We start from the raw sequence: 72,089 nt of genomic DNA, 5'->3' as shown, positions 1-72,089 counted from the left end.
AACTATGTAAAGGATTAGAGACAGTGATACAAGTGTATGACTTTTACTGTATACAAATTTGTACAACAAAAACATTGTGAGGTGCCACCCCTGAAAAATAAACACAATATTTTTCACAGTTACTTTATTTCCTTGAAACATATGAGTTCCACTTGTAAGTATGCCGTTTAGATGTTTGTTTAGTGCTCCTTGCTGTGGCACTGGGTGCCTTAACATTCAGGTTTAAGCTAGCAGATACAAACGTTCCATTAACCCCAACAAACAATGCGTATATGGGAACATAGCTCTCACCTCCCAGTTCAAGGCAGTCACACAACAGGGTGCAATCAACAAGTGATTTATTAGGTCACAGCCTTTTGAAATGTATTTTCCAGGATTATAGTAGGTGGACCCTGAAAGAAGACCAGTACTATTGTGCTGGTATTTTCCTATTGTGTAGCTTCATGGTATACTATATCTCTTCCTGATACTGTTGTGTTGCATTCTCAGTAGATATGATTGAATGCATGCCTAAAATTACTCTCTTTCCAACAAAAATATGTCTTAGAAATTTGCCTCAATTTATCTAGTGTTCAAGTAGCAGTAACATGTGATTGTATAATTATTTTCTTTCGCCCTGACACAAAAGGAGCTATCCTTTTTCAGCTATCCACCCACATTTCTTTCTTAATTATTTTCCTCATGATCTTTTCCCATGTTCTGAGAGAACTGTGACAGTATATCAGACCAATATAATTTAGCAAGTTAGATATTCTGGATAAGGTACTTTGGGTGAGTCTTCATTAGTAATAAAGAATAACTGAATTATTTAAGATATGATTAGAGGTTATGTATTTATACAGAAACTCTGCCATCTCTGGTCCCAAGCCCAGTTAAAAAGGAGGAGGGTTGGCAGCAGGCCGTAAAATGTTGCCATAAACTGACACTATGAGAGCTCAAATGAATCAAGAAAATGAGGGACTATTCTAGAAATGACACACAGTGCCTCCACCTGAGGATTATGGAAAGTAGGCAAGGGCTAGGGTACAATTTTGGATGTGTACAGTTAAAGAAGCAAGCCCAGAAAACTAAGATCAGACTGTCAATTTGGAATGTTGGCACAGTAACTGGCCATAGCATGAGCCTGGCAGAGACACTGAAAAGGAGGATGGTAGATATAGCATACATCCAGGAAACAATATGAAAAGGTGAGAAAGCCAAAGATTTTGCGGAAGGTTGCAAAATAATTTAACATGGGGCCTCCAACTCAAGAAATGGAGTAGACATAGCTCTTGGTAGCAAAATAAAGGAAAATAAATAATAAATAGATGCAGTGACAGGCTAATTATGATCGAGTTGGCTTTAAATTGTGACCTGATAAACATAGCTTACACATCCCAGTCTTGCCATGCTGAGTCAAGTTTCTGGAAAATGTTAGACTCTGCTCTTCAGCAAATTCCAGGAAATAGGGAACTAGTTATTTGTGCAAATTAAATGAACATGGAGAGATATGGATAGAGTGGAGTACATGGTGGCCATGGCTATGGAACTTTAAATGATGAAGCAGAAAGCATATTGCAGTTGGCACAAGCTCATGACCTAGTAGTCTCCAAAACATTCTTTACAAAAACAGATAAACAACTTATTACTTCCAAGAGTGGAAGGATTAGAAGCCAGATTGACTTGTTTTCCAGCTAAAAATAAAAGATATAAAAGACTGCAAGGTGACTGCAGGAGAAGGTCTTATTTGTCAACATAAACCTCTTAGATATGTTTTTTAGAACAAAGGTACCGAGAAGATCAAAGAAAGTAACACCAAAGGTAAGGTGGCAAAAACTACAGGGTAAGGCCATGAAGGACTTTAGGGAGTTGGTTATGGAGAAAATGAGGTTGACACCACATGCAGAAGGAGTGGAAACATTTTGGGATTTTCTGGTGGCAAATATATTGGAGCATGTTAAGCAACCTGTGGGTGAATGAAAAGTGAAAGCCTTTATTTTAAAAGATACTTGATGGTGGAGCAAAGTAGTACAAGAATTGATAAAATATAAGAAAAAGAAGTTTAAACTCTGACAAAGGAGTAGGAGCAAATAAGACAGGGAGGAATGTAAGAATGTAAAGAAATTGGCAAAGAATGCAGTTGCAAAAGTAAAAATAAATGTCTTTGAGGAACTTTATGCAGGACTTAGGACAAAGGAAATGGAAAAAGACTGGCGAAAGCGTAGAATAGAAATACCATAGATATAAAGAAAGTGAGGTTCATCAAAGATGAAACTCATAAGGAGTTGACTGATGATACTCACATAAAGGTATTGTGAAGAGCATTTAAATGATGAGAACCCAGGAGAACTTTGGTGTAGTGGAGCCTATCACACCAGATGAAGTGACAAATGACGTAAAAGAAATTTAAAATAATAAGGTCCTAAACCCAGATAAAATCCCTACTGGGGCGTGGAAAAAGCTTCAGATAGAAGGCATCCGTCTGCTGCCATCCCTGTTCAATTCAATCATGAGATGGGAAAGGACACCAAATGCATGGAGGAAAAGTATCTTGGTGCTGACATACAAAGGAAAAGGCAATGCTGGCAACTGCATGAATTACAGAGGTATGAAGCTGATAAGTCATACAATTAAACCATGGGAGAGAGTTATCAAAAAGAGGCTAAGAAGTGAAGTAGATATTAGCATAAATCAATATGGATTCATGCCAGGAAGGTCAACAATAGATACTGTTTTTGCACTGAGACAGCTAGTGGAAAAATTTAGAGAGAAAAGGACAAATATTCACATTGTGTTCATTGATCTGGAATAGACCTTTGACTGAATTCCAAGAGAAGTTATCTGGTGATGTATGAGGGAGAAAATGATATCAGAATTTTATGTGTGGCTTGTTCAAACCATGTATGTAGGGGCAATGTCAATAGTTAGGACTTTTAGTGATGAAACAGACAAACTATCAGTAAAGATGTGAGTGTATTGGGGATCAACACTGAGCCCTTTCTTGTTTATCCTCATCCAGTATAGCATCACAAGGGACTTACAGAAGAAGGCACCCTGGTGTGTGCTGTTTGCAAATGATAATATTTTATTCAGAAAGGAGAAGATAGTCTAGAAGAGGATTTTGATACATGGAGAGATGTGTTGGAGAGAGACAGACTCAAAATAAGCACAGGAAAAACAAAATATATGGTATGTAATTTCAATAAAGTGAACACTGAAGATACTGCTCAGTGAGGAATGTCAGTAACAATGGTTTCCCTGCTGCTTATAAGCCTAAAAAGTAAATGGCAGTGAGAGACTGCTCTAGTTCAAACAGGAATTTGGGGAAAGTTCTATGGCCTGTGCTATATAGGAGGTCAGACTAGAGGATCACAATGGTCACTTCTGGCCTTGGAATCTATGAATCTAATATGTTTGAGAAGCTGAGTGGAGATGAAGCTGTATATAACCGAACACATGTTAAAGCTAGTAGAGTTAAAGCTTAAGTTCCCCCTAAACTTTAAATTGACTAGCTTAGCAACTGTTACGGGCAGTGTGTGAAGTTTGCTAGAGCTGGTCAGGAACCAGACTATCCATTCCATCCATTGGAAATTTTGACATTTTTTTTGTTATGAATCAGAACAAAAACCTAATTTTGAAGGTTCCTGGAAACAAAATTCTGAAAAATTTCAGTTGAGACCATCAACATGTTTCGTTTTGATTCATTTCATTTGAACTTTTATATTAAAGTAGTACATATCATACACAAATTAAATATATACATGTAATATATTTAAAATAGCTTCATACAATATAAAATCAAAACAAAATGAATCAAAACATTTGACAGTGTCAAAAGAAAACGTTTCAATTTTTCCCATTGAAAACTGTCAAAAGACATGTTCCTATGAAATATTTTGATTTCAACACACCTGCATTTTTCTACAGAAAACTGTTCCATTGTAAAATTTTCAACCAGCTCTAATGTTGACAGATTTTCACTTTAGTTAGCAACAATGGCTCTGAAAGACCTCAAAGATCACTACAGCACCTACAATGCAAAAGGAGTTATAGTAAAACTGGGTACTGACATTGCAAAATGATCCTAAACCTACACACGAGCCTGTCCACAAAATTCCATGTCAGTGGGACAGCCAGAAAGACAGGACAGGAATAAATAAAACAGACATTTACAAATCATAATCTCCCTTTGTCCAGTTCTTTATTCCCTCCTGTCTCTCTTTCCACTTCCCACTTACATCCTTTTCTTCAATCTATAAACATCTTTGCTACATGTAGTAGCACCCCCAAAATGTCTAACACATTTCTCCAAGTATAACCTGATCTCCCTTTCCTTCTTCCATTCCTTACAACACCACCTCAGCCACTCATTCTCCAATCTCCACTTCTCTTCACCCCTCACTGCTCCTCCCCACAACATCATTCCATCTTTTCCTTTGCTCCCTTCACCTCCTACTGATTCCCTGGAGGTTGACACCTCAGAGAAAGCCAAAGACATTGGGCTCCCCTCCCCTTCATGCCAGCTGGCAGCCCCCTGATTGTCAGCTTCTGCAAGAGCGAACTTGACTCTCATGCTGAGTGCTGCTGAGAAGCAGCCGCATACAAAAGAAAGGAGAAAGATGGTCAGTGACTGGGGTAAATACTGTTCATCTCCAAGAGTACAGAAGCACTAACCAATCTATACAGGCATTTGTAAGATAAATAAGGTGTCAACAACCCACTGCTCCCCTACTCCCAGGGAGCAATGCTACAATGCTGTTTTTAGCGTAGTGTCCTGCTGTCTCCCTGCAGCCAGAGCCTTTCCCCACCACAGGGAAAGGCTCTAGCAGTGGGGAAAGGCTCTGGCTGGGGGGAGGCAACAGGTTACTACAGCTCCCCACTGCCAGAGCTTTTTGCACTGCAGGGAAAGATTCTGGCAGGGGAAGGCGGCGAGAAAGACTCGAGCAGCTCCCTGTAGCATGGGAAAGGCTCTAATAGTGGGGAGCTGCCAGAGCCTTTCCTCACTGGCTTCCCCCCTGCCAGGGCCTTTCACGGCCACATGTAGCTACATATTGCAGTATGAACACATCCTGCTTTTCAATAAGGCACGTGGCTACACATACCCTGCATGCACCTGCCAGTGTAGACAAGGCCTCAGAGGTGTTGTAGAGGAGTATGGGAGGGAAGGTATCAAGTGAGAAGAGCAAGGGGGTTGGGAACCTGGACACCTGGGCTTTCTGACTCTGTCTCTGATTCATTGTTCAGCAACTTATTAGTGGCCAGATTGTAGCTCATCCTACAGGGATGTGCAAGGTTGGGCAAAGCATGTAAAGAACTTCTCTCCATTCTTGCACTGCTGCAGAAAGGGCAGTCACAATCTAAGTCATTGCACACCTGGAGCTTAAGAAGTGAGGATGCACACACTAGTGCAGGACCAAAGCTGCTGTAATGGGAGTTGGGCCATGGTTCTGTTCCCCCTTTCCCAACACTGGAAGGGAACACTGGGGGAAGGGAAAGATGCATGCTACACTGGCATGTGCTTTCCGAATTCTCCTGGAGCCAATTAAACTAGTTCAGCACTAAGACAGCCTGTTACTGTAGCTGAGTCTCTCCAAACACCACCTTCTGCAGGCTCTGGTTTTAAAAGTCAAAATACAGCACCCAGCCTCCCTGTGTCTGATGATCTTCATGTGTAAAATAGGTATAGTGATGTTTACCTACTTCATGGGTGATGCACCTTTTAATTAATGCTTGCAAAGCACTGTGAGAGCCTTGGATAAAAGGTGCTATGTAAGTGCAAATGTAAAGATGTTCTTATCAATAAAGCAGAACAGGAGAGAGAGAGAGAGAGAGAGAGAGAGAGAGAGAGAGAGAGAGAGAGAATGAATGAATGAATAACTAATGTGAAATTCTAGCTCTAATTCCCACCTAAGCCACCATGCCAGGTCCCAGGAACTCTTAACACAGGGATTGCCAAATATAGGGCTGATGGTATGGAAGAAAAAAAAAGATCAACTTTAGAAGTAGGGACACACAAAACTGGCTCATTATCTGAGCTCAACCCATTAAGTCTGGACTATAAATTCATCAATAATAGTTTACTCCCCTTCCCATCAAGCCAGTGAATTGGGGCTAAAATGTCCTCATTAATGTAGTTCCATTTTCATGCAAGGCTATTGAGTTCTTTTAGTTTGGAATGAAAGACTGTGCCCAAGGAAGAGAACATAGACATGATTTTCATTATATGCATTTCTTCCCCTCCCACCTACCCCATATAGTCAGGAAATTAATTTTCATGATGAAAGTTGTGGCTTCAAATGAATTAACAATGCAGGACTACAGAAGATTTCTTTTAATTTGAAATGTCAAGCAACCACATTATTTTAATCAAGAAATATTAGTTGTTTTAAGCTTTGGCTGGCTTCTCCTTTTGTATTGTGGTACTGTATATATCATACAGTGTGCTTGTGTTCCCAGGCTGGATTAAGTATTGAAAGAAATGGTCAGTAATGAATATTCCATGTAGAGATAGGATGATATCCATTTATAATGTCCTATAAATGTTTTATAATTGATCGCAATTGGATATAGATAAGATAACATTATCTCTAGTTTCCTGCTGATATTAATTGCGCTCTATATTATTTTTTCACAGACCTGGTAGAATCTGCTTATTTATTTAATTGTGTTTCCATTTCCATGAAGAAGTTAAATTGCTTCCCGGAGGCGGGAAACAGGACACCGGTATTAATCTTTTTCTGTGCCATTAAATTGCTCTGTTGCACTAATGATTCAAAGGATCAATTAAAAAGAAGGACAAGGATAAATTTCACTGCTGGAAAATAGTCTCACTGTAGTTGTATGGAGCCTTTGGTTGAATAGTCTTTTTAAAAGCAAGGGCAAGCACAGTGCAGGATATTTGCCTGGTATCTTTTCTGAGTTCTGGAATCAATTTGCTTCTGTTTGTCATGAAATCAGACTCCAATAATAAGCAAATTATTATTCCTTCTGGATTAATATTGGGAAAACATCAGAAAATAGTGTTGCATCTTAAATGTTTGGTAAAATGTATCTGGCCAAATTCTCTCTGTTACACGGGTACTTCAATGGAACTATGCAGGTCTAGCGGAGAATTTGGCACTTGGGACTGAAGGTGTAACACACTGCTCAGTGTATATTATATGTAGCCTTCTGTGCCTGATACTCAGAAAATATGAGTCTGCTACTACTCCCAGAAAGGAGATGTAGCTCTTTAGCACAATCCGTAATCGCTCAGGCTCTTAGCTCTGGAGGTCCCAAGTTTCAACCTCCAGTGATGACCAAGATGATGGTCATTAAACAGGCATCACTTTGAGCAAACTCAGGTACAAAAGTCTAAAGCATAGTCAAATTTTGCCCCTCTGTTCGACAGACATAAAACCTGAGTAGCTCCACTGACAGCAGAGCAGTTACTTGGGATTTATGCTATCATATCAAAGGCAGAAACTGGCTTCCTCAGCTTAAAAACATTTTACACTGGTTATACCAGCACAGTACAGAAACTGACATAAAGAAGGATGCATCATTAGACTTAAAGAGATTTATATTGGGGAAAGGAAGACAATTTTTCCTCCTTCCCCAATGCTTTACAGTTACTATTTGCACACTTACCCTAATCCATTCTAAAGAACGTGTGTCCCCCATTGCCAACAGCAACAACATAGCAAATAAGATAGAAACAACATTACCTACTCTTGGTTGTAAATTCATAGGTTCCAAGGACAGAAGGGGTCACGCGATCATCCAGTGTGACCTTCTGTATAACACAGACCGTAGAACTCCCACAAAATAATTCCTATAGCATATCTTTTTAAGAACATACAATCTTGATTTAAGTATCAGGGGGTAGCCGTGTTAGCCTTGATTTAAAAATTCTCTGAGATGGAGAACCACCACGATCGTTGGTGGTCATGGAACTTTGTTCCAATGGTTAATTAGTCTCAGTTAAAAATTTACACATAATTTCCAGTCTGAATTTGTCTAGTTTCAACTTCCAGCCATTGGATTGTGCTATACCTTTCTCTGCTAGAGTGAAGAGCCCATTATTAAATATATGTTCCCCATGTAGATACTTACAGATTGTAATCATCTTCTGTTTGTTAAGCTAAATTGATTGAGCTTCTTGTGTCCATCACATAAGGCATGTTTTCTAATCCTTTAATCATTCCCTTGGCTCTTCTCTGACCGCTCTGCCATTTATCAACATCCTTCTTGAATTTTGGGTTACAAAAAAGGCTGTAATGCTAAGAATAGGTAGCTATTAACAATTTAGACTTGTTGCCTTGATTGTTTGATCCAGTCTTCTGAATGCTGCTGTTGCAATATAAAAGTCCCTCCTAGATCTGTACATAAGAACAAAAGAATGGCCATACTGAGTCAGACCAATGGTTCATATAACCCAGTATCTGTCTTCCCACAGTAGTCAATGCCAGATGCTTCAAAGGGAATGTACAGAAGAGACCAATTATTGAGCGATTCATCCCCTGTCGTCCAGTCCCAGCATTTGGAGCTTAGGCGGTTAGGGACACCTAGAGCATGGGGTTGCACCCCTGACCATCTTGGCTAATATCCATCAATGGATCTATCCTCCATGAACTTATCCAATACTTTTTTTAACCCTGTTATACTTTTGGCCTTCATAACATCCCTGGAAATGAGGTCCACAGGTTAACTGTATGGGTTTGAAGAAATACTGCCTTTTGGTTGTTTTAACACTGCTGCCTATTAATTTCATTGGGTGATCCTTGGTTCTTGTGTTATGTGAAGGGGTAAATAACACTTTCTTATGCACTTTCTCCACACCATTTGTGATTTTAGAGACTTCTATCTTATCCCCCGCTTAGTCATTTCTTTTCCAAGATGAACAGTCCCAGTCTTTTCAATCTCTCCTCAGATGGAACCTGTTCCATCCCCCTCATCATTATTGTTGCCCTTCTCTTTACCTTTTCCAATTCTAATATACAATTTTTGGATAGGGTGATCAGAATTGCAACTGTATTGATAGTGTGGGAGGAGAAAAGTCCTACAAACCTTTGGCATCTGTTCTTACTTTACTACTTAATCTCTAAACATATTAAACACATAGGATTAAATCCTGCTCTCCTGATTCAGGCAAAATGCCCACTGACTTCCTGTCTTCAAATTAACTTTGAATTTAATGTCTGTGTTTTCTCTCTCTCTTGTTCAGAAAGAGAATCTGAGGTGGTTTAATCACAATCTTTGCCAGCTCTGGCAAAAAACATGTCTTACTACTAAAAGCTGTGTCTTTACAGCAAGAAAGATAAGTCCCGACAGCTATCTCATGGTAACATCCCACTGGAGACAAGGCACAGGTAGCTTTCGTCTTGTAGTTAGTTAAGGTAAATTCCAGGTGGGGGAAACACAGTTGGCCTCAACTAGCTACATTAAGATAAATACTACAGCTCCTTGTCTCCACTAGGATTTCATGCTGAGATAACTCTCTTGAGTTAGCTTTCTCATTGTAAAGACACATCTTTCTTGGCAGTGAAGAGATAGACAAAGGTAGACATTGAAGCAGAAAGGAAAAGCAATTACCCATGGGGTTCGAGAAACCAAGGAGACATGGAAACTGGAAAGGGGACATTGTGGTTCAGTTAAAATAGTCATCTAGTGAGATTAGACAGGCCATGATGCAACCAATCCTATCTAACTTGAAGAACCAAATTATATTGGCCTAGACTCTGACACTCTTACTCTTACACTTTGAGTTGTACCTTAGTCCTCAAACAGTCCAACTGAAGTCAATGGGACTACTCACTAAGTAAGTTAGTGCTCAAAGTCAGTAAGGGCTTTAGAATCGGACCAATCTGATTATTTTATATATTTCTATTGACCACTAATGTGACCTTTAACAGGAGAAAAATTCCACTTTTTCATCATGGTACTAGATGATTTGGCCTTTATTTCTCACGAACATTTTCTGGCTAAATCTTGAAGTCTTTATCCAGACATGCATTCTATATAAGAAGTAAGGGTGGCAATACTGTGACCCCCTAAAATAACTTTGTGACACCCTCCCCTCCCCCCGCAACTCCCTTTTGGTTCAGGACCCCCAATTTGAGAAATGCTGGTCTCCCTCTGTGAAATCTGTACAGTATAGGTTAAAAGCACACAAAAGGACCAGATTTCACTGGGGGAGACCAGATTTCACAGTCCGTGATGCGTTTTTCCTGGCCATGATTTGGTAGGGCCTTAGTCATAGGAGTATGAATGCCTAATGCCCACATTCTATCCCATGGGCCAGACTCCCTAACTGGATAAAATCTTCCATGGTGCAATGTGGTCTCCCCTCTAACCAAATGGCATGGTGCATCAAGGGAGTCACATGACTGAGGATGCAACATAGGAGATGTTGTCTCGCTAGGGAGCCCAGCCCATAGACAAGAATGGGAGCATGAGGAACCTGAACTACAAATCACATAAGGCAATGCACAACCATAGGGAAAGGAAATGTAGTAAACAACTCGAAATGAAACATTTGCTGTCAATTAAACATACCAAAATGGAACATTTCAATTCAGGAATACTGAAATGTTTACTTTCAATCAAAAATGCCAAAACAAAACTTTTTACCATTTCTGAATAGAAATTTTTCTGAACTTTTCATTTGGTGAAAAGTGTCAACATTTCAATATTTTGTCCCAATTCTGGATGAAGACAAATATTGAAACATCAAAATATCCTCTGGGATGGAAATTCCAATTTTTGCTCAGTTCTAGTTCCAACCAAATATAGGCTTAAGTGAGCAACCAAAGTAAATTGCAAATACCATATTTGCGGCAGAACATTCATCACAACTGGCATTAAGCAACCCCCTTTTTGACAACCTGGGCAGGAAAGCCACGATGTCCATGAGCTTTGAGACTGAATTCCATTCCATCCCTAGAGACAGCTGCTAAAAGTCAAGGTAGAAGCATATCGAATATAGAAACTCCTGGCCTCTATGTTTTCTATACCTGTTCTGATTATAAACAGAAGGCTTCATACTCCAGAACCATCAATCTGAGCTCTTTTGTGGTTATTAAATTCTCTTTTAAAACAAAATTTAAAAAATGAAATGAGTCTCCATCCTTTGTGACAGCAGTGCCACACTGGTGCCTCATGCCTCTTTGCACATGGTTACACCTGTTGACATTTAAGTACCAAAGAGAATATTTAAACAGTAGAGGAGGAAAAAGACACAGGAGAGTATTTGAGGCTGGCACTGAAGCATGCCTAGCACTAGCTGCCTGGGAAATTTTGTAAGAACATGAGTGGCAAAAGTTGTAATCAGGTTGTGCCAATAATCACAATATGTGTGCACACCTAGAGCATGCAATGCACTAGCACATAGAAATACCAATTGTATGTTTAACTTGAGGATGGTGTATTTAACTTGAGAATTGGGCCAACAACCAGGCTAGCATAATACTAAGCTGTCCCAATGTTTGGCATTCAGTGCTATTACAGAAGGGCCAAATGCAACAAGTATTAACAAGAGCCAGTGGAGCTGAGAATATATAATTTTGTTACTCTCTGTTTTTCTAATATGCGTGTTGCAAAAGTGTATTATTTATTAAGGAAATTAGCATTACAATCAGCTAGGACCTATTTTACAGAGATGTTGTAATTACCATTAACCTATTGGTTTAGCTGTAAAATGCAACATAGTTAATTGACCATAATATCTGGAGTAATGTGCATGCCAAGGACATGATTATGTCACCCGTATTCAGGTTCAGGAGTACCTTAGTATACAAATAGTTTCAGTGAAATTGGTCTCACTCACCACAGGAATCAGGGCCCGAATTGTTGATTTGACTACGGAACATTCTGTTTCCTATTTTATTTTTGCTGATACAATGTCTTACTTTTAACGAGATTTGGCTTTTTTTCTATAAGACACCAACAAAAATACTATTCCCTTCCAACATTCCTTTGGTTCAGAATATACAAATAAAAAGTTACCCCCATACTGTAACTTTTGGAGTGATACAGTATACACTCTGTTTCACTATTCAGTGATCTCATTTCCGCAGGATCTATCAGAAGTAATAGCTGCTTCTAATTTTTCAAGTGAGTTATTCATAGATCCACTACACCAGAGTATTTCAGGGTTTAAAAGCCAGAAGGCTTTTCATTCAGCAGATAGATTAGAGGTCTTTATCCAGCTAAGTCCAGCAGCAGTAATGCTTATTCTCCCTGGATTGCTTTTCTTCAATAGCTTACTTGTATATGGCACAAAAGTTATTCCATTAACCTTCACCAGACAAGGCTGAAATTGATGCTGATCTACTCTCTTACAGGCCATTTCATGGCAAAAAACCCAGGCCTTCGGCTTCCTGTTGATTCAGAAGCAACTCTAATATGATACACAGTCAAATTCCCTCTCCCATTTCAGCTTAAACCACAGTGAGGTTATTACCATTGGCTATTTGCTACAACATCATGTTAGTTTTTACTGAGAGTTTGAATATTTGAATAATTTCTGATGGATTTATCAGTTTTCCAGCACCTTGTCTCCTGCAGCAACCTCTGTGCTGTTGTATTATGAAATAGACCAAGAGAAATATTCCAGGCACATGCTGCTCCACATACATTCTGTGATTTTCAAAAGGGAAAAAACTATCCAGGGAAGATGAACCACACATGCTTCTTAGCAGTCAGCAGTTCCAAATATTTTAGAATATTATACTGGGGCCCAAAAACTGAAAGGAAGGGAAAGTTAAAAACTAGGAGGGTCAACAGAAGGTTACAAGTGGCATCCCCATATTTCTAAGTATTGGCTCCAATTTCTGAGACGCATTCTGGCCACTTTGTGCCAATCTGTCAGTGCCAATCAGCCTCATACATGCTGGATCTGGCCTTCAGAAGATCTCCCCATCTTAGGGGAGATGCTTGCATGGCAAAGAGCTGACAAACCCGCTCCTATTCTACCCTGTCCCCCACAGGGCTGCTATGGTAGAGGACTTAACCAAGCTCTCTTATGCCCAGACAAACCCTCACTGCCATAGCGAGCTGTCGGCAGCTGACACTGTTTAGAACAGCCACCAGGTACTAGCCCAGTACTGAGAACCCCCAGGATCAGCCAGCCAGGATTACACAAAGGACCCCTTTATAACCCTACTCCCAGTTGTGGCAACCTATGGTGAGTATTCTTCAGATGCAGCTAAGGAACTAGGCCGTACTATTTAGTAACACAGTTGAAAGTTTCATGGTTTCATGGTTTGGTGAAGCTCAGCCACAATAGTAGACAGTCTTGGGAGAGCTTCACACCCAGACTTTGTCTAACAGAAAATATGCTGGTGGCAGATTAAGCAGTACAGCTCTACAAATGGTTTAATTAATACAATCTGGGCAGCAACCTTATAGTAAGAGGGAAATGTATTCTGGGTTTGATATCAGCCTCATTCTGGCTCTACTTTGAAGTTCAAGTACATTTCCAGAAGGCTGTTAGATGAAAGTTAATCTCAAAAGCAGTGTTCTTTGAACAATATTTATTCATACAGGGACATTTTATTTAATTTGTCTCACTAAAATTCTATTCAGTTGCATCAGTATTTATACATCAGAAGCATCACATGTGGAGTCCGTGAGTTAAAAAGGGATTTCAGAGATTTACGCAGTCTCTATAACATTTCAGGCTCTGCCAAGCTTTTTCCCAGTACTTAAACAACTAGAGGGAAGAGAGAAGATGATGGCAAAATTGAGACTTCTTAGAAAAATTAATAACCGAAGGGTCTGTTCCTATGGAGTTAGAGTGGGAAGGAGATCAATGGCATGAAACATGATGTTACAACAAGAATAAATTTGGCCCATGCTGTCTGACAAAAAATATTTGCAATAACACTAACTATATGATGTGTTACATCTTAGAGCATCACATGTATTTTACCCCACACAGAGTCATATCATCTAAGAAACTGGCCTCTCCAATCTGTCTGCAATGTAAGCAGTTGATGAATGCATGCCTTGCAAAGGTGGTTAGTGTTGGGAAAATATTTGAGGGAAGAAATAATAAGGAGGCTATCAAGGTGTCCCCCCCACTCTGAACTTTAGGGTACAGATGTGGGGACCTGCATGAATAACCCCTAAGCTTATTTTTACCAGCTTAGGCAAAACAGTTGCTGCCACCACCAAATGTTTTAAAAAAACGTTTGAGGGAGAGCCATTTGGGAACTCTGCCTTCTCCCAATTTTCCCCAGTTCTTAGCCCCCTATTCCTGGCAGGATTTGACTAATTTCCCTCCCCCAAGTCTCTATACCCTTTTTCCTGGGTAGACTTAAGAAAATCCCCCCCACCAATTCCTGGTGAGCAAGAGTGAAAGAAATACCTCTGTGAGATTAGAAAGCAAGATAATCTCACAGACAACAAATTCAAAACACAAAGGATTTCCCTCTGGGCAAAACCTTAAAGTTACACAAAAACCCAATTTAATTCTCCATCTATGTTTGCAACAAAAAATAACAAATAAAAAAATAAAAAAATCGACCACATTCTTATCTAAATACTCACTAATTTAAACAAGGATTAAATGGTTGTTTTCTGGATTTTTGACTCCAGCAAAAGCACCAAAGAACAGACAAAAGACTTTTTCCCTCCTCCCTCTTTGAAAGTATTCTATTTTTTATTGGTCCTTTTGGTCAGGTGTTAGCTAGGCTATGTGAGCTTTTTAACCCTTTAGAGGTAAAAGAGGAATTAACCCTTAACTGTTTGTTTATGACAGAGGCATTGCAACTGGCTGAGGGACATTCCCAGTACCATATCGGACAAAGGGTAGACATCAGACCTGATTCCTAAACAGGAAGGCATACAAATGGGGTTGCACCAGGCAGAAGCTGCTGTAGGTGTAGGCAAGCTAGGCAGTTGCCTAGGGCAGCAGATTTTCAGATCTCCCCTGGGTCCTTCTATGGGCAATGGTGGGCAATGAGTCTGGTGGGGGTGCCCATGGGAGAGGGCAGCCACCAGCCAGGGCAGCATGAAATACTCCCCACTGCTGGGCTGCTGGAGAAGCACTTCCTCACCTCCCCAGCCACTCCTCGCTCCCTGCACAGGTAACTTGGGGGGCAGTAGCCCGGGTGTTTTGGGATTGATCCTAGCAGCACTGCCAGTGCTGCTGGGGCTTTATCCAAAGCAGAGCAACCTGCCCATTTCCATGTTGGCTCTCAGCCCACACCTGCTGCTCTGCACCCAGCCCCCACATGAGTTGGCTCCTGGGCAGCCCTCAACCCCTGCTCCAGCCACCATCACTGCCCTGGATTCACAATGCAGCCACCCCATACTATGAGCCCAAATGCAAGAACCTCATCTGCAAAGCTGTAGGACTTGCTGGGGGCCAGGCAGGGAGTCTGGCTGGAAAGAGCTGGGGATGCAGCATGGGGCTAGGATGAGCCAGACAAGGGGTGTGGAAGGCCAGGTATGAGTCCTCGGTTCAGGGTTGGAGGAGGCCAGGGGAGAGTTGCAGACATCACAAGTTTTTTGGCAAATGTGCAGGACAGAGCTTAGGACACAGACTGTCCCAGCTAAAACGGGACATAGTGTCACCCTAACTATAGCATCTCTTTTAGAAAGATATCCAGTCTTGATGTAAAGACTTCAAATGATGGAGACTCTATCATGTCCCTAAGTAATTTGTTCCAATGGTTAATTACCCTGACTGTTAAAAAATTTGCCCCCATGTTTAATTTCATTCAAGGTGGGTAACCACTGCAGGCAGTGCAGTGTTGGGCTGCCCCAGAGCAAAGCAGGAATCACATTGTGACTCTGTGACAATCTGCCTCTCCCCCCACGAATCCTGCTCAAAAGGGCCCGGCTGGGCCTAGACCTGATGCAGTGTACTTTAGACAGTGCAGCAGCATAGCTCTGCCAGCTAACATGTGGGGGGAGGGGGGAGCCTCTCTGCCTTCCTCCCACCCGCCAGGATGAAGATGGGGAAGGCGGAGCTCTCTGCTTGTGGTATGGGGAGCCAGTACAAGGGAGTGCAAGCCAAGCCAAGGCTTGGCCCCCAAATAGGAAAGAAAGAAAACAAGAAGGAAGCTCGGTAAGTGACACATGAAAGCAGCTGGCAAATCATTTCACACAGCTGAAGCAATGCGTATCAGTCATTTTTGTGACTCCGTAAGGACCTGGGTCTACCTCCTTTGCTGATCTTAATGCAAGCCTTGCCTTAGTGGATTAGTGTGCTTTGAACAGTAGCAGGTAGTTTGACAGCTTGGGCTGCACACAATTATCACAGTTTTTATTTGATATAAAAATTATGTTGAGTAATCTCTATAGTGCAATTTTTTTCCCCAAAGAGGAAACATTGCCAATTAGGATTGCGCACACAGATGCAACATCCATTGTTTGACATAATATGCCTTTGCAGGCCATCAGGGCATTGGCAGACTTCTTCTTTGCCAGCCTATATACGTAAACAGCATAAGAAAATGACATGTGAACGGATTCTTTTGATTATAAAAGGTACTAACAATCTTGTTTCAATTACAGGGTGTATATTTAACAGAAGGTCTCACGCTATACTATATTTCACAGCCTACTAGTTAGGTATTTTAACACCGATGAACTGAGCAGTAATAATAAATAACTAGTATTTTTTAAAAAAAAATTACGCAGATTCTGATGCAAATAATATACATATCCTTTTTTCATGTTGGAATTTTAATAATTGCAGCATTTCAATAAGTTTATTCTATAATTTATTATTCTATCTAATGCATTTGTTTTTTATAAGTTATTTTGTCCTTTTATATTTTTAAACTACCAGTACAGCTGTTACTCTTAACATCTTTACAGTTTTACCTTTTGCCAAATTACTGTGTTCCTTTTTACTAAGAATAGAGAAAACCACAGTTATGTTAATTACTTACAAAATGGCGATTGTAACTATTTTAATGATTGCGATATCATAGTAATGTTTTAACAAATTACTGAACAGCTAATAATCTACTATGTATAAGCCATAGTGTATAATATTCCCAGAAAATCTACCTTCTCTCATCACACATTTTTTTCCCTACATTACACTCGTATTTGTTCTTGGTGTGAGGATTACAAAGTCCTAAATCACTGCAGAGAGCTATGAAGAATGAAATCTATGTACCGTATGTTTTCATTATCCTGCTGCACATTCAGCTTCAAAATGAATGTTTCTCTAGTTCACTGCAAGATTAAGGGCCCAATAGACAAATGCTCCATGCACAGAACAACCATTGATTTAAATGGCAGCTCCTTGCACAAAGTGTGTACAGGATTGGGCCTTAATTAGTTATCAAAAACATGCCCGAGAGCTATGTGGATCACAACAAAGCCAAACAGAAAGAGTCAAGGTGTCGATACTATGTTGCGTTTCCCTGCCTATACAAAATACATAGAAGATTTTGCGTGTGTGACTGGCTGGCAAATGGGTGAATAAGGAGTTAGAAGTTGCATATTATAAACAGAATAATGTGCCAAGTACTGAGTGGCTCTGCTAATCTGAAACTCCTATGGACTTCAGTGGGAGATGGGGTATGAAGTAAGTGCTCAGAGTTAGGAATTTAATAAAAAATAAGCAGTATTAATATTTTTCACTCCTAAAAATCTTGTTAGTCTCCATTTAATATTCTGCTGGAGCATCATTAAGGTCAGGTCTACCTGACAAAGTTTTGCTGGCATAGCTATGTCAGTTAGGAGTGTGAAAAAACCCTCCCCTCTCCCCATGATGGACATAGCTATGCCAGCTAAAACAACACATAGAGGCAGCTCATACCAGCAAAAACAAACAAACAAAAAACAACCCAAACCTCCATTTTCCAGAATAGCTCATGTCATTTGGGGAACTGCTTTAACTATATTGCAAAAGAACTCCTTTGGCTGGTATAAACTAAATCTCCACTAGAGGCCTTCGCTGGTCTAGATGAACAAGCAAAGGCTTTATACTGTAGACCAGCCCTATAATTAATAGGTGTAGAGAGAATGGAGGCTTGGGAGTGTTTCACCTTGCTGGCTTGAATCCAGCCTCGGTCAGTATTTATCAAGCCACTGCCATCCAATGGCTGTTTGGTGGCCTTAGTCCAGTGAGTGAGGGTCTCAGTCCAGTTGGCAGCACTCCACATCAAGTTCATGATAGTGTTAGCGAGGGTTGCTAACCCTCCAGGATTGCCCTGGAATCTCCAGAAATTAAAGATTAATCTTTAATTAAAGATTATGTCATGTGATGAAACCTCCAGGAATACGTCCAACCAAAACTGGCAACCCCCGTTAGCAGAGAACAGGGCAAGGAGAATGAGTCCCTTCTTTTCCTTAGAAGCCACATGAAGGTGGAGGGGTGTTACCAGGGCACCAAGAAGATGGCACTGCCATTTTGTATATGCTGTACTTATTCTAAGGATAAATGGAGGGCTTTGTTCCTGATGTAACACGGTGGCTGTCACCCAGTGGTGCCTCTGCAATGCCCTGCCCTGATTTTCCCCTTCTTCAGAGCTCCTTAAACAAAACTCCATGCAGTCTTGCTCATCCACTCACAGCCCTCCTTGGCTTTTATTAACACAAAGTTCCAAATGCAAAACACAAAAACAAATCTTCCCCCCAGCCTTAAACTGGGCACAGCCTCTCCTCCCTGAGGTACTATCCTTTTCTGCTTTCTGAGCAGCTGGAGAAGATGCAAGGTCGGGCCTGCCTTCCTTGCCTTCTTCCAAAGAAAAACAAAGCTTTCAATTGGGTCTTTGTACCCACTCCCAACTCCCTTCTTCAGGGACCACTGCAGGAGACCTTCCCTCCCCACAGCGTTACTCCATAGTTCCCCTTCTAGCTCTGCCCTCCCTGAATTCTCCCTGAACCCTGATAGCCCAGGTGCAGCCCTGCCCCCTTAATTGGCTCAGTTGGGAGCAGCTGCTCTTGCATAGGGCAGCTGAATTTATTTCAATCAGAGGGGGCCAACCATCTTGGGACTGCTAGCCTGTCAAACCAGCACCATTCACAAGCACTAAATTCATTTTTAAGAGAGTAATACGTGTAAAAGAATGTGCTACAGCATCTTCATTTGCATTAATATCATTAGCTTACTTAAACAGCTCCCTCGCTAAGCATTCTTGATGGAGACATTTCCCGTGCTCCATCAGAGCTACAATAAGCAGCTGGGAATAAAAGCTATACAAGCAAATGGTGCCTTTCTAGTGTGTTTAAACAAGACATAAAACATTACTCTGAAAACTGTATTCCGGACAAGGGATATATATTATTGAAGTTTATAATGTACAAAATAAACTTCTAGCACTGTATATGCCTTAACATTAATTTATAATAATATGCTCCCTTTAATGCACACCTGTCATTCCTATAAGTGTAAATGGAAATTACCCATGTACAGCAAAAGGAAAACTGCCCTCCCAGTAGGCCTGGGGCCCCCAAAGGTACTGAACACACTAACTCTTATTGACGTCCATGGAAATTGTGATGTGCTAAGCACTCTCAGGAGGTGTTCAATACTTCACAGGATTGGGCCTGTCCAGACTGAGTTGCAGGCACTCAGCACTTTTAAAGTTCAGGCTGTTGTTGTCCTTCATGCTAAAAGCTGGCAAACAGAGTGAGTCATCCTCTCTAGAAATATTCTATACTGTATTCTTGATACTACCCCCATGTTTTAGGCATGTATAAGAAATATGTGCCATTGTTGCCTGATCATGCAGGACATGGTGCTGCTTTAGTTAAACGTGGGAAAAGAAGCCCATGGGGAGTTCTACAAAATAGCAAGTAATGCAATGGACAGAAATGTAGTGGTAATACCTAGAATGCAGATAGTAAAGCCATGTTTCAAGCTGTACTTTCACACTGGGCATGGGCCTCTCTTCTTATGTACATGCAGTAGTGCTAACAGGAGAACTGAAGTATCTTATGAAGAAAATGTTTGTCAACATACAATGACAGGCTAAGTTGTACCTTGCTTTAATACATTATTTTTTTAAAAACAGGGAACATTGAAATTTCTTATGTATTGATTTCAGTCAAGTGGTATAGAGACTGGGTAGTTCCTACACAAACACTCCAAGCTTTACTTACAAGGGCAGGGGGATTTTCCTGAGTTTGGACTAGGGCTGTTGCATAATCGCAGTTAACTCACGTGATTAACTCAAAAAAAATAATTGTGATTAATCATATTTTTAATTGCATTGTTAAAACAATAGAATACCAATTGAAATGTATTAAATATTTTTGGATGTTTTTCTACATTTTCAAATATATTGATTTAAATTACAACACAGAATACAAAGGTACAGTGCTCACTTTATATTATTTTTATTACAAATATTTACACTGTAAAAATGATAAACAAAAAAATCATATTTTTCAATTCACCTCATACAATGCAATTCACCTAATATTCACCTAATACAATGCAATTCACCTAATGCAATGCAATTCAATTCACCTAATGCAATTCACCTAATACAGTGAAATCTCTTTATTGTGAAAGTGCAACTTAGAAATGTAGCTTTTTTTGTTTCATAACTGCACTCAAAAACAAAACAATGTAAAACTTTCGAGCCTACAAGCCCACTCAGTCCTACTTCTTGTTCAACCAATCGCTAAGACAAACAAGTTTGTTTACATTTATGGGAGATAATGCTGCCCACTTCTTATTTACAATGTCTCCTGAAAGTGACGCTCATTAAAAAATAATGCATTAATTAAATTTTGACTGAAATCCTTGAGGAAGAATAGTATGTCTCCTGCTCCGTTTTATGTACATTCTGCCATGTATTTCACATTATAGCAGTCTCGGATGATGACCCAGCACACGTTGTTCATTTTAAGAACACTTTCACTGCAGATTTGACAAAATGCAAAGAAGGTACCAATGTGAGATTTCTAAAGATAGCTACAGCACTCAATCAAAGGTTTAAGAATCTGAAGTGCCTTCCAAAATCTGAGAGGGATGAGGTGTGGAGCATGCTTTCAGAAGTCTTAAAAGTGCCACACTTTGATGCGGAAATTACAGAACCTGAACAACCAAAAAAGAAAATCAATCTTCTGCTGGTGGCATCTGACTCAGATGATTAAAGTGAACATGCATCGGACTGCACTGCTTTGGATTGTTATCGAGCAGAACCCATCATCAGCATGGATGCATGTCCTCTGGAATGGTGGTTGAAGATGAATGGACATATGAATCTTTAGCGCATTTGGCATGTAAATATCTTGCAACGTGAGCTACAACAGTGCCATGCAAATGTCTGTTCTCACTTCTCACTAAACAAGAAGCGGGCAGCATTATCGCCTGCAAAAGTAAACACACTTGTTTATCTGAGTAACTGACTGACCAAGAAGTAGGACTGAATGGACTTGTAGGCTCTAAAGTTTTACATTGTTTTATTTTTGAATGGAGTTTTTTTGTACATAATTCTACATTTGTAAGTTCAACTTTCATGATAAAAAGATTGTATTACACTACTTGTACAAGGTGAATTGAAAAATACTATCGCTTTTGTTTTTTTACAGTGCAAGTATTTGTATTAAAAATAAATATAAAGTGAGCACTGTACACTTTGTGTTCTGTGTTGTAATTGAAATGAATATATTTTAAAATGCAGAAAACATCCAAAATATAAACAAATGTTATTCTATTATTAAACAGTGTGTTAATCACATGATTTTTTTTTTTTTATCGCTTGACAGCCCTAGTTTGGACATTTCAGTATAAAATCCGACCGTAAGAGAGCGTAAACTATAGTTCTCTTTCTCAAGAGATGCAAAGATGAATCTGGCTCTCACTCACCACGGTGTCTTTCCAGAAGGAACAGCAACAACTACATTTGCAGCACTCAGGCTAAATTGTCCTCTCATTTACTCTGCTGAAACCCCAAGGGGGTGCACTGTCATAGCTGAGAGGAGAATCTGGTCCCTTGTTCTCAGTGTCTTTTCCCAAAAGCCTATGTCAGGATGGCAGTGTTGCCTCTTAGTCTCTCTGACACTGGGTTGTGGTGGATTTTCACACTCAAATTCTTTTGGAATCAGGCTGTTGCTTCTAGGATGTCATGCGCTCTATGAAGTCTACCACTTTTAAGGCCTCATGACCCCGCTATACTTCACCCAATCTATCTGTCCTCCCACTCCTTTTATGAGCCCAAGCAAAAACCAAATGAAATCAACAGAGGACTTTCCATAGACTTCAAAGGCCAGTGGATCAGGGCCTATGTGCAGCAGTTTACATTTCGGAAAAGGTTATTGAGCTATAGAGACTGCAAGAACAACAAAACGTCAGGTCAGATTACTTTTGCCGAATAGTTTAGGATTGTGCTGCTGCTGCTGCTTTTCTTTTTAAAACAGGCATCTAAAGCTGACCGAGGCAAAGAAAGAGAGGAATTTATGTGCTCCATTCCCCAGAGAGCTCTTCTCAAGACTCTACATTTTATTCATTAGTAGTGGCAAAGGTAGTTAACATTTAGTTGATATATGCAGGCAGGAAAGCAGTGGCATAAAGAAAGTAGCGTCAGGATGTTTTACTGCTAAGGATTGGGAGGTTTGAGGTTTTTAATTATTACTTTGTATCAGGGATTTCAATGTAAATGCTATCAACAAAAAATGATTATATCACTCTTTTCTCCTTGTAAATTGGTACAAATGTGATCAACTGCTGGTTTGGAAAAATGTCTTTACTGCAACCAGAGGAGTCAGCAGTGGGGTTGGTGTAGCAAAGAACTGTGATATAGATGCTCATAAAACTAGAAATCTAAACAGCCTCAAAGCTTTATAAATTACAATTTCTGATCAAGTTTAATGCACAACATATTTCATGCTCTCTGCTCCGTTTCTCTGTTAACACACTGTTTGCCAACTACATGAACCTGCAGATACAGTAATGGTTATGGAGTATTCTAAGGAAATTCTCTGTAGCTAACTTCAAAGCTCTTCTAGTGCAGCCATAAACCGAAACCCTAATGCAAATGGAAGGTTTCGGCCTTTTGCCAAGGTTAATTTGATATTTTTGCAAAACACCAAATCATAAGGAAACTCTGAGTTAACTGCCCATTAATACAGGCCTGCTTTTTCCTCAGGACTAATCCTGCAGACATTACTCAGTCTCTTCCTGATCAAACCTCCCATTGGGCCAAATCCTGAGATCCTTACTCATTGGGGTATTTTTTTTCCAAACTCAGTCCTTTCTCAGGCAAAACTCACAGGTCTGGATTGTCCCTCCCCAGATCTGTTAATGGATGCCACTTTCTTTGCATGACTCTCCCTCTTCCTGAAGGTCTGGGAGGAGTGGGACACAGGGGAGTGTACATCTTTTCTCCTTTCCCCCCTGAAGCGGAGGGAAGTCCCCTCCCATAAGGATCCGGAGAGCAGCTGCAGGCAGTAGAAATTCCTGACAGCACAGCTCCAGCAGAACCTTGCTGTTGAGGGACTAGGGATCAGTGAAAAGGCACAGAGGCTCGATATGGACAGCAGTGGTCTCCCACAGATCTGTACTGATCCTGCATATTTGGGGCCAACCCTTTCCTCCCCACTCCCAGTGGAATGAAAAGGGAGGCTCTGAGAGGTTTTCCTTCTCAAAGTCCTCTTCTATGGATGTTGCCATGTGATGGGATGATCAAGACCCCAATTTTACCTGATTGGGCACTGAGTGAGGACTGCAGGATTTGGCTCTCAATTATAAAACAAATTGTATCCTTGAAAGGTTACGGACTTCAGGTATATATACACATAGGTGCTGAATTACGGGTGCTGGGGGGTGCTGCCGCACCGCCTGGGCGGAAGTGGTTTTCATCATATACAGGGTTTATAGTTTGGTTCAATGGATCTCAGCACCCCCGCTATACAAATTGTTCCAGCACCCCTGTATATACAAGAAAGTCAATGCAATCATATAGAACCTCTGATATTATCTACCAGCCACCACTTCCAAGTGAACATCATTGTTTTTACTGAAAAATATTAAATGTAAAAAGAAAAGGTTACAAAATAAGAGAAAAATCAGAAAAACAGAGGAAAGAGAGAGAGAGTCAGAGACAAGACAAAGAGGAGAGGAAGGAGGGGGAATAGAAGAGGTGGTCTCCCATTTGGTAAAAGGAAATGAAGTTCTAGGCACTGACTAGCTGACCACATTGTTCACTTTCTCTCTTTTGCACCTGCCCTGAAGTGCACCTAATTAATTTGTATAACAATTAAAAAATAAAACCAGGGTCCAAATTGAACCCTACTGTAACGTCACTGCCACTGGTGTAGGTAGATGTACACCACAGATTACTGTGGCCTCAGATATCTTTAAACATGTTGATTCCATTTAGTCTTTTATAAGCCACTCACTGCAAGACTGCCAGCTCACCGAGGGCCTGATGCAGAGTCCAGTGAAGTCAATGAAAAGACTCCTATTGACTTCAGTGGGCTTTGGATCAGGGCCTAAGTCCCTAGCACAAGTCATCTGGCTGTCTAGGGAGCTGAAGACCTTTCCTACATTTAAACACCGTCTTTCACTTGGCCACCAAGGACAAGGAGAACTGCAGGAAATATCCCTCAGCAGAATGCATGGGCCAAATTCAGCTTTTCTCTTCACTAGTATAACTATCTGGATTGCCTCTTTTTCCACCTCAGTAACAGTCCCCACAGAGAACATGGGCCCTCTGTCTCCAATTCCACTGATCATGATAAGCTGTCAATGTTGAAATCGTATTTAGTTCCAGCTGTGCCATCCAGCAGTTTAAGTGCTGTGACCAGTACTTACTGTAGAATTGTCTAGTGGGTAGAGTATGGGACTGGGAGGGTTCTATTCCTAGGTTGAATTTTTTCCATTGGCTTGCTGTGACCTTGGGCATATCACAATCTCTATGCCTCAGTCTTCCCATCTCCAAAAGGGGATAATGACAGATATATGACAGATTTCATCTCCCACAATGCACTATGGTCTCTCCTCTTAGAGAGGGGAGGTGGTGCATCCTGGGAGATGTAGTCCAGCTGGGGAGCCTCACCCATAAAGGAGATTGGGGACATGAGGCAAATTGAACTACAACTCCTATCAAGCACTGTAGCACCATATCTAAATCAAAATACTTTGGTTTTCAGGCTTTTTTTTGACAAAAAAAATCTAACTTTTCTGCAGAAAACAGATAATTCAGCAAAAAAAATTGAAAACCCAATTTTCCACAGTTTTGATAGAAAAATTTAGACCACCTCACTCCCGAGTAAAATTCAAATTAATCAAGAGAAAAATCATTTTTCTCTTCTGCATCCTGGTAGGCCTTTTACTCAGTTTATACTCAGCATGTACAGTGAGGGCTGACTCCCACTTTACTCAACATCAGTTTGCCTGGGTAAGAGAAGAAGAGAATAATAAAGGCTAGATTGCGCCATTTAGCTCCAAACCTACACTGGAGGCAGGGGCGGCTCTACGTTTTTGGCCGCCCCAAGCAGTCATGCGCGGGAGGCGCCCAGGAGCCGCGGGAGCAGCGGACCTCCCGCGGGCATGACTGCAGAGGGACCGCTGGTCCCGCGTGGCTCGGCTGGACCTCCCGCGGCTGCGGAAGGTTCGCGGGTCCGGCGGCTCCGCTTGAGCTGCCGCAGTCATGCCTGCGGGAGGTCCAGCCGAGCCGCGGGACGAGCGCCCCCTCCGCAGTCATGCCTGCGGCAGGTCCAGTTGTCCCGGGGCTCCGGTGGACCTCCCGCAGGCATGACTGCGGCAGGTCCGCCGGCCCAGCCTGCCGCCCCCTCCCGGCCGCAGGGGACGCCCCCTAGATTTTGCCGCCCTAGGCACCAGCTTGTTTTGCTGGTGCCTAGAGCCGCCCCTGACTGGAGGGCAGCATGGGGTTGCACACTCATACAGGCAGCAGTGGAATCTATTCAGAAATCTTACAGTGCCCTTCAGCGCTCAGGAAAAAGGCGACTAGAAAAAGACACAGTCAGCCTCACCTCAGTCCCCAGAAGAACCATGGAGCAGGTCCTCAACGAATCCATTTTGAAGCACTTGGAGGAGAGGAAAGTAATCAGGAACAGTCAACATAGATTCACCAGGGGCAAGTCATGCCTGACCAACCTGATTGCCTTCTATGATGAGATAACTGGCTCTGTGGATATGGGGAAAGCAGTGGATGTGATATACCTTGACTTTAGCAAAGGTTTTGATACGGTTTCCTACAGTGTTCTTGCCAGCAAGTTAAAAAAGCATGGATTGGATGAATGGACTATAAGGTGGATAGAAAGCTGGCTAGATCATCGGGCTCAATGGATAGTGATCAATAGCTGAATGGCTAGTTGGCAGCCGTTATCAAGCAGACTGCTGCAAGGGTCTGTCCTGGGGTTGGTTTTGTTTAACATCTTCATTAATGATCAGGATGATGGGCTGGATAGCACCCTCAGCAAGTTCACAGATGACACTAAACTGGGGGGAGAGGTAGATATGCTGGAGGGCAGGTATAGGGTCCAGAGTGACCTAGACAAATTGGAGGATTGGGACAAAAGAAATCTGATGAGGTTCAACAAGGACAAGTGCAGAGTCCTGCACTTAGGATGGAACAATCCCATGCATTGCTATAGGCTGGGGACCGACTGGCTAAGCAGCAGTTCTGCAGAAAAGGACCTCAGGCTTACAATGGATGAGAAGTTGGATATGAGTCAATAGTGTGCCCTTGCTGCCAGGAAGGCTAACAGCATATTGGTCTGCCTTAGTAGGAGCATTGCCAGCACCTCGAGGGAAGTGATTATTCCCCTCTATTCGGCACTGGTGAGGCCTCATCTGGAGTACTGCGTCCAGTTTTGGGGCCCCCACTACAAAAAGGATGTGGACAAATTGGAGAGTCCAGTGGAGGGCAACAAAAATTATTAGGGGACTGGGGCACATGACTTATGAGGAGACCCTGAGGGAACTGGGCTTATTTAGTCTGCTGAAGAGAAGAGTAAGGTGGGATTTAATAGCAGCCTTCAATTACCTGAACGGGGGGAGGGGGAGTTCCAAAGAGGATGGAGCTCAGCTGTTCTCAGTGGTGGCAGATGACAACAAGGAGCAATGGTCTCAAATTGCAGTGTGGGTGGTTGGATATTAGGAAAAACTATTTCACTAGGAGGGTGGTGAAGCACTGGAATGGGTTACCTAGGGAGGTGGTGGAATCTCCATCTTTAGAGGTTTTTAAGGCCTGACTTGACAAAGCCCTGTCTGGGATGATTTAGTTGGGATTGGTCCTGCTTTGAGCAAGGGGTTGGACTAGATGACCTCCTGAGATCCCTTCCAACCCTAATCATCTATGATTCTATAACCTGTCATGGGGAAAAGTATACTGGCCTGATTCTGTCTGACCCTTACATGGGCGCATATACATGCGGGGGGTGGGAGAGGGAAGGAAGCTGAAATCTCCTTTGCCTCATGGTACCTGTGTAAAGAATGGGCAGAATTGCTGTCTGTAAGCTCAGGGATTGCTCCCTCATAGTTACATGATGCTCCATAGGGGCAGAGATGAGACAGAGCCATTTCTCCTCTCTATCCCACTGCCTACGCAGCTGGCTAGCTTTGTTGGCTGGCTTGTGGGTGATTTAGCCCTTGTTTAACCCTTTTTTCTGCTTTATGGAGCTGCTTTGTAATAAAAACATTTCGGCTTCTGATTTTATCTTTTCCCTATGAAAAATATTCAAGATAAATGGTGCCAGCAACATCATTTCTATACACTTATTCTAAAATCCTTATTACAGGAGAAGAAAGATGAGTCATATGATCTATCAGTCTTAAACAGGTGAGCCTTTATGTCTGTCACTTTTGATCAGAGAAAGCATACTTCCAGTACTACTGCAGACCAATAAAAAGTACAATTGTAATGTTAGTAATCACTGGGAGAAAAAATCCATAAAGTGGGGCTGATCTGCCTGTGGCATAAGGCAGTAGAGAGACTACACCTTTTATTTATCTTCCCAACATGTATACACAACATGAAAAAACAAACAAACAGGTTTTGCAGTAAGCATCTTAAAGAAAGTAGATCCTTGCCATTTACTTAAGGAAACAGTTTAGACTAGCACTTATATGTTTTATTTATTGATTTGTGCACTTATATTATGCAATGCAATAACTCACATGTATTGTATATGGCTATTATTGCTGGGAATCCATGCCAGAGACTCTCAGATGCTGTAATAAAGCACATAGATTTCATGTTGCATTTGACAACATGGTAATCTCCAGGAAGCTAGAATAATGAATAATAAATAATAAACAAATGACCATTCACTTACAGGATAATGAAATCAGTGTGAGCCTGCTTCTCCCAGAGAGACGCAGGCACTATTCCTACCACCATAAGCTCTTTCAGTTGGCTGTAATGACATTTCAAACATGTGATGACATTTAAAACACAGTCTGCAATTTCTTTTTTCCTCTGTTCAGATTTTGTATTTGGTCAGTAAATGGCTTAATGAATGAGCCTTTTTGAGATTTCTGATTACCAGCTGTCCCTGGAGGGCTTTTTGGTTTTGCCAAATGTTATTGTTCATATAATAGACACTGGTCTAGTGGTTTTTTCGGCTCTCAGAAATATTCTTCTTTCTGGTGTGTCTTGCATTAGCCACTGAGACAGACCTTCTGTAAATACATTTGAAATCAGTTTCTGTAGTGCTGGCTCTGCCCTGGGTTGCTCTCTCCCATCATTCTCTGCAGCTGTGGTGGAGTGGTGTACTTTCACCAGGCTGAAGCAACACATCTTCTCCAGTAGCATTTCAGCATTTTGGCTCAGATAATGCATCTGTAATTCCCAGATTTTTATTTCACATCTGTAGCTCCCAGGGGGGAACCTTTAAAAGCGTAAAGACACATAAGGATGGGGATTTTTATATTACATTTTAGATCTGCTTTCACCCCTGTAAACTAGCTCTCATATATGATTCATGTGAGATATGGCCATTTCCTACAATATCTTTGAAAAATCTTATTGAATTAAGTTTAAGTATCATTGGGGTCCATTGTACTAAATGAAAAGTTTATGTATTATTGTGGGATGGGATTGTATGCACCCTCTCTAGGCGGGAGATGTAATGCAAGGCCTGCTTGCTCAAAAGATATCGAATAGTGTGCAAAACAAGAATGGACTTTTGGGACAATATGTGCGAAGTGGATTTCCAGGGAAATGCCTACGGAAAGGTTAATGCAAAGTCCCCGCCTCTGGTTAAGCAAAAAACCTGCCTTTTAGAGCCATGTCCTGATGAGAGGCTTTTGTCTGTGTCAAAATTCAAGGCAACGGAACCTGTATTTCCCCTCTATGGTCCGCCAAGGGCATCCGTTCTCAGGTTTCCAGCTCCCTAGCCATCACCTCTCTTCAGTGGAGAGACGCATCTCACTCCCTCCTGTTATTTCCAGGCTGCACCATTCACTGCCTACAGCAGGGGTCTCAAACATGCGGCCCACGGGCCGCGAGCTCTTCCCTGAGGCCCGCGGAGCTCCCCAGGGCCGCCCAGAGGGGGGGGCAAAGGGGGCAATTTGCCCCGGGCCCCGGGCTCCGCAGGGGCCCCCAAGAGAAAAGCGGAGGCTCCCGCCTCCGCCCCTCTCCTGGAGCCTCGGCGCATAGAGCGCTGAGTCTCCATCCGAGCGCCTGAGCCCCGCCCCGATCCGCGCCGCGTGGGGAGGGGGCGGGGCTGGGAGCTCTGGGCTGAGCGCTGCGCTCGGCGTGGAGCTCACAGCCCCGCCCCCTCACCATGCGGCTCTGAGCGGGACGAAGCTCAGGCCTCGCCGGAGACGCGGTCGGGTAAGGGGGGGGGGGAAGCGGGAGCCGCCGGGGCCGGGCCGGGGCCTGGGTGGGAAGCGGGACCCGCCGGGGCCGGGGCCGGGCCGTGGGGGGGGGAAGGGAAGCGAGACCCGCCGGGCCGGGCCGGGGGGTGGGGGAGGGAAGCGAGACCCACCAGGGCCGGGCCGGGCCGGGCGGGGGGGGGGGAAGGGAAGCGAGACCCGCCGGGCCGAGCCGGGGGTGGGGAAGGGAAGCGAGACCCGCCGGGGCCGGGCCGGGCCGGGGGGTGGGGGAGGGAAGCGAGACCCGCCGGGCCGGGGGGTGGGGGAGGGAAGCGAGACCCGCCCGGGCCGGGCCGGGGGGGGCGGGGAAGGGAAGCGAGACTCGCCGGGCCGGGCCGGGGGTGGGGAAGGGAAGCGAGACCCGCCGGGGCCAGGCCAGGCCGGGGGGTGGGGGAGGGAAGCGGGACCGGCCGGGGTGGGGAAAAGAGGGACCCGCCACCGCCGAAGCGCAGCCCGGTCTTCGGCGGTGGGGGGCCCCTTCTGTTCCGGGACCCGCCGCCTAAGTGCCCCGCCGCCAAGCCACCAAACAGCTGTTGGTGGCGCTTAGCACTTTCCAGGAGGGAGGGGGGAGGAGCGGGGAGCCGCGTGCTTAGGGGAGGAGGTGGAGAAGAGACAGGGCAGGGGCGGGGCCTCATAGAAGGGGTGGATTGGGGGTGGGGCCAGGGGCAGCAACGGGGCGTGTCAGTGATCCGGCCCTCGGGCCAATGCACTAGTCCTCATGCGGCCCTCGGGGTCATTTGAGTTTGAGACCCCTGGCCTACAGTGTGAATTCCCCAGCAAAACAGGCCTGCTGTGCTCTTCTCATCAGAGGCAACAAAGAGTGTCATTGCTCACAGTACCACCTAGCTTTTCCTAACCAAGCACATTTATTCTTAGGGTGAAAGCATTATAGAGAAATCATATTAAAACAATATAAGAACCTACACAAATGCTAATAAGCTTACCAGAGATCACCCCAACCCCAACAAGGGCTCTGGTAGGAATCAGTCCTTCAAACCACACAAAGGGTTTTTCTGTGGTTACAAGTTCATAACCACCTTGGTTCATAACAAGTCACTTCTTTATATAATTTGGGCCTCTGATCTTGTCCTCATGTAACAGGTGATAAGCATACAAAGGCCCCTCCTCAGGGCAAAGCTTCAAATGGCTGGTTCAATGGATGAGCTACAGTCACTTATTGTGGGTCCTGAGGTGAGAACAAAAACCAGTTTCAGACCTGCAGCCCCACCTGCAAGTGCCACAAGTGAAGACAATTGTTGATGAATGTGCACTAAAGACCATAGATTAGCCTTGATAGTGTCCTTGTAATTTTTTTTTATGGTGTGCCCCTAAAATGAGTTCCAGTTTCCAATTCTCAGTAAAAGATAGCCTGTGGTATTCTACTATCAAATATATGGCCCACATGACCGCTCCATCTCAGCTGCACTCTGACTATAGATGCTTCAATGCGGTATTTGGAACCAAATCATGTCATTAATTCCCATTATCCGTTGTAGACATCATAGATGGAATTGGTCCAAGAGTTTTATGTGGTATTGATAAGTAGTCAACATATTGCAGTCACAGGAGTGTGATGGCAAGGACACAGTAAAAATTTATTTTTGTTTGCAGTCTGACACCATGTTCATTCCAGAGAAATCATTGAAATATACTGAAGGCATCACTGGCTGCACCAATGCGCTCTGAATTGTTGTTGTCAATCATTACATCTCATGAAATGACACTGCCTAGGTGGCAAAATTTGTCAATGGCCTTGAGTGGTATGTCGTCAATGGACACAACTGGAGAAGTTGCAATACTTCCCAGTTGAGGCTGGACCATGATTGCTGTCTTCTTTAGGCTGATCCTTAAGCCAAAACTTTTTGCTGCACACGCAAAGCAGTCAGTGAGCAACCAAATGTCTTGAGGTTATGGACTAATAAGGCAAAACCATCAACAAACAGTGATTTGCAAACAATTGTCTTCATACAAATATAGTGAAAGAGACCATTGCTGCCCTAAAGAATTTACAGTCCAAATAGATATCACAGATAAATGATGGCTGCTGTTATATCTGGACCCAGCAGAGAAGGAGAAAGACACAGAGGAAGCTAATAGAAACACAGCCATCAGCTGTGATACTAGCTTTATTGTACAGGCAACAAAACTGAAACCAACAAGAAAGTGAGGCTTTATGCTTGGAAGGGGGCAATGCTAAAACATTTAAAGGGATAGGACATCACATTCCTCCACCCTACTTTAGAAAACTTCCCAAATATATATAGAGATTATCATTTACATGGATAACACGAAACATTATATAATCTAACTAAAAATTGTGGGTGGACTACCTCAGATTCTCAAATTGCAAGGGATTATTCAGCCCTGGAATAGCAACTCACTAACTAATTAACTTATAAATTCAAGTGCACAATTGTTTTTTTGCACTTTCTTGGAATATCATGGTGATGGAGATGTGGCAGTGTTCTGAACAATAGGAACATGAAAGGAAAGGAATCAACTGGATCTGGTACCAAAGTTTCTTCTACCAAGTTATAAAATTAGGATTTATAATGGAAGGATGTTCAATTGAAAGAACAAAAAGTCTTACTGGAACATTCCTGGAGTCTAGTGCTTGTTGTATCTGCAACAGGTCCACATGTTATTTCCATAAAATGCCATTGATAGTTTTGCCACAGACAAAACAGGTCCCATGCATTTTACAAGTACTCCAGGTCCCCATTTCCACATGTATAGTTGTGAGCCCAAACTAAGTCTCCTACTTGAAAAGAAGGATGACAAGTCTTACATCAGTTTGCATAGCTTGGGATTTGCTCCAAGTGAGACAACATCAGGACATAGAAGGTCCCCGCAGGTACTCAAAAGATCGCTTCAAGAAAAGAGTTGCAAGTGACTCCTGGGTAGTGGCATGAGTTGCATTCCTGTAGACAAGCAAGAAATTATTCAATTTCTTCTGATGACTAAAAATAGATTTGTTAGCTCTCAAGGCACAGTTAGGTGTTTGTACAAAGTGTTCTGCTAGTCCATTTGTAGCAGGATGGTATGAAGCCGAACATATGTGCTGAATTCCATTTGAAGCTGGAACCTCTGAAATTCTTCAGAACAGAATTGAGGTCCATTGTCACTCACTAACTGTAACAGTAAACCAAATTGGCTAACCAAGGTACGGAGATGTCCAATGTTCTTGGCAGCTGTAGAAGACATTCTGAAAACTTCTGGCCATTTTTGAATGGGTATTGACTACAACCAAAAACATATAAACTTCTAAAGGTCTAGCAGAATCAATGTGAACACGTCCAAGAAGTCAGAGGCCAGGAGCAAGGGGGTAGATGAGCTGGGCCAGGACCATGCTAATTTGCTGACACATAGTACAGCACTTCGCCTTCCTCTCAATGTCTTTGTCAATCCCTTGTTGCCGGGCATGATTCTGAGCTGTGGTCTTCCATACAATGCCAAAATGACCTTTGTGAAGAGCTTCCAAAACCTTATTAAAGTGATTTCAGAATGATCCCTCATATTGCCCATACAATGCAACTTTGGATGACAAATAATTCAGGTTGATGTGACATGAACCGAATAAACTAGGGATTCTTATGTGACATGATAAAAGGGGAAAGCAGGAGAAGTGTTATAATAGGGGTCTACTGTAGACTACCAAATCAGGAGGAGGTGGATAAGGCATGTCTAGAACACATAACAGAAATATCCAAAACACAAAACACATGCAAGCTAGTAATGGGGGACTTTAATTACCCAGACATCTGTTGGAAAAGTAATATAGTAAAGCATAAAACAACCAATAAGTTCTAGGGATTTGTTGGGAACAACTTGTTGTTTTAGAAGGTGGAGGAAATAACCATGGGGGCAGTCATATCAGACTTCAGAATAACAGAGAAGAATTGGTTGCAAATCTGAAGGTTGAAATCAATTAGGGTGAAAGTGATGATAAAATAATAGATTTCAAGATTCAAAGGAAAGGAAGGAGTGAGAGCAGCAGAATAAGGACAATGGACTTCAAAAAAAAGGGAACTTTAACGTACCAGTTCTGAGTTTGTCAAGGTCCCATGGAAAGAAAATCTAAGGGAAAAAGGAATTCAGGAGAACTGGCAGTTTCTCAAAAAGGCACAACAGCAAATGATCCCAATGCAAAGGAAATATAGGAAGAATAGCAAGAGACTAGTACAGCTGCATCAAGAGCTCTTTAATGACCTGAGAATCAAAAAGGAATGAAGAAATTACTAAGGACAAGTACAAAAAAATTGTGCAAGAGTGTAGGGACAAAATCAGAAAGGTTAAGACACAAAATGAGTTACGCCTAGCAAGGGACATAAAGAGGCAATAAGAAGAGGATCTATAAATACATTAAGAGCAGAAGAATGACAAAGAAAAGTGTAGCACTACTACTCAGAGGGGAAGGAGAGCTAATAACACATGACACCAAGAAGGCTGAGGTGTTTAAACCTATTTTGCTTCAGTCTTCACTGAAAAGGTTAATTGTGAGCAGACATAGGTGTGAACACCAAAATTAATATTAACAACAAGGGGGAAGAAACACAAGCCAAAATAGGGAAAAACAAGTTAAAGAATATTTAGATAAGTTAGATGTATACAAGTCAGCAGGGTACTTAAGGCACTAGCTCAAGCAATCTCAGAACCATTAGCCATAATTTTTGAGAACTCATGGAGCTCTGGTGAGATCCTGGAGGACTAGTGAAGAGCAAACATAGTACCTGTCTTAAATAAGGAGAACAAAGAGGACCTGGGGAATTATATACCACTCAAGCTAACTTCGATACCTGCAAAGATACTGGAAGAAATTATTAAACAATCAATTTGTAATCACCTAGTGGATAATCGGGTAATAAGTAATAGCCCACATGGATTTGTCAAGGATGAATCACATCAACCTAATTTCCTTCTTTGACGGGGTTACTGGCCTAGTGGAGGGGGGAAATTTTAGATATGATATATCGTGATTTTAGTGTCTTTTTACAAAAACCCACAGGACATTCCCATAAGCAAACTAGGGAAATGTAGTCTAGATTAAATTACTATAAATTGGGTGTACAATTGGTTTTTAAAATGTACTCAGAATAGTTATCAATGTCTCATTATCAAACTAGAAGAATAGTTAAGAACTGGAGTAGGTTACTAGGGATGTGGAATACCCATCGCTGGAGGTTTTTAAGAACAGGTTAGACAAACTCCTCTCAGGAATGGTCTAGGTATATCTGGTTTTGCCTGATAGCAGATGGCTGGACTAGATGACTTCTTGAGATCCCTTCCAGCCCTACATTTCTATGATTCTAGATAGTGTTGCCATTTTTGTGGATTTCTTAAAAAAAAAAATAATGTGACTGGGGTATTGTTGGGAGGGAATTAGCTAAACAGAGATGGAAGGAGGGAGGCATGGAAGGGAGGAGGGATAAGGAAGACTAGGAAGAGGAAAAAAGAGTGACTAGAGGGTTGGTAGAGTAAGGCTGGAGTTAAGAGACAGAAGGAGAGGGTGAGGGGAAGCAGAAGCAAACAGCCAGCCGGTAAAGGGGAGAAAATGCCCAAAGCACAAACCAAAAAAAAATAGCAGTAATTGAGGCACTGAGGTGATGCCATCATCAGTGCCAAGGTCCATGCTACAGCTGCTCGTCATAGTTCCTGCTGGCCTCCACCAGCAGTTTCTCTTCTGGGAGCTCACATGGCTGGGGCCATATGAGCCCTGTTACCCCCAGATGGGGGTTCTCCCCTGTGGGATTAGAATGTGAGATACTGAGCTGATTATACTGGGAGTTGTGTGTGAAGGACTGGCCTTGGGCTTGTTCTCATTGGCCAGCTAATTGTAAATAGGATACAGGTGTGTAGGATAATTACCCTATGGGTTACAGCTGCAGCTGTGTTGATTTGATTAATCAATTAGCCACCATCTTGTATATAAGAGCATGCTGGGAAATGAATAAAGAGGCATATGCATATACACACACGCTGTTTCTCTCTCTCTGCTTGGGCTCTGTTCCTGCTCGAGTGTGATGCAACAAATGGTGACCCCGATGTGATGCAACAAATGGTGACCCCGATGTGATGCAACAAATGGTGGAGAATGCCGGCATTGATGCCGATGGCCTGAGAAAAAAGAGACGTGCCTGAGCTCAGTGTTGCGTGGCTAGGAGCCGCAAGAAAGCCCAATAAGAAAGGAGGCGCACCTGAGCTCAGAGTCGAAGCAGCGGCAAGCTGCAGGGCGTCTGAAAAGGGAGCCCAGGGAAGAGCGGCTATAAGTCGCAGGGAAGAAGGGCGGCTATAAGTCGCAGAGATAAGCGGCGGCTATAAGTCGCGGAGAAGAAGGGCGGCTATAAGTCGCGAAAGAAGGGCAGAGCAGTTAAAAGGGAGGCTAAGCCCAGGGAAGAGCGGCTATAAGTCGCAGAGAAGAAGGGCGGCTATAAGTCGCAGAGATAAGCGGCGGCTATAAGTCGCGAAGAAGAAGGGCGGCTATAAGTCGCGAAAGAAGGGCAGAGTAGTTGCTATGGAAACCGCTGTGGAAGCGGAAGATATGCATCGCGGAGCGGGGCAGGCTGCAGGAGGGAGACCAGGTCTTACCAGTTAATGATGTTGATTTCCAGGACATTGAGCACAGCAAGTGTTGAGATCCTTAAGACTGCCCGGGAGATCATCATGTGGGATTGTTACTTCCCCTACAATTACCAGAGTCCTCTAGACTCCATGCTGTGAAACAAGGAGGAGCTTGGAACTTTGAAATCAAGCTGGAGGCGGGGGTGGAGAAGATCAAGGTCTCTCAGGCAGCTGCAGAACTTTAGTAGGAGTTCTCTTCAAGCATGAACAGCTGCCTTTCCTTCTAAAGAAAACACTATCTCTGTGCCATTGAGTGCATGTTAAAATATATAAGAACTCAGTTTTAATAAGAGAACAGTGTTGCTAAATGGAAAGGTTTTTTGTTTTGTTTTTAAATTTTTTAAGACTTGGGAGTTAACTCAGACTGCTTTGCAGCTGCCTTTAAATCAGTATGTGATGTTTTTTATAGAAATTGCCTCACAGATTTTATTCTTATGACACATTCACTACAGAATGTCCAACTTGTTTACTGTCTTTATTTGTGCTTCTCAAGATGTTGTTTTGAAAATTGTGTTAGAGAAGCTATATTGGAGAGTTAAAGCTATAACTGCTTTTTAGTTTTTACAATTCTATCACTTGCTCAAGAAATTTTGTGTTTAGTGTACCATGCAATTATTATTATTAAGAGTTATGTTTTGTGTTTTTTGTTTTGTCTTGTGATGTCTTCTGGCCAGAATTGTTGTTGTTGTTAAGTGATGTGTTTTTAACAGAGAAGGGGGAATACCCCCCCCCATCCTCAGTGTCAGTTTGATCGCCTGACATCTGAGGAATGCTTTGGTAAAACAGAGAGGGGGGAATCCTGTAAAATTCACATCACTTGTTTGTTGTATTTTGTCTTTGTTTGTTTGGTGTTTTTGCGGTTATATGTTAATGATTGCATGGTTATATAGGTTTTAATTTTTGGCTTGTGAACAGATTATTTAGTGGTCGTGTATTGTGATTTTATTTGAAGGCTCTGAGGCAGATCCTCAGCTGGTGTTATTTTACACCAGCTGAGGACCTGCACCTATCTGTTTTAAACATTATTGTTCTTTAGTTTTTCACCATAATATTTATTATGATCATTTAAACTTCTTGGACAAGACTAAGATAGATTGTGGTGTTATGTTGTTATAAGTTGGAAATGTTTTGTGAATGTTTTTTATCCTCTTTTCCTTTCCCTCTTCTTTATTTTGAATAGAGGGGGGAGATGTGGGATTAGAATGTGAGATACTGAGCTGATTATACTGGGAGTTGTGTGTGAAGGACTGGCCTTGGGCTTGTTCTCATTGGCCAGCTAATTGTAAATAGGATACAGGTGTGTAGGATAATTACCCTATGGGTTACAGCTGCAGCTGTGTTGATTTGATTAATCAATTAGCCACCATCTTGTATATAAGAGCATGCTGGGAAATGAATAAAGAGGCATATGCATATACACACACGCTGTTTCTCTCTCTCTCTGCTTGGGCTCTGTTCCTGCTCGAGTGTGATGCAACAAATGGTGACCCCGATGTGATGCAACAAATGGTGACCCCGATGTGATGCAACACTCCCCTACAGAGTCTGGGGCCCAGGGGACCAGGGGAGTGGGAAGAGAAGAAAGATAACCCTGACTGGGCCCCAGCTCCTTCTCATGGTATAGCTGTACCTGCTGGTCTCTGCTGCTGCTGGCTGAGCTTCAGTAGAGAGCCTGGTCCTCTTTGCTCGCGCTAAGAAAAGTCCACTGATTAATATAAGCCATGCTTCTATCTACTCACATTTATGTTCCTCAGAAGCTGTCACTTTAGTCTTGTAACACGACACAGAGCACTGCGTCTCTGCTGCCAATTCTGACACACATTTTCCCAGGTAGCTAATCACACTCAGAACATGTTGTTACATCTGTTTTTGTTATTTGGTCCAGCTGAGCATAATATCAATAGCCTGCAGGTTAGTTCTGTTCAGCTATGCAGCAGCAATGGATAAATTATCTTCTTTTTTCACTCTCTGAAAACTATCACATTTCCCTGTTGAGTATCAGTCCATATGAGTCGCACATTACCATCACATTAAAATGCTAAATCATTACTTTAATCACTTTGGAGATTACAACGTAATGTGCTAAATATTGCTGATGAGTGTAAACTGTGGCAGATTGGGGGCATATCTGTGAACTCCATTTTGTTTTGTGAATGTCATTTTTTATTGTAACCTTCATTGCCACCTTCCCTTTGTATTGTAACCTCCATGTTGGGTTCAGATACCCAGTTTATGTTGAAAAACAGCTTTACCTAGCCAAGGCCAGAAGCTCTGAGTGCCCACAGCAAGGTGGAACTCTGCGGGAACATATGTGAGCAACTAGAGATTCAGGAGGGCTGGGATACTGGTTTCAGGGTCTAAGGTGACCAAACTGTGGGATCCCACTGCCAAAGAAGGGTTTCAGACATGGGGCCTGCACCTGGGAACATCTGGCAATGTACTGGAGAGACCCAGAGCTAGGAACAGTAACCAGTCAGTACCCAGTCCCAGGAGGGCTTAGAAGCAAAAGGGATTCAGAAGCTGGGTCCCCTAACAACAGACTGGTGTGCATCCAAAGAGCAGGAGTGAGCTAGGTTGTGACAGAAACAATAAGGAGAAAAGGATACAAATAAATCCTAAGGACTCTAACAAGTAGTAGTGGAAGGAGATCAATAAAAGACTGAACTATTCAAGTATATACAGATATTACATGAGGCAAAATAAACAGGTTCTGTTTGAAATTCTTCCCCTGAAAGCCTAATCTTGACAATTCCCACCTAAATACAACCTTGCTGGAACTGATGGGATTTCTGGAAGAAGCATAAGTCTATCACAAAAGTTTCTTCCTCGGATATTAATGTTATACCCTCCGTTGCTGTTCTGTGCATTCAGATAGGCATGTGGCTCCACAAAGACTAAACTTATCTCAGATGTGGGTTTTGTTTTGGGCTATTATTGTCACCAGGGAGGCTGTCAATCCAATATCCTATAGGCTCTCGGAGGGTTGTCTGCAACCAGCTGTAAACTTCTTGGTCACTTCAAACACAAAAAGGATTAGGAAAATAAGAGAGAAAGTTTCCCCAAAACTTTCTGAGACATCAACAGCACTTTCAGTGTCAGTTTCCTCCATGACTTTTATCTCTGTTTCAGGATTTAGGGGCCAAATTTTCAAAAGGAAGTGGATTCCTTGCTCTTAAATCCCTACACAGATGTATCCAACCAGCTGTAGTTGCGTACACACAAAACTGCAGGGGTAAAGGTAAAAGACTAGGTTTAGGACCTTGTGGAGTTCTGTATCTAAGATTCTCTTATGACTCATGATTATCAAGTGGTGTTCACACCTATGTCTGATATTACAGTTGCGACTGAGCTGTTAACCTTTAGTGGCTGCTACTAAGCAAATGCTGTCACATAGATTTACGGTACCTTCAATGCTACATTCAAAGAATGCAGTTTCTAGGATGACTTCTCAATTGCCAGCTATGATAAACATTAGCTTGGATATCACTGCATCGTTCTGTGTGAATATCTCTGTTGCTTTTAAGTTTTAAGATGCTGGCTTCTGTTTTGTCTGCTGTTTCCATTGGCAACATTTTATAGCCAAAATAATGCACTTCTTTGGTTTTTTGTGTTTACATACTGATTTCATTTTACTTCTTATAATCCCTCATCATTTCAGCTGTGGCACTTGCACCAACTGTTATTGCAAAGCATGTTCCAGGACTATCTGAAAGTTTTCATATGCAAATATTCTCTCTTGTCGGATTAGTAATTTTGTTATTACATCATGTTAATGATTGTTTTTTGTAGTAACCTCTCTCTGATTGGGTTATCGATAAGCATATTCCCTAATCACTTATAGTGGGTCACAGTTTCAAAGGAAACACAATCCAGCCTCTAAAGCCATCCTGCAATCAGATGCAACTGCAATCATTTTAGATGTCTGAAAAATTAGAAACCAGGTTGAGGCTACTTTAAAAATGTGGCACTGAAAGTTAACTAGGCTAGTCCGAGCCTAAAATTCATGTAAAAGAAAATGTAAGGAAGGCCTCTTCTTGCTAGTGTGGTCTACAGCCAGGTTTCAACTGTTTCCTTCCTGAATAACCAGCAAGGTTTCCTCCATGTCATATTTTTCATCATCTTTGCCTTTCAAAATATATTATTAATACGAATGGCTCGTGTCCCTGTAATTGCAAGTAACAATGTTACTTTGATTGCCAGGTTTTTCAGCTGGCTGGACTGATGTGAAGTTTTTGTACTACCGCTCATGTTTCTAGCCCTTTGCTACAGCGTAGAACAGAGGTTCCCAAACTGTGGTCCGCAAGCTCCATTCAGGTGGTCCGCGGATAGTTCCCGCTAAGGTGCGTGCCTGGGCGGCTGCACACAAGAGAATGAAGGGCCACCCACCTAATGAGTGAAGTTGCACAGACGTGGCTCCACTAATTAAGTGCCTGGACCCTAGAGAAGATGCACATGTAAGGTGAGGTGGTGTCCTTGGGGGGGGGGAATAGAGGGTAGGTGGGAGGGGCAGTGGGGTGAGAAGGGGGGGGGGAATTTGGGACATGCAAGGCTGTGGTGGCCAAAGAAAGAGGCGACTTTCCCCAGCTCTACGGCTGCAGCTGCCAGGGAGAGATGGCCCTCCTTCCCAGCCTCAGCTCTGTGGCGGGGAAGATACCACACTCCTTCCCAGCCTCAGCTCAGGGGCTGCAGTGGGGAGGGAGAGAGGCACATCCATCGCATTAGAAAGATCATTAAGTGGTCCACTAAAACTATCGGCAATTTTCAAGTGGTCCGTGAAAAAAAAAAAAAAGTTGGAGAACCACTGGCGTAGAAGATGGATTACAGCTATTGACACACAGAAGCCTCTTCTCTTGCTTCCTTTTTCCCCTTGCCATTGCTCATCACCAAGTGTCCTCAACAACAATAGCCAAGTGTCTTTGGCCTTTATTTGTAACATGAAGTTACAAATAACCCTTTACAGAAACACTTTGCTATAGTATCTTTTCAGCACATAATTATAGATCAGATAATTTAATGGGGAAAAAAGACAAAGTAAACATTCTTGAACAGAAGGATACCACTTTCAAACCTGCAAAAACCTCTTTATATTCACCACAATTAAATAAAGATATTAAAACTATGGATCAGCTCATCAGTGGGTATAAACAGATGTACATCCATTAAGTGCGAAAGAGCTACAAAGTAACATTTTCAAAAGCACCTACGAGATTTAGGAGCCTGTCATGATTACACGGTTAGCTGATCTTCTATCCCCTTCCTAATATCTGAGTTCTCATGCATGTAGCAGTGCTACATGCTCCAGATGCACTCCACCACGGAGTAGACAGAAGATATTGGACTGTATCACCCATGGGAAGAAGAGTCTGTGCAGGCCCCAAGGTGCAGTGTACTCTACTTGACTTGTTTTACCTTAAACCCCCCACTCCTGTATAATCGCACCTGTTATAAAACAAAAGAAGGTACAGTTAAGAAAGAGAGTAATGCAAACAAAATAGTTGCTATACAAAATGAAATCATAAAATGCAAATCTGGACCTACACTTAGTAGCAGTCACCTTTCCTATCTAATAACATAGTCTCTCAAAAGTTCAGTTTTTTGCAGAGCTAGCTGGCTTCACAGGAACCAATTTTTCCATAAAAACATCCCTGCTCACAAGATGTTGCCTCAGTGAAAGGATCTAGAGAACCTCTCCCTCCTCTCTGTTGTAATGAAACACTCTTCTTTTTAATCATAGACAGGGCAAATCCCTGTTTTCTTGTAATGTGTTTTAAAACTTTAAGAGGTGTTGATTGTTTAGAGTAGTCACTTATGGTTTTCCAGCCATAGCCTGATTTAATAATTGAGCCTTGATTGCATCACCCACTAAACAGGGTTGGGCCCCCTTCAAGGCCTCTTGTATATACTCTTCTGAACACCGTTAGTTCCCACACCACAGCCTTGTTCTTTTTGACAAGGAGGCAAAAATAGTCTTGCTGAACTGGGGAAGAACCCCCTCTTCTACCCAGAACTGGGACCAGGTGCAGACTCAATGGCTTCCCAGGCTCATCAGGAGCTTGGAATGGGACAGGTCTTGATCCTGACATTGTACTGTGTTAATGGGGTGAGCTGTCTCCAGCACCCCCTGCTTGTGGTGAATTTACCAGATCCAAGGAAGGCTGCAGATGGGGAGAACATCAGAGGGGGCTGGTAGAAGGCAGGCTTGCAAGGGAATAAGCAGAGGAAGAGAATGTTCAGGGGATGTGCTAGATGGTGCTGGTGTTGAGGATGAGTTTCCAGGACACATGGTCAGGGTTCCTTGAGGGCGTGCAGACAAAGATGAAGGTGAGGTCAACAGGGTTTGAGATGAAGTGGAGAAGGTGATCACTGAATGAGGTCAGTGACATCCTGGGTGCTCCAAATCACTGCTACTGGAGGGGGGCGGGAGGGTGGGGAGGGTGACCTGGCGACATGCTGCATAGAAACAGAAACCAGTAGACTGTGTACATGCTTTCATTCAGTGGTGTGGACCTCTACCAGACACCCTACAGTATCCAACCTGAAGGCCCATGCTGGAGTGACTGTTGGCTTTCTTCACCTGCTGTCTTGGGTCAGGGAGTGGGAAGGTTGGATGGGGAGTGTTGGACTGGGGTGGAGGGTGGGTGTTCCAGGATTAATGAGAAACAGAATCATGGTGCTGCCTTGGGGCTGTCAGCCCTGTCTGGACAGTGAGGCAAGTGAAAATGGACTCTGGTTGTACAACATGGCTAGTGTGATCTGTGATCTATAAAGCACACATGTCTATTCCATGCATTGCCATGTCCTCTTGCATCTGTCCTACTGCTCAAACTTCTGGTGTGGGTTAGGGGTAAAGCTTGTCTTTGCCTGCTTCCTTGGCAGGTCCTGGATTCCTCCCCCCTGCCCTCCCAGGGCATGGGCCCAGTCCCTGACCTCCCCCTAAAGGATGGCCCTAGCAGCCATGCTCATTTCTGAGGCTTACCCCTGTTAAAATGTTGGCATGGGGTGCAGAAACTCAATGAGGGCCTGGATTTCTGGGTCACTAAAATTGCCCCTATGCTGCCCCATGGGTACTCTCTGTCTGCTCCCTCACTCCTATTGAGGCTAATTAGCATTGCAGTGCTGGCCACTTTGGTCCTGTGCTGCATTTTTTATTCATCTGTTCAAGAGTGGCATTTCTCTGTGACCTCATGGAGATGTGTGCCTGTGTGCGCCTCCTGACCCAATCTCCCATCGCAGCCTGGCTATCAGGTCGGGCCAGGCCCCTCCTCAGGTTCAAGGATCTCACTCAGACATACATGGCTAGGTAGTTTCAAGAGGAGTGATGTCAAGGGTTGGCTGCAAGCCAGTGTCTGTTCAGGCCTATCACATGGTTGCTACTTAGGCACTGTTGAAAATTTTATCCATACTAATTTAAAGCAGCTGAGGATCTGACTGTATTGTCTATGCATTTATACTGTGCTCCTCAGTTGGATATCTGAGTTTTTGTCATCCAAAAGCAGCCCAGTATTACACCTGACAATGACAGTGATCTAGCTCTCACCCAAAATTTCAAGTTGGCTTGAGGACTTAATCCAGCTGAAGATCAATCTTAAACACTCCAGCAACCAACCAACTGTACAGAGACCTAGAGAAGCTTTTGAATTAATTTTAATTAACTTTTGAGGAGGCAGCTCAAATGAGCAAAGCTTGGTAACTTCTTGCTGTGAAATTGTCAGTGGGAGAAATGAACACGACTGTGCTACAGAATATTACCAGTCAAACACTATTTCATTTCCTCTGTCACTGGTAGGAATTTGGGCAGACATCTGGTGTCCTGGACATTGGGACCAAGTTAACAAGCTATCTAAATGCCTTGCTATCCCATCCTTATAATACAGCTATCAGATGGACTGAAATACATTGTTGTAACTGAGAAAATGAACTTGCTATTACTCTGACCTGTGACAGCAAGGTTCCATGTGACACATTAATGCCACTTTCCCTTAGCCTTGTGAAAAAGTCTGCATGCAGTCTTTCCCCCAGTGAAGACAATGACAAAATTCCTATTGACTTCAATGGGGCCAGGATTTCATTCTTTGTGTATGGAAAGTGACTTGATTCTGTCTGGTAGTGTGTAGGTCTGAAACTGGGAATCCAAGTGGATCTTTACCAGAGTGATGAGTTTTGTGGTTCCCCTGTACAAGCTACAAGAGAGTTAGCCTAGGATGCAAGTCTGTCAAGAAACACCATTGCTTCTCATGCAATCTACATACTGTACTTAGTTTAATGTAAAGAACTTACATTAAAGGCTGTGATTGATTTGTTTAAAAATTATTCAGAGCTGGATCTGATAAGTTTTTAAACCAAAGACATGAGTCTAAGCAAGTGTACATCAGCTAATAAAAGTTGAAGTATTAAAGGTCTGTAACATCTAAGGCAGGGGTGGCCAAACCATGGCTTGCGAGCCACATACGTCTCTTTTACAGCTAACGTGCAACTTGCGGAGCCACTCCCCACACGTCTCCCCCCATTCTCCAACCATCTATACTGGAGCGGGGAGCTTGAGACCTCTGCCAAAGTGATGGTGCAGTAAGGGCTTCTGCCCAGCAGGGAGGTGAGTCTTGGGGCTTCAACCCCATGGGATGTGCCTGCCAAGGCTTGGGGCTTCAGCAGGAGCAGGACTGAAGCCCCAAGCCCTGGCAGGTGCTTCCCATGGGGCTGATGCCCTGAGCCCTGGCAGATGTGCCCCAGCTCTCAAACTTTTGAAGATTGTCGTATGTGGCTCAGAGAGTCAGTAAATTTGGCCACTCCTGATCTAGGGGCTGATTCTACTTAGCAGCATTCCTTTAATCTCCAGCATCATTTTAATGGAATAATGGAAGTAGGATGGTCATTGTTAGCTCAAAATGTGTGGTGGCAGAAGGGGAAGATGAGGTTTATCTGTCTAGAAGAGTCTTCAGTAATTTAGAGTGGACTATTTTTCCCTCCTAGAGAAACTGGTGATATGTTGATACTTTGGGCCAAATTCAGCTCTCATATAAACTTGTGAGTTTCAGTGACTTCAGTGCAGCTATGTCTACTTATGTCCCAGGGCTGTGAATGTGGCCATCTCACATTCCTTTGAGATTTGGAGCCTTTTCCAGAATCATAGATCTCTTGACCATGAGTTGTATGAAAAATCTTTTTTCCCAGTAATACCTGTGCAACCATGCTTCCTTCTCAGACAACGTTGCCCTATACTGGTGGCAGAAGAGGAAGTGTGGTCAAAGCAGCCAGGAAATGCACTGATTTTACACTTCCCATGGAAGCTTTAGCTAGAGAGGCTTTGCCCGAACCCCATATTGGGATTTAAGCTACCTACCCAAGGAAGGGTGACCCTACTGGGAAAAGGGCAGCCACTCATATGCCCTCAAATGATACACAACAGACAAAGCTGGCCCACTGAAGGATAATTTGTACCTCCTTGCACCAGGAAGAGCTAACCTAGCCCATAATATCAGACAGACTCTCAAAGGCAGCAATGGAAATTGCACCCCTGAACATACTCTAGGATCTTAGATGAAAAAAAGCATTACAGGGTAGACAATAGGCACTGGAGATAGAGACCTAGATGAGCTGTGTCATGTAGGAATATAATTTAGGAGCCTAAGACCAATTTTCAAAAGCGAGTTAGGCATTTTTGTAACCAACTGGGGTTAGCTTCTAAGTGCCAAGTCACTTTTGAAAATAGGACAGAGGCACCTTTGAAATGTTTGCCCTATAGAAGTTTGTGCATCTTCATGCAATTGATAGCTACATAGTAAAGCACACATTTTGCACAGCCTGTTTTTCCTACACCTGAACTGAGGTTTTGAGGGTTTACATAGGATTTAAGTGGTGCATCAAACTTTGGGCTGGCCTTCTGGCCAACAGGGAAATTCACCTCTATGAGTCTATCTTCCCTATACCGTGCATATCACAGGTCACACAGTCTCTTTCCCTCAGTAAATATTAGCTGCTAATATTCTTTTTCTAATTATTCTAATTATTCTTTTGGGGGAGGGTGTTGTTCATTTCCAACAAATTCAGCATATTTGTTTAGATTTTAAGACCCAATTTAGTATAGCCTCATTTTTTAACTGTATTGGAGAAGATAGTACAGCCTAAATGTCCCTACTTTATTCTCATGTTTATTGCAGATGTTCTTGCTTCTGTTTTCCCTTATGCGTTTGTTAGTTTTTATGACTACTGAATAGCTGCTTAATTTAGTTTTCCAGGCACTAGCTTTCATTAATATAACATAAATATTATTGATACAGCCACTTCCCATCCTCCATAGTAGTAATTATATCATACTCTCCTTCTCTCTCCAGGAAGATTTTTCTGACTCACTCACTCAGTACTAATTTGACTGTATTTACAACATACATTCTGCTCATAGCCAGGAATGACTGTTAAAATAATCATCTTCAATGTGAGGAGAATGAAAGAATACAGTAATGTATCTTAAGTAGAGCTGGGTGATCTATTCATAGAGTAACTGAGTTGATGAATCTGGAATTTTTCTTTTTGCTAATTATTTCCAAACATACTTTAATTATTTTATGATTGTCAATTCCAGATTGTTCAATGAACACTGTACACAAGTATATTTCTAGTTGTTCTCCAATTCTTTCACTTTCTTCAACTATTTCCATTTTGTGATCCAATTTTTCATTTAAGTTGCTGCAGAATTTCCTGTCTGTTACAACATAATCTTAGAATGGAATTTAGGTTCAGCATCCCACAGAGTACTTCATAGAATCATAGAATATCAGGGTTGGAAGGGAGCTCAGGGGGTCATCTAGTCCAACTCCCTGCTCAAAGCAGGACCAATCCCCAACTAAATCATCCCAGCCAGGGCTTTGTCAACCCTAACCTTAAAAACCTCTAAGGAAGGAGAATCCACCACCTCCCTAGGTAACCCATTCCAGTGCTTCACCACCCTCCTAGTGAAGAAGTTTTTCCTAATATCAAACCTAAACCTCCCCCACTGAAACTTGAGACCACTACCTCCTTGTTCTGTCATCTGGTACCACTGAGAACAGTCTAGATCCATCCTCTTTGGAACCCCCTTTCAGGTAGTTGAAAGCAGTTATCAAATCCCCCCTCATTCTTCTCTTCTGTAGACTAAACAATCCCAGTTCACTCAGCCTCTCCTCATAAATCATGTGATCCATCCCACCAACCCTCACCCCCGTCATTTTTGTTGCTCTACGCTGGACTCTTTCCAATTTCTCCACATCCTTCCTCTAGTGTGGGGCCCAAAACTGGACACAGTACTTCAGATGAGGCCTCACCTGTGTCGAATAGAGGGGAATGATCACATCCCTTGATTTGCTGGCAATGCCCCTACTTATATAGCCCAAAATGCCATTAGCCTTCTTGGCAACAAGGGCACACGATTAACTCATATCCAGCTTCTCATCCACTGTAACCCGTAGGTCCTTTTCTGCAGAACTGCTTCCTAGCCATTCGGTCCCTAGTCTGCAACAGTGAATGGGATTCTTCCATCCTAAGTTCAGGACTCTGCACTTGTCCTTGTTCAACCTCATCAGGTTTCTTTTGACCCAATCCTCTAATTTGTCTAGGTCCCTCTATATCCTATCCCTACCCTCCAGCCTATCTACCATTCCTCCCAGTTTAGTGTCATCTGCAAACTTGCAGAGGGTACAATCCACGCCATCCTCCAGATCATTAATGAAGATATTGAACAAAACCAGCCCCAGGACCGACCCTTGGGGCACTCTGCTTGATACCGGCTGCCAGCAAGGCATGGAGCTATTGATCACTACCCGTTGAGCCCGATGATCTAGCCAGCTTTCTATCCACCTTATAGTCCATTCATTCAGCCCATACTTCTTTAACCTGCCGGCAAGAATACTGTGGGAGACCGTATCAAAAGCTTTGCTAAAGTCAAGGAATAACACATCCACTGCTTTCCCCTCATCCACAGGGCCAGTTATTTCGTCATAGAAGGCAATTAGGTTAGTCAGGCATGACTTGCCCTTGGGGAATCTGACTGTTCCTGATCACTTTCCTCTCCTTTAAGTGCTTCAGAATTGATTCCTTGGCCCTATACATCTAATGTACACCAGATGCATATTTTATATATATCTATATATACACACATACACATATACACATATATACACATACACACACACACACACAGAGTAAAAGCTGTGTTATCCAGCACTTTATCAACTGGAAAGCTTTAACAACTGACATTTCTGATATCTCCCAATACAAATCTTCAGTCTAGTAACCAGGACTAGTATACGGCCCAGGAGGTTATGCAATTGCACTTTCTGCACTCTACATTTATGCAAAAGAGGCAGAAGACAAGTAAGCAAGCTGATGTAAGGGATTTATTAAAAAAAGCAGCTTCCAGAGTGTGTCATCAGGTCAGTACAGATTCAGCCCAATCTCTGACATCTTCTACATCTACAATGATAAATTGATGTTGATGACCCTGAGGCACTGCCAGATCCTGAAGTTAACCAGAATTTTTGATTAACTGGCAACCCCACCCCCACCCTCAGCAATTCCCCCTAACACGCCAGATAACAGAGCTTTTACAGTATATAACTAATATATATCGTTTACTGTATATATACACATACACACACACTATATATATCTATAGCTATATCTCTATATATAAATAAATAAAATATGCAGCATCCTACAAGCAATCCTTAAATCTAAACACTGACCACATTGTTATAACTCTCATATCTATTTTGGTAATGCTAACACACAGCTAAGCCAGTCTGGTTTCCAATTATGCATTTGACAGTGTTCAGTGAGGCCTAGGGACCTTCATATGTGCTGGCACCTTGTCTGCCAGCGTCACGCCTCTCTTGGTTAATGGAATACCCAACTGAATAAAATATTCAAAATAAAAACTCAGCTCTAGAGGTGGTCACTAATTATAATACAAAAAAGCTTTTCAAAAAGAGACAAAAGACAGTCATGTGAACTGCATAACAGTGACTCAACAGAACAATGGAGCATAAAAGAATTAAAGACATGACATAAAATAAAATCAGAGACCTAGCACTTTATTTCCATTTGATACAATCTAAATGCCAGTGCATTTCTTCTCTGAGAGATCAAATTGCGTTTGCAATGACCAGGAGAATAAAAGTAGCAGGAGAGCAAAGTAACTTTATTAGCCAGAAGAGTCAGATTGATGAGAAGTTCTTGCATTATTGTCAATAACTAAGGAAGATCCTGACCTGAGGACACACTTGACTCTCACATGAAGACTTCTATTGTAACTAAAAACTGGATCATAAAAAAAAACAAAAAAAACCTCTAATAGATATTCAATATGGGTAAACATTCCAGACAGCAGTATCACAATTAGTTACAATGCCATGAGATAATGATTTCCTAAAATATGCTAGTTCTCTTATCAAACCAAATCTTATTACTACTAACCTTACAAACCTGACCAGTCAATCAGCCTGCTCTAATGAAAGGCAGCATGCTTCAGTGGGCCAGCTTACCTATATTATATTCACTGCTTTGCATTATATTCGGGTTTATTATATTCAGCAGTAATGCAATGAACCTACAGGCTTGTATCCTGTAAGACATTGGCTTTAGCAGTTAGCATGAGGCTTGAGGTCTATGAACTTGTTTTGGGGAACTGTAAGTAGAATGTAGAGGGATTTTGGCCATAATGACATCAGCCAATCACAGAACATGAACTGACACCAGCTTCTAGAAGGTTTTGGACGGAACATCCGACCTCAAGAGTGCCATGGCAACAAATTGACGTATATGATAATGAGGTGAAAACATAAATACACTAACCTATAGAAAATGGACACCTTAACATTGGTAAGGGGAGGAAATACAAATAAGGAAGAGGGAGAAACCTCTGTTGAATATGCATTAGGCATGGTAACGTCAGTATAACATATAATAAAAGTGGCATCCCAGGGCAGTAGGAGGAGAGATATAGCCCTTGGGAGGGGCCAGAATGATGACCACTGGTGAAGATGAGGAAGGTGATGGTGATGAGGAAGATAATGGCTAACGTTTCAGGTTGTTCTGGAAGGGATGGTGTGAGTATGGATGTTCAGATGTAGTGTCTGTATTATCTCTATCTTACTGAGTTGGAGAGTGTGGGATTTTGCTAGATGTATTATAAATTATTTATTTGTAAATATAAAAGAGTTCCTATAGTGTGAGTGTTGCACCTGTGCACGTCGGGGTTCCCAACGATATAATAATTTTAATCATACTGGGCCTGATCTTGGGACAAGAACCAGTCAACCCTCAAAGTGATAACTGGGGATTTTTTATTCAGAATCTATAGATCAGGCTACAACCTCTCTGTGCCTCTGTTTCCCCTCCCACCTCTTGTCTATTTAGAAGGTAAGGTCTTCAGGGGAAGGACTGCCTCCAACTATGTGTTTGTACTAGTTTGTAACTAGCACAATGCCCAGCTGAGACTGGGGCCTCAAGGTGTTACCATAATATAAATGGTTAAGAACAATGGGCCTGATTCAAAGTTCACTGAAGTCAATGGAAAGACTCCACTGACTTCAGTTGGATTTGGATCAGGATCGACATTTTGTGATATGGATGTAGCTACATAAAGAAATAAGCAGCATGGAAGTTAATAAGTTAATAATAATAATAATATGAATCATCTGAACTGGATTCCAAGAGGTTCTACCATTAGCCAATCTAAAGGCTAATTCAGACTAACACTCATCAATCAAGAGGAAGCTGATATAGGTAAATATTTAGCTCTGAGATGGTAAATTGTTTACATTCCATTGTTTGTGCATAGCCTCGGTAAAAAGAGTTAATACTATATCTGTTTTTATTTTTGCAAGTGATCAGTTTTGCAGAAATTTTAAAAGTCTGAACATAAACCAAGAAAAAATAACTTTATAAATAATTTCTACTTGAAAAACATGAGGGTCCTCCTGACTCGTCACTCACTTGAACCTTTTGTCAACATACCCATCAGTGCAAAATGGATGTAAAAATACCTTAGGCCAGAATAGGAAGGTTTTGCTCTCACTGTGCCCAGGATCATGGGGATGGTAAGCACAACTGTCAATTTTAAGGGGGTTGTTTTGATTATTGTTTTTAAACTGGAAACCCAGACAGTGAAATTGAATGGTTATCGACATCTCTAGTGAATAAGTGATTTGTGAGTCAAAAGAGCTGAATGGTAGAAGGAGTCAATGGATAATACTAAGAAAGGTCATGAAGCACAGATCGATAATTATCATGAGCCACACACTCCCAACATTGATTCTAGTGTAATTGATTCTGGAGAAACATGATGCTCTATACAATGCAACTTTCAATACGGTCACAAAAGAGGATTTAAAATGTGTGCGTGTAAACTGTTCACATGCTTCCTTGTAATAATCTAAGAGGTGATTATCTTAGTAAATTCTGCCAAGAATTCTCAGAGAGATAAGATGGGTGAGGTAATATCTTTTATTGGACCAACTTCTGTGGGTGAAAGAGACAAACTTTTGAGTTAGCTTCTCTTTCTCCAACAGAAGTTGGTGCAACAAAAAATATTACCTCATCCACCTTGACTCTCATATCCTGGGACCAACATGGCTACAATAACACCACAAACAATAGTTCTAATTTATAATAGAGTACTATTTATCATTTATAATAGAGTACTCGTACTCAACTGACAGGTTTCAGTACTCCCTTCTCTGCAAGCTTATACGAATGAAGTTGAAGGAAGACTTTGAGAAATTTCTAACCGAAAAAGCTCCTAAAGATCGTAAAAGTCTCAAAAAATGCAAACGGGAACTGGCGTTGTACAGGTCATCATTATCAGCTTTGACAAACAGGGACGGAGAATCAGTAATCAATTGAACAGAGATGGAGGCAATCAGCAGGGATTTCTATACCCAGCTGTTTGCATCCTGTATAGACGTCCCAGTGCCATCACTTTAACAAACTGATGAACACATACTCCCGATTCTCATTAGCGAAGCCCGTCATACAGTCCATCAAATGAAAGAGGGGAAGGCTCCAGGTAAGGACGGTTTGAGAGCAGAAGTGCTTAAAGCAGGAGGTCAGGAACTTTGGAAAGCTCTCGCCCAAAGGTTCAGCCACTACCTGGAAATCCAGAAGATACCATCCAGTTGGAAAGAGTCCAATACCATCCTGTTGCATAAGAAAGGCGAACGAGAAAATCTAAAGAACTATCACCCAATCTGCCTGCTTTCGCATATTTATATAATTGTTCATTAAAACAACAACAAATCGACTATTGCAAAAAACTGGATGAACAGCAGCCTAGAGAGCAGGCTGGCTTTCGAAGGAATTATAGCACGATAGACCACCTCTTCACTCTAAGCCAACTACTAGAGTGTTCATGGGAATATAAGTTCCCTTTGTGCATTGCCTTCGTGGACTATGAGAAGGGATTCGACAGCGTAGAGACTAATGCTGTTCTTGAAGCTCTTTCAGAACAGGGGATCAGCGTGAAATATATCACATTACTAAAGGAAGCTAACTCTGGCTGCAACATGGACATATCGCTGTTTGATACTCCCCTCCGAAACCCCATCAAGAAAGGTGTGAACCAAAATTATTCACAGCCTTGAATTGGTTTTTCGACGAGCAGACTTGAAAGGTGGGATTAATATCAACGGCGAGCGGCTAAATCATCTCAGGTTCGCAGATGATACAGTGCTGATAGCCGAAAATACAGCCCAGCTTGAGAGAATGCTTAAAGAACTGAATGTGAAAAGTAGTCAAGTTGGATTAAAAATGAACCTGTCAAAAACAAAATACATGAGATCAGATGTTCTGCCAAGAACCCAATTAACTCTTGGAGGAGAGCAGATCCAGGAGGTTGCTATATACATTTATTTGAGCCAGGAAGTCAACATGAACATGAACCACGATCAGAAAGGCGAACTGTCGTGCAGAAAAAAAGCTGGATAGTGCACATTCAATGACATCAAGGACATCCTCCAATGAAAGATCAGCAAAACAACTCATGTGAATCTTTTCAACTCAACCGTGATGTTATATGGCAGCAAAACATGGTCACTGACAAAGATTGAACAGCAGCTGTCTGTCACACAGAGGGTGATGGAACGAACATTTTTGGGCATCTTGCGCCGCGATCACATTCCCAACAAAATAAATAGGCAGCAGACTGGAGTGTGAGACGTTGTTGTTGAAAGCAGGCTCAGCAAAATGCAGTGGGTGGGACATGTGGCCTGACTCAGCAACAACAGATGGACCGCAGCTATATCCGAGTGGTATCCACAAGAACAGAAACGGCCATGTGGTCAGCCTCCAAAAAGGTGGGATGATTTCCTTACAAGGAGATAGGGACAAGCATGGTGAAGGATGGCCAGAGCAAGAGAAGATTTGAAGACATGTTGTGATCAGTTCAGTCTCAACTGATGAAGGACCGACAGTCTACGCAGTAATTATCAAATAATTCAGCATTTGATTCTGCCAACCTTACTCGCCTTAGATTTTCCACATAAGCTCCAATTCAGCAAATTATTAAAACATGTTCTTAAATCCATCTTCAGCAAAACACTTAATCACATGCTTAGCCTTAAGCATGTCAATGGGAATCATAGAATCATAGAATATCAGAGTTGGAAGGGACCTCAGGAGGTCATCTATTCCAACCCTATGCTCAAAGCAGGACCAATTCCCAACTAAATCATCCCAGCCAGGGCTTTGTCAAGCCTGACCTTAAAAACCTCTAAGGAAAGGGATTCCACCACCTCCCTAGGTAACCCATTCCAGTACTTCACCACTCTGAGTGAAAAAGTTTTTCCTAATATCCAACCTAAACCTTCCCCACTGCAACTTGAGACCATTACTCCTTGTTCTGTCATCAGGTACAATGTCTAGATCCATCCTCTTTGGAACCCCCTTTCAGGTAGTTGAAAGCAGCTATCAAATCCCCCCTCATTCTTCTCTTCTGCAGACTACACAATCCCAGTTCCCTCAACCTCTCCTCAAAAGTCATGTGCTCGAGCCCCCTAATCATTTTTGTTGCCCTCCGCTGGACTCTTTCCAATTTTTCCACATCCTTCTTGTAGTGTGGGGCCCAAAACTGGACACGGTACTCCAGATGAGGCCTCACCAATGTCGAATAGAGGTGAATGATCACATCTCTCGATCTGCTGGCAATGCCCCTACTTATACAGCCCCAAATGCCATTAGCCTTCTTGGCAACAAAGGCGGGAGGTCCACTGGGTCAGTTCGCGGCCCGGTTTGTAAGAGGCCGCGGACCGGTACCGGGCCGCGGACCGGGGGTTGGGGACCCCTGCTCTAGATCAATAATGAAGATATTGAACAAAACCAGCCCCAGTACCGCCCCTTGAGGCACTCCACTTGAAACCAGCTGCCAACTAGACATGGAGCCGTTGATCACTACCCGTTGAGCCCGACAATCTAGCCAGCTTTCTATCCACCTTATAGTCCAATCATCCAGCCCATACTGCTGTAACTTGCTGGCAAGAATACTGTGGGAGACCGTATCAAAAGCTATGCTAAAGTCAAGGAATAACACATCCACTGCTTTTCCCTCATCTGCTTAAGTGCTTACTGAATAGGGATGGACTGCTGAGTCAAAGCCATAGTGGGGTATGACAGAGTGAATAAAGTGTGCTTTGCAGAACCTGGCCCATAATTAGCTATGTTAAAACATTTTTTAAAAATTCCCCATATCCAAAAAAACCCACATTAGATAAATAACAGTCTAGCTGTCTGAAGATGTAGAATTTATAAAAACAGCCATAGTATTCTATGTTAGGAGAAGGTCAGTTATTTATGTGATCAGCTTTTTAAGACATCAATAAATCTACTGTAACTTGTTCCTCCCTCCTGAGGCTCCTAAATCCAAATCTGTGGAAATTAGTCTTAACTTTATCTTGTATAAAATAGCCAACCTTTCTCTAATATGGCTGTACACACAGACACCACTCTTTTATAAGGCTTTTCTGCTCATTTCTTATACATATGAAACTTATATTAGATTGTCTTTGGGAAGAAACGAATTAATATATAATTGCATTGACATCCCAATAGCAACAAAAAAGATGGAAGTAGCGGGACGTAGTCATCTACCAGGCAGAACCCATTCAGTTCCATCAATGGAACAGTTTTATCTCAGAGCATTTTATTTAACATGAAGATCAAACAACCTGCTGATATGGTGTGACATGTGGCTATTGGCACTTTCCTGAGGTCAGAATGAACCCGCCTATGGTGCCCCAGTGGCAGTTCCTGGGACCACAGATCTGCCGCCTCCCAGTGTTGTAGTACTAAATTTGATAGTTCTGGAGTCCCTCCTTTCCCCCACTCATCCCTCTTCTACCCCACCCACCCTCTCCCCACCTCATACCTACCCCTCACCTGTCCCCCACCCACCCTCTCCCCTCCACTATCCATCTCACACCTACTCCTGCCCTGCCTCTCCTCCACCCATCTTTTCCCCGCCTCACACCTGCCCCCTACCCTTCCTCTCTGCCCCCTTTTCCCCCTTGTCCCTCCTCACAGCTGCCCCACACACTCCATTCTACACCCCCCTAGGCACAGGTAGCTGGAGAAAACTGTCAGACTCTGCTCTCCAGAGTGTGTGTGCGCACACCCACCTATGCAACAGCAGCGGCTCCTGTCCCCTGGGTCTGAGCCCAGCTCCCCACTCCAGCCCATTAGCTCTCACTGCAGATTTGCTGTGACAGGCTCCTCTGAATGTGGGCTTATTGGACAGGTGAGAAGGGGTTGGGGTTTATTTGGGGATGGAGTAGTCTGAGGTTGGATGGATTTAAACAGGAGCTGGGAGTTTGGTGGAGGTTGAAGAAAGGTGGGTGGGAGCTGTGGGAGGAGTTGTGGGGGGTTGGGTAAGAGGCTGGGAGCACAGGCAGCTGTGTAGCGGTGCTGGTAGCCACAGCTGGCACTGGATGAGTCTGGTTCCCTCCTCCATCGTCCCATCCTCCTCTGTCTCACTCCCTCCCTCGCTGGCACCAGCCCCAGTTCTGCTCAGTAGCACCAGGGAGGTACAGACCAGGGAGAAGAATGACTCACTGGGTGCTGGTTGCACTTAGGCTGGAATGTTCCCACAGCACCATGTCGGGTCCCTTGGAAACTCCAGGCTTGCCCAGCTGCTGAGCTGTGCGTGCAGATGGCAGGCGACTCTGATTTCGAGCCCCACTTAGCCCTACCTACAGGCTGCTTGTGCCCCTCAGACCTCTCCCACCTACAGCATCTCCACAATGGACACTTCCGGGAGGAAAGTGAGCCTCAGAGGGAACTAGTTGGAGAGGGAGGAAATTTTCAGCAATAAACCCGTTTATATAGAAATCTGCTACCCTTGGCAGCTGCCCAGCTTGCCTATGCCTAGAGCAGCACCTGGTAACCACCAGACTATTGGGTATTCTGGGATGCATTTCAGTCTCTTCTGTTGAAGCTGTCCCACTTTGAATAAATCTTCATTGGAACTGGGACTGAAACCCAGGTGTCCCCCCTCGCCCATCCCAGATAAATGCCCTAACCAATGGGTGACAGAGTGAGAATGACTCTTCCTTGGGACCCATGACTATTCCTGTATTTATATAAAGTGGAACAGCTTCAACAGGAGAGTCTGCCTTCAAGCATGCCTTACACATGCCAGCTTTCAGTAAGCCTCTATGAGACCTCTTTGCTCTCACACTGTTTCAAAGGGGATTTTATAAGCAGAGTTCTTGTAAAATCAGGCTATATAGTAATAACCTAGGCTATACCGCCCTTCAGTAATAATAACCCGTGTGTTATTTTGATCACCATAAGACATACATAAATGAAATAAAACTACGCATTAAATTGCTAAAGAACATAATTAAAAGATCTAATGTACTGGACATAGAATTAAAAGTATTTCCCTAATACATACAGTATCAAGCGTCCCATGAGGCAAAATGTCATGAAAAAAATCAGGAAAATTTTGATAATTGTGATAAATTCTCTTATATTCTGACACTTTGTTATTATTTTATATTTGGTAGCAGAGCTAATACATCTGCATAGAAAGACTAAGCAACTATGGCTCAGTGTCGTCATGACAATACACAAGATTCCTTATCAAATTCCAGGTGGGAGCTGTTGTGCTCTTTTTCTAATTTGGAATCAAATCACCACACTGAGTCACCTTTACTTAGAAACGGTATTAATTATTTTTATGTTTTCAGGAGTTATGGTACCAAACTGTAATCATGCCAAAGGCATCCAATGAATTCTAAAAATGTAAGGATCAAAGCTGTCCAATCAAAACACAGCACATGAAAAACATTCTTGATTTGATTTTGCAAATTGATTCATTGTTTTAACTAAAGGCATTTCACAAAATAACTGATGAGAAAACACTTCCTGGCATCTACTGAGTAGTGACAGGAGAGGTCAAAAACCTCAAAGCACCTTGGGAGAAGGCAAGATGAAGAAGAGGCCTTGACGATGTGACCACAAGCTGCCTGTTTAGTTTTCAGAGTCTATCATGCTGACTGCAGAATCACCTTGCCAGAGGCTGGGACTTTCTGTTGTGATGCAAGAATAAGAAGTTAGAAGATGGAGTTTGTGACATAGGTGCCTCTTCGTGGGTCTTATAATCTAAATAAAATAAGGTTGCAGTGCTAGTGAGAAGTACTTTTGAGATTTTGCTATTTTTAACCACACAAACCTACCCAATAACAAAGTACTTACCACATATTTCTATAAAAATATTCAGCTACCTGCTTATCATGTAAAGTCTGCTGGACTGTTGGGGTTTCATGGATGGTTTGTTTTCATTATTCTATTTAATTTTAGTTGCTAAACAGAACTGCAATGATGTATAACTGAGTGTGGATAACCATTAAACAAATCCAGTTGTAGACTGCAGGTTAAAACAATGAAGTGCCCCATTCTCAGGTGCAGTTGAGCTCTGCTCAGAGGATGTAAGAGTGGGGGCAGGGTGAAAGGCAGCTTTATGTCACTTGTGCTCCCCCCAAATCCTCAGAGCAACTTCAGCTATTTGGGCATTCAGGGCTAGCCAGGGCACTCTGGCATCAGGCCATGTCCCCTTCTTTCCCCAACAATGTTCTGCATGATGGCATAAAGCTCAGCTGGCCAGGTGAGCCAGCTTTATGACCCCTCCACAAAGCTTGGAGCAGCCCAAAACCTTTAGTGAGCAGTCTCTGACTGGAGTCCCACATGTTATAGGCTGTGGTTCCTCATAAAACTATTAGATCTCTCCAGTACAAACAAAATAGTGGGAAGACATTCAGTTCTATGGCCCACATATTGTCTCCTCTAGTGCCTGGAATGGAGAACAGCAAAATGAGCCAGTGGTAGGCAGAACGAGGAGAACAGAGCCAATATGGTTGCTTTGCATACACTGCCTCACATCCGCAGGAGCCCTTCTCTGTGAACATCATGCAGCTAGAGCGCTGAGCTGAAGAACAGCCAGTGTACTGCTTGATGTTCTCCTATGCAGTGAACTCAAGGGACTTTCCACTTTTATGCAAGAACGTCTCCCAGCCAAATGGAAACAAAATGAAAACATAACTCTGTGGCTTTTCCTCTGACAATCTAGCCATTAATCATTGTTTCATAGCCTCCAATATTCAGGTTTGGATTTGAAGGGACACTCAGTATTTCTATTTTGCTTGACACAATTTTGTGCTCAGGAGGCAGCCATGTTGTCACCTTCTTTTATTATGCAGCTTTGAGTTAACCAAAGACAAAAACAACATTGTCACCACTAAAGCGGTCTTAACATACTAGATCATACTGCTCATTGGAGGATGGCTGTGGAGAGTGAGGATCAGCGGCTAGATTCTGATGGGCTGCTTATGCCCTTTGAATGAGATCACTTTATGCCCCTATTCCCAAAGGGGCACAACTGAGCCCTCAGCATCTAAAATTATATTTATCTACTCAGTTTTCTATATGAAATGGGTTAAAATGGAATGAGGGCGAGATAGTTTATCTTATCACAAATTCTTTTTTAAATTTAATCTCATTTCCTATCACAGATATGGTGGGGACTTTTTCAAACATTTCAGGCTTAGCAGCTACTAAGGCAGCTAAAACCTGGATATCTTCCATACTCTTCTCCCCCACCCCTGTTGTTTCAGACCACTGTAAACCTGCTCTCTTAGGACAAGAACCTGAACAAGGATCTCTAGTTCAGCTTCTAATTCATCTTTATACAATCAGAGAAGGGTTCTTCAAAGCAGCCTAACTGCTTCTCTAGCTGCTTTCTGGATATAGCAGAAACACATCAGTGTTTTTTTTTAATAAGAGTCAGGTAAAAAGTGCAGCAAGGACTGGCTTGGATATGAAATTTCATGTCATACCAAAATTCTACAACAGGAACTTAATACATACAAGATACAAACAAAATAAACAAAATAAATTTTGCTGAAATAAACAAATTAACTAAACATGATGGGAATTTCTGGGTATTTTCAAGAAAAATAATCTTTGGACTTAGTTAACATGGAGTTTCACAATGGCCAAAATGGTGTATCATGATTTTCCAAAAGACAAACTTGCCACAGCAGTTTTTTCAAGCTCTAGAAGTGGGTGAACAAGGAGGCAGCGACTGGAACCAGAACCAAACTCAGGATAAGCAATGGTTCTGGTTTTGTGTTTGGACCTGAGAGCACCAAAAATCTCATGAACTGTTGAGACATGAGAAATGCTGAACATCTCAGGAGATCAGCTGTTCCTGCAAAATGTCCACCATCTTGCCTGAAATATTGGGAGAACATCTGTTCTGACAAGATTATAGGCACAATTTGAACTCCAAACGAACCAAAATTGTTAATTTGTCTTCAGTTATGGGGATGTAGCACAGTGGAGCACTCACACCGGTGCAGCACCTCCTGCTGGCTAGTCCAGGAATTAGCTCTTTCAGCCCAGAGCACCTCCTGCTGGCCACTAGCTCACTTGCTGCCACCTGCTTCTCCCTTTCTTCAGGGACCACCCTTTAGTTCAGGCCCCACAGCCCTCCCAGCCCATGGTGCCCCTTCTCTGGGGTACTGCCCCACAGCAGTGCCCCCACAGTAAGGGATCCTCCCCTCCCTGGGGATACCCCAATTCCCTAAAGTCCACCTTGCCTCAGTGACCAACTGCCAGTCTTCATCTAGCCCCTTTTCTCAGGGGCAAGCTGTAGTCTGAAATTGCTGCTCATCATTGGCAGGGGGTTTGGACCTGCTGCCTTTTCCTGGCCTGGCTGCACCACTGCAGCCTCAGTACCACCACAGGCCCCTTTTAGCCCAGCCTCAGCCTGGCTACTCACCTGGCCAGAGCTCCCCAGCTCTGCCTGTATTTACCCAGCACTGCTCTGTTTGAAATACCCTTCTCTAGCCAGGTCCTTCCCACTCCACCACTGGAGTGAGCCTCCCCCTGCCTAGCTCCCAGCCCTTTTATCAGGGCCAGATGGACCCTAATTGGGTGTGGCCACACCTGTGGCTGCCTACTCAACCAACCTCCTTCAGCTGCTTTCAGCTCCAGCCCTCTCCAAGGGCCAGCTTTTAACCCTTTCTGAGCCGGAGCAGGGTGACTGCCCCACTACAGGGGATATGAACTCCTCACGAATATACTGTTGCGTTTCTGGCTGCACTTTTCCCCTCACCTCCTTCTCTATTCTCTCCCTATCCGTGGCCCCACGAAGTCGCAGGACCTCCTGGTCAACCTCCTCCTCGCCCTGGCAAAAATGGCCATCTACGTGACCAGGGAGAGGCGGTTGGCCAATGGAGACTCCTGCGACTGTGGGGCTTGTTTCCGATCCTTAGTCCGTTCACGTCTCCGGGCGGAGTTCCTCTGGGCGGCGTCCGCTGGCTCCCTTGACGCCTTCGAGGAGCAGTGGGCGCTGTCCGGGGTTCTCTGCTCGGTGTCCCCGTCAGGCTCCCTTCTTATGACCCTTTGACCGCACTCCTGTCCCTGTTCTTTTATTAGTTGTCCCCCGCAATTAGTGGGTTTCTGAGGCTCTGTGGCACCTCCCCTTAGGCTGGGGGGGGTTCCGTTAGCATTTCCTGGAAACCCAATAGATACAGGGGATATGAACTCCTCACGAATATACTGATGCGTTTCTGGCTGCACTTTTCCCCTCACCTCCTTCTCTATTCTCTCCCTATCCGTGGCCCCACGAAGTCGCAGGACCTCCTGGTCAACCTCCTCCTAGCCCTGGCAAAAATGGCCATCTATGTGACCAGGGAGAGGCGGTTGGCCAATGGAGACTCCTGCGACTGTGGGGCTTGTTTCCGATCCTTAGTCCGTTCACGTCTCCGGGCGGAGTTCCTCTGGGCGGCGTCCGCTGGCTCCCTTGACGCCTTCGAGGAGCAGTGGGCGCTGTCCGGGGTTCTCTGCTCGGTGTCCCCGTCAGGCTCCCTTCTTATGACCCTTTGACCGCACTCCTGTCCCTGTTCTTTTATTAGTTGTCCCCCGCAATTAGTGGGTTTCTGAGGCTCTGTGGCACCTCCCCTTAGGCTGGGGGGGGTTCCGATAGCATGGGTCGGGCTTCGCCCGCCCCGTTTCCTGGAAACCCAATAGATACAGGGGATATGAACTCCTCACGAATATACTGTTGCGTTTCTGGCTGCACTTTTCCCCTCACCTCCTTCTCTATTCTCTCCCTATCCGTGGCCCCACGAAGTCGCAGGACCTCCTGGTCAACCTCCTCCTCGCCCTGGCAAAAATGGCCATCTACGTGACCAGGGAGAGGCGGTTGGCCAATGGAGACTCCTGCGACTGTGGGGCTTGTTTCCGATCCTTAGTCCGTTCACGTCTCCGGGCGGAGTTCCTCTGGGCGGCGTCCGCTGGCTCCCTTGACACCTTCGAGGAGCAGTGGGCGCTGTCCGGGGTTCTCTGCTCGGTGTCCCTGTCAGGCTCCCTTCTTATGACCCTTTGACCGCACTCCTGTCCCTGTTCTTTTATTAGTTGTCCCCCGCAATTAGTGGGTTTCTGAGGCCCTGTGGAACCTCCCCTTAGGCTGGGGGGGTTCCGTTAGCATGGGGCGGGCTTTGCCTGCCCCGTTTCCCGGAAACCCAATAGATACAGGGGATAGGAACTCTTCACGAATATACTGTTGCATTTCTGGCTGCACTTTTCCCCTCACCTCCTTCTCTATTCACTCCCTATCCGTGGCCCCACGAAGTCACAGGACCTCCTGGTCAACCTCCTCCTAGCCCTGACTAAAACGGCCATCTACGCGACCAGGGAGAGGCGGTTGGCCAATGGAGACTCCTGTGACTGTGGGGCTTAGTTCCGATCCTCTGTCCGTTCACGTATCCGGGCGGAGTTCCTCTGGGCAGTGTCCGCTGGCTCCCTTGACGCCTTCGAGGAACAGTGGGTGTTGTCCAGGGTTCTCTGCTCGGTGTCCCCTTCAGGCTCCTTTCTTATGACCCTCTGACCACACTCCTGTCCCTGTTCTTTTATTAGTTGTCCCCTAAACTCAGTTGGGTTTTGAGGTCCTGTAGATCCTCCCCTTAGGCTGGGGGGGGGATCCTTTAGCAGTGGGCGGGCTTCTGCCCGCCCACTTTCCGGAACCCAATAGGTACAGGGGATATGAACTGTTTGCAAACAAACTACAAGTCTACAATCATTCATAGAAAACGTTCATAGAAAACTGCTACTACACACAAAACAAATCCCAAGCTATCCAGGGACAGCTCATGAACAGAAATAGAGGCAAAATTCCCTATGAATTTGTCATTTGGCTCCAGTTAGCAATATGACAGCACTTTAGTTATGGCTGCTTTGCTCTTTTCAGCCAGGGGAATCCCACAATCTGTTTCACACAGGCCCCAGATTCCTTCAGGTTAATCTAATGCATGATCTGCAGCCTGGAAGGCTTAAATACTCTCAGCTCTTTTCCCCAGGAAACAAACATATAATCAAATCTCATGCTTCAGGGAATAAGCCGATGGCTACAGCGTCTGCAAGGAATATTTTCTCTATGTACAACATTGCACAAATTGAGGTATTTTGACTTTCCTCTGAGGCATTGGGCAAGAACCCCACTGCTGGCTGCAGAATACCAGACTAGATGAATCAGTGTTCTGATCTGGCAAACCCTATATTGTTACATTCTGAGGTCTGCAACTGTCTTTCTAGTTTATAGTCTAAATGCCAAGGAAAGCGAGAAGGATTAAGAAGAAATACTGACAGCTAATGTAAAAGGTATTTGTGATATTAAGTGTGTTGAAAACTGCACTTTACCACCTTTCAACATCAGGAGTCATCACTAAATTATAACCCTCACTTTAGGGTCTGTCTGCTGCAGGGAAATACAAGGCTAGCTTTGCAAAGGAGCAGCTTCTGTGTATTTACTATAGCTCCAGAGTTTTGTTTGTTTCTTTGCAGGCCAGTGACCAGGCAATAATACTAGCACAGAAAAAAAGTAATGCAATTACCGTTCAGTTTGAAGACTTTTCACACAGTGCTGCAAATGAGTGCAAAGGGTTCTACCACAGCAACAGGGAATGCAGTTCTAGAACTTCCATGGCTAGGAATCAGCTCTGTCACACCACTAACAATCAAAGGTGCTTGGAGACAGTAATCTTCACCAAATTAGATTTCACTCCACCATTAGCCCATTAGCACAAATTTTGTAATCTAGCAGGACAAGCTATGGGAGCCTGGTATAGACGCTGCTGCTGGATAGTCACATGCAAGAGGAAGGGCTTGGAATATTTTTACCAGACTGGCCCGGTGGTTTGTCCTTGTCATAAATAGTGAGCAGTGAAAACCCACAACTGAGTTTTCAGATACTAAATATACTGGAAACTACCAAGGCAACAAATAAGATTTTCCAGTCAATAGCCATTTGGTGCTTATTCCTGTGATCAATTTGAGAGCTGGAAGTGGTAATTCAGCCTTGTCACAATTGTGCTTAGAGGTAACCAAGAAAAGGATTGTTTTACATCAGAAACAAGGCCACTTAAGCTAACAGCATCTCAGAACTACTACTAAGGTGCAGATAGACAGTGCTGGAATTATGAGGAAAAAGTCGGGGAAGAAGGTCCTTACTCAATATGGACAGTCCTGGAGGCAACATGGAGCAAGGGGCCAAGTCCAGCTGCAGGAATACTGTCTTCTCCCCTGTGCCCTTATCCCCCCCAACCTTCTTCCCTGCCACCTCCCCTATCTCTAACTGCCCCCTCCTATCCCTACCATTACCCCACATTCTTCCCCTCACTCCTCCATTACCAAGATGGCTTCCAACCATCCTTTGAACTAATCAACATAGGGTGCTAGTTATTATATTCCTAGTCCAATGAGGGAGCTAAACACCACTTCATGCAGAAGATAAAGTTACTGGGGTGGGGAGTAATTAATGCAAATCCCTAATGAGACTGTGGAAGTTTCGCCCCCTGAGGAAAGAGCATGAACTGGTTTGACCAGGTTCAAGAAGCCTGGCAGACAAAGAACTTGACATGGTATAAAGTGACCACTTTCACCTAGGGACAAGAATCACTCACACTCACTCCAAGAACTGATATGAAACTGTGGCCAAGTGACACAGCTTCTGCAGAAAGAGCCCTGAAGTACTTTGTTCCAATCAAGGTCTCTCTGTGGCTGATGGGTAACTGTCTGATAAGCTAGATTTACATGGAGGCTGTTTATTGTTTTTATATGTTTTCTCTGTAATCCTTTAGTTCTGAACAAACAGTGCTTTGCTTTCTGAAGGCTAGATCGTCACTGGTTAACCCGGTCATTGCCCATGAGAAAACAGGATGGTAGGTGCTGAATTATACTCAGACCTGCTGAGATAATCAGTGAATTGCAGGAGTCTGTAGCCTAAGTCTCCAGTCTAGAGGGAGATATAGCAAAATCCTGCCCCCAAGAAAGGTGACAGGTAAGAGGCATGTCATCAAGGAGGCCATGAAGGGGGTCAAAGGTGTAGTAGGTAAGTCTCCCTTCACCTTTTGCTACTATGGTGGAAGAGGACTCATTACTGTTGCTCTCTGTGGCTTGCCATCAAAAATGTGCCGGAGGGCAAAGTGCTTTAGGGAAGCTAAAGCCTGTTATCAGCTGAGGTTACACAAGTCAGGGCCGCCCGGGGAGGGGGGGCAAGTGGGGCAATTTGCCCCAAGCCCCAGGCCCCGCAGGGGCCCCCACAAGAGTTTTTCAGGGCCCCTGGAGCGGGGTCCTTCACTCACTCTGGGGGCCCTGGAAAACTCTCGCAGGGCCGGGGCCCCCAGAGCTTCTTCCGCTCTGGGTCTTCGGCGGCAGAGGGTCCTTCCGCTCCGGGGCAGAAGGACGCCCCACCGCCGAATTACCGCCGAAGCGGGACCCGCCGCCGAAGTGCCGGGTCTTTGGTGGCAATTTGGCAGCGGGGGGCCCCTGCCGCGGGTCTTCAGGGCACTTCAGTGGTGGGTCCTGGAGCGGAAGGACCCCCTGCCGCCGAATTACCGCAGAAGCGGGGGCCCCCCGCCGCCGAAGACCCCAGACCCCCTGAATCCTCTGGGCGGCCCTGTCACAAGTGACCTCTTCCATTTGTGGAACCTTCCCTTAAAGAATGCTGGCTGTGACATCAGTGGCGCTACATTGATTTACACCAGCAAAGCGGCCTGCCTCCCCTCTAAGATTGCTGTGGATAGGCTGTTGTCCTACCCACAGTGAGTGGGGGAAGAACTTAGGAGCTGCCTGCAAGTAAGGAGATGGCATGGTTTCCCTTACAGCACCTCCAGAAGGTTTGATGTCATAGCCACCAACTTTCTGCCAAGGGAGGATTAAGAAGAATTACCTTCAAACTTGTCAACGTCATTCTTTAACTGGATAAAGGGACCAATATTGAGAAACAAAACAGTCTCTTCATCTCGGGGCCTGATTCTCCACTGCCCTTTGCCTTGTGTAAAAATTGTATAATGCTGGTACAGATGGGATGTGAGGCGATGAGAAAAGCACACTCTGTGAAACCATGGTGACTATTCCAGAGATTTGATTAATGGATTCAGACCTCTCACATTTTTGCATCCTGAACATACACAAACAAAGATATTCTCTGATACCTAAGCAGCACCACCTGGTTTGAATATTAAGGCAGGTCTATGCTACGGTGGGGATCGACGCTCTGAAATCGATCCACAGGTGGTTGATTTAGCGGGTCTAGTAAAGACCCACCAAATCAACTGCAGATCGCTCTCCAGTCGACCCCTGTACTCTACCCCCGACGAAAAGAGTAAGGTGCAGACCCCGCAGTAACTCGACCTAAGTAGCTGGAGTTGTGTAGCGTAGGCTGACTTATCGCGGTAGTGTAAACATAGACATAGCCAATAGCTCACTGTTCAGTTTGTCTAAGATAAGAGTACATTCTTTTGGTATCCACAAGTAGCAATTATTTTACTGCTTGCAAGTCTGGCCAGGCAGAGACCAGTAATTCTTTTTCCTGGAGGATTTTGAGATTTTCAAATTTGGTTTCATTCTAATTCAGCACAAACTCACAAAGTTTCAAAATCCTCCCAGAAACAGAATTACTGTTCTTTGCCAGCTCTACTAGTAGGCTCCCCAGTGCAGGGGACCATGGGAGCCCAGCAGCCAACTCCATGGGCACAAGCACTCACAGAAAAATATAGGGGGTACTCAGCATCCACAAGCCATAGTTTTGTACCTGAGGTCTGCTCACAGAGCATGTCCTAGCCCCAGATGGAGCTTGAGTGTGGAATGTGATAAGTTCTGTGCTGCTAACAGCTTGGGGTAGGTAGTTTGTTCATAAACAGAGGCAGGCTGATTAAGATAACAAAAGGCTTATAATTAAATTGAATTAACGATCCTTAGATGAGCCTGAATGCATTGCCAGACACTCCAGTTAAAAGATAGGAAACAAAGGGAAGGAATAAATAGTTCATTTTCAGAATGGAGAAAAGTAAATAATGGTGTCCCCCAGGGGCCTGTACTGGGAGCTGTGCTGTTCAACATATTCATAAATGATCTGCAAAAAAGAGGCAAACAGTGAGGTGGCAAAATTTACAGATGATACAAAAATTACTCAAGTTACATCCAGAGCTAACCGCAAAATGTTATAAAGGGATCTGACAAAACTTTGTGACTTGGCAGCAAAATAGCAGATGAAATTCAATGTTAAATGCAAAGTAATGCACATGGCAAAATATAATCCCAACTATACAGACAAAATAATGGGGTCTAAATGAGCTGTTACCCATCAAGAAACAGATCTTGGAGTCATTTGCAGTATTCTGGAAGCAATATGCTTCCAGAGTACTGCAAATTTATCAAGAATCCTCCTCACTGTGCCTGTATCATCCTGAACTGCAGAACACTCATTCTCCAGCTTCAGAAGACTTAAAAATTATCTCTAGTCATCAATGGGACAAATGAAATTGAATAATGTAGCTGTCCTTAACGTGCATCAAGACCATACCAGGCAACTAGATGTAGATAAGATTGCTGACAGTTATCCAGAAAGCTACAGTGAGCTGTAATGTCTTTAAACTGGGATGTTAGTAAAGACAGCTAGTAGGTGATTGCAATGATTTTAATTAGGGCTGTCCATGCTGATGACACTCATTAAAAAAAATGGTGTTAATTAAATTTGTGACTGAACTCCTTGGGGGATAATTGTATGTCTCCTGCTCTGTTTTACTCACTTTCTGCCATATATTTCATGTTATAGCAGTCTCAGATGATGACCCATGTTGTTCGTTTTAAGAATGCTTTCACTGCAGATTTGACAAAATGCAAAGAAGGTACCAATGTGAGATTTCTAAAGATAGCTACAACACTCGACCCAAGGTTTAAGAATCAGAAGTGCCTTCCAAAATCTGAGGGATGAGGTGTGGCACATGCTTTCAGAAGTCTGAAAAGAGCAACACTCTGATACGGAAACTACATAACCCGAACCACCAAAAAAGAAAGTCAACCTTCTGCTGGTGGCATCTGACTCAGATGCTGAAAACGAACATGGGTCAGTCCACACTGCTTTGGATTGTTATTGAGCAGAACCCATCATCAGCATGGACGCATGTCCTCTGGAATGGTGGTTGAAGCATCAAGGGACATATGAATTGTTAGTGCATCTGGCAAATAAATATCTTGCAACTCCAGCTATAGCAGTGCCATACGAATGCCTATTGTCACTTTCAGATGACATTGTAAACAACAAGCAGGCAGCATTATCTCCTGCAAATGTAAACAAACATGTTTGTCTGAGCAATTGGTTGAACAAGAAGTAGGACTGAGTGGACTTATAGGCTCTAAAGTTTTACATTGTTTTATTTTTGAATGCAGGTTTTTTTTACATAATTCTACATTTGTAAGTTCAATTTTCATGATAAAGAGATTGCACGACAGTACTTGTATTAGGTGAATTGAAAAATACTATTTCTTTTGTTTTTTTTACAATGCAAATATTTGTAATAAAAATAAATATAAAGTGAGCACTGTACCTTTGTATTCTATGTTGTAACTGAAATCAATACATCTGAAAATGTAGAAAACATCAAAAAATATTTAAATAAATTGTATTCTATCATTGTCTAACAGCGCGATTAATTTTTTTAATCACTTGACAGCCCTAATTTTAATATACTGTAATTCATGATAATGTAACAATATAGTTCATAACAATTTAATCATTATTAAAATAGTAACGATACCAATGATAGATGCATATTCAATAACTAGAATATTAAAAAGTATATAAATATGCTGAAAATAGCCTCCTCCCGAAACTGGCAGAGCCCCCACCCACAACCCCCAACCACACCCCTCTTCAAAAGCACCCACCAGCAAAACCAAAAGTCAGTGCCTATGAAGCCATGAGCCTGGGCCCCCAGCAGCATGCCTGGTGAGGTGCCAAGGAGCCAGGTGTGCAGGCTGTCAAGAGAACCTAAGAATGGCCATACTGGGTCAGTCCAATGATCCATCTAGCCTGGTATCCTGACTTCTGACAGTGGCTGATGCCTGATACTTCAAAGGGAATGAACAGAACAGGGTCATTATCAAGCCTTGCCTGGTATCTGGTACAAAATTGACACGGTCCCACAGAATGTTTCAATTTCAACTGATCATGAAATTCTGATGAACAATGTTTCATCTAAATCTTTCCTGGCCAGCGCTAGCTGTAACTGTATGGAAGGAGCACATAAGCAAGCAGCTTATTAGAAACTTGAAGCTTTCCTCCGAATAAGTTAAGTCTCAGAGTATATCTACACAATTGCATCAGCAAGCCTTCCAGCCTGGGCTGACAGATTCAGGCTCATGCTACCATGCTAAAGAAAGATATGTAGATGTGACTGCTTGGGCTAGAGATCAGGCTCTGAAGCCTAAGGACGGGGATGGACATCAGAGCTTGAGCTCCAGTCTCAGCTGCAACTACAAAGCGCTTTCTTCTACAGTGCTGTTTTTGGAGTGTGAGCCCAGGACTGTCACCATAGCCTGGCTTGCTGCCATGGGTTGTGTACACACACCTATAGTTATGTATTTTAAATAAAGGGGTACTCAGGGTAGGACTCTATGGAATGCAGAGGTATTCAGCAGCACCATCACCATGCTTGATAACTCAGTATCGAAATTCTGCTTCTCATGCTTCCCAGAAGTATCTGCAAACCACCTCCTTGTCTGCCTTTGAATCCTTCTGCGGAACAACCCACAGTTTCATGCCATTTTTCATGATCACCTTCTGTTTCCCCTGTTTATGTTCTTATTATCGCTCCTCTTATACACTTTAAATTGTAGGCCCAAATGAGACAGGGATCCTGGTTTTGTTCCGTGTTTGTACAATACCTAGCTAAATGAGGCCCTGATCCCTGACTGGGGCTAGTGCAGTCCTAATAAGTAATAATGGAGGGGGAACCCAGTGACACATGGCAATCTGTGTGCATAAGGTAATGACTAACAAAGAGAACTCTCCATTGAACAATCCAAAGCATGTCGTACATGAGCTAAGGCAAAAGCACTCATTGAAATCTCTCCGTTAATGGTTAAATGACATTAAGATACCAATGTAAAGAAGATGGAACACACATCCCATCACAGGAAACAGGATTTTAAAAGTAAATAAAAACAAATGATTGATGATCCTGATTCTCAAGCGATAAGAATGAAAGTAATAAAAATAGGACAGTGAAACAAGTTATACAGAACAAATCACTTTGATATTAGTTTGTAAAATAAATAACTTTCCAATAAAAATTGGAAACTGGAAAAAATGTGCATTTTTCACCCATAGCTCAGAAATCACATAAATGCCAAGTGACATGACAGTTGCTGAAATAAATGCTCTTTTTATGAACAGTAGAATAGTAAAGCAAGCAAAATAGATGCATAAAATGGGTAAATTTCCAGTGTATTAGTTACTGCTGCCTCTGAGCTGCAGTAAATTACAAACTCATTTTTATAATTTTTTGTGTGTTCAAGAATACATTTCTGGGGCTGTTCTCCTACCCCCCTTCTTCATGACTTCATTTTTTGGCGATTTATTTTCTTCTTCAATGTCTATAAATAAGAGGTGACCAAGTCCGTTTTCGTATGAGAGAAAAGGGCTGAAAATTCAGAAGAAACAATTTATTACCTGTTTTTTAAAACTTTCTTTGCATAACTTCTGTATCTCAGCACATACCATTTCCATAAAATAGGCCCTTCATCTTAAAAAATGAACCACAAAGGAAGTTCCCCCTCCAAAACCCATGCAAACACATCTCAGATAGTTTCCTACATTTTTTCTCTCTTAATGCTATGAACTAGAACTATGTTCTGATTACTTACTGCCAGTTACCCTTATAAATAAAGGATGTGGACTGATAAAGACAGAGTGGACCTGAAACATTAGTTGACCCTCTGTGACGTTGCACTCTATATGATTTTATAAATATATGCTAATGACTGAATATAACATAACTGGAATATGCTTCATACAAAAGGTCTCTTGTAAGGTATCATTACAAAGCTTATAATCTACTGAGTGGGGTCATCCTATATGTATTACTCTTGCATCTGAAACTAGAAATATGAAATATAACACTGAGGGCCTATTGTAATTATGCAATAGTGTGGGCAATTAATGGTGGTTTGGAATCTTGATGGCTCCCATCAACCAGGACAATTGACTGTGGATGGCTCTGTTTGCAGGCAGGCCTTCCTGTGAGTCAGGCTGGGAGGAATGAAGGCTTGAACTCTTACAATGACTTATGATTGTGACACCTGACCTGGAATCCATCTTTAACTTGGTGTCTTTCCATTGAGAAGGAGGGGGTGGGAACCCAGAGAGGGACAAAGGATTCCCGCCTTATGCAAAAGATATATAAATGGGTGGAAGAGAACAAAGGGGAGAGCCATCATGAGGAATCCCTTAGCTACCACCTGAGCTGGAACAAGAGCCAGGGGAAAAAATTGTGCCCAGGCCTGGAGGGTGTCCAGTCTGAGGAAAAAACTTACTGAAGCATCTCTAAGGGCGAGATTATCTGTATTTAGTTTGATTAGACATACATTTGTGTATTTTATTTTATTTTGCTTGGTAATTGTGACGAAGTGGGACTGTTCGTACTGGGGGCTGGGAATGCTGTGTGCAGTTCTTAAGTATCTAGCAGCAAAAGGCCAGTGCAACCGAATGCCTGACACTCTGTCTCCTAGCAACTGATGGCCTGGGCACCTCCCCTGCGAAGGTGCAACCAGAGGTGTTGGAGACAAAGGGGTCAGGTGACCTCCTGGCCCGGGAAAGAAGCTGAGCAGAGAGGAGGGGCTGGAGGGGGTTGGGCAGACTGGAGCTGGCTGGGGAAAG

The 72,089-nt window shown here is 43.2% G+C and overlaps 1 long non-coding RNA gene across 4 annotated transcripts; it reads right to left on the bottom strand.

Annotated features, from left to right (window-relative positions):
* Positions 1 to 41,477: 41,477 nt before the first annotated feature.
* On the bottom strand, positions 41,478 to 60,779 carry LOC123364889. Of its 4 annotated transcripts, none has more exons than XR_006577331.1 (3): positions 60,648 to 60,779; positions 42,487 to 42,796; positions 41,478 to 41,785 (listed from the first exon to the last, which is right to left on the bottom strand). It is a non-coding gene; the product is annotated as an uncharacterized LOC123364889 (long non-coding RNA). The 4 variants fall into 4 exon arrangements; XR_006577327.1 differs by lacking the exon at positions 60,648 to 60,779 and adding an exon at positions 49,790 to 49,995; XR_006577328.1 differs by lacking the exon at positions 60,648 to 60,779 and adding an exon at positions 49,790 to 49,995 and having other exon boundaries at positions 42,487 to 42,640.
* Positions 60,780 to 72,089: the final 11,310 nt, after the last annotated feature.

Source organism: Mauremys mutica, chromosome 2 (genome assembly GCF_020497125.1).
Source record: "Mauremys mutica isolate MM-2020 ecotype Southern chromosome 2, ASM2049712v1, whole genome shotgun sequence".
Taxonomy (NCBI): Eukaryota; Metazoa; Chordata; order Testudines; family Geoemydidae; genus Mauremys; species Mauremys mutica.
Note: the sequence above shows the minus strand (reverse complement) of the source record. Positions and strands in the feature narration are given on the sequence as shown.